The sequence below is a fragment of the Saccostrea cucullata genome, unplaced genomic scaffold, assembly GCF_032062105.1.
Source record: "Saccostrea cucullata isolate Sc308-1 unplaced genomic scaffold, CSIRO_AGI_Scuc_v1 ctg667, whole genome shotgun sequence".
Lineage (NCBI taxonomy): Eukaryota > Metazoa > Mollusca > Bivalvia > Ostreida > Ostreidae > Saccostrea > Saccostrea cuccullata.
The window spans coordinates 296,478-352,255 of NW_026928881.1; the positions used below are offsets into that span (position 1 = coordinate 296,478).

At 33.0% G+C, this 55,778-nt stretch overlaps 2 protein-coding genes and 1 long non-coding RNA gene across 21 annotated transcripts; 2 read left to right on the top strand and 1 right to left on the bottom strand.

The window, feature by feature from the left end:
- Positions 1-244: 244 nt before the first annotated feature.
- Positions 245-14,446, bottom strand: LOC134279009 (protein spinster homolog 1-like). Its single transcript, XM_062761317.1, has 10 exons — positions 14,115-14,446; positions 10,131-10,160; positions 9,144-9,384; positions 8,857-8,930; positions 6,308-6,492; positions 5,908-6,112; positions 5,439-5,635; positions 4,972-5,056; positions 4,435-4,620; positions 245-892 (listed from the first exon to the last, which is right to left on the bottom strand). Exons 1-10 carry the CDS (start codon positions 14,155-14,157, stop codon positions 762-764), a joined length of 1,377 nt encoding a protein of 458 aa, XP_062617301.1. The 5' UTR covers positions 14,158-14,446; the 3' UTR covers positions 245-761.
- Positions 14,447-18,181: 3,735 nt separating this feature from the next.
- Positions 18,182-37,727, top strand: LOC134279021 (pre-B-cell leukemia transcription factor 1-like). 19 transcript variants are annotated; one of them, XM_062761335.1, is made up of 10 exons: positions 18,186-18,614; positions 18,766-18,839; positions 22,894-23,138; positions 25,985-26,077; positions 27,129-27,319; positions 27,499-27,634; positions 32,587-32,713; positions 33,526-33,638; positions 34,451-34,552; positions 36,832-37,727. In XM_062761335.1, exons 1-10 carry the CDS (start codon positions 18,433-18,435, stop codon positions 36,994-36,996), a joined length of 1,428 nt encoding a protein of 475 aa, XP_062617319.1. In that variant the 5' UTR covers positions 18,186-18,432; the 3' UTR covers positions 36,997-37,727. The 19 variants fall into 19 exon arrangements, with proteins under 19 accessions (XP_062617324.1, XP_062617323.1, XP_062617319.1 ...); XM_062761334.1 differs by having other exon boundaries at positions 18,188-18,620; XM_062761337.1 differs by having other exon boundaries at positions 18,191-18,620; positions 33,526-33,614.
- Positions 37,728-49,380: 11,653 nt separating this feature from the next.
- On the top strand, positions 49,381-50,003 carry LOC134279006 (uncharacterized). Its single transcript, XR_009994559.1, has 3 exons — positions 49,381-49,497; positions 49,678-49,710; positions 49,928-50,003. It is a non-coding gene; the product is annotated as an uncharacterized LOC134279006 (long non-coding RNA).
- The last annotated feature ends 5,775 nt before the right edge of the window (positions 50,004-55,778 follow it).

Genomic DNA, 55,778 nt, shown 5'->3' on the forward strand with positions numbered 1-55,778 from the left:
CACACAAAAATGAAATTATTTTTTGAAAAATTTAGTACATATTAAACCCATTAAACTTAAATAAGCAAATCATATCGCTCGTATGGTCATCGGAATGATGCGACATTGAATGCTTACAGGACAGCCGTTAATTTGAATACCGAGGCCAAAAAAATCATTAATTTGAGTTTTTTAGTTGGAATAATTATTATAAATTATGTGGAAATGTTTTAGCTATATAATAAAGGAGTTCAATAGCGATTTTACGTAGAGTCCCAGAAAACTACCAGGTAATTTTATTCTTTTTGTGATCTTGTTACATGATATTCCTCTTAATTGTCAAATGCAACCTTTTGAAGCAATCTGACCTGTGCATCACTAAATACATATAACAAAATAATACATGTATGCTCCCAGACAATTCCAAACCCTGATGTCCCAGATATCTGCCCTTACATTTATATATTTAGTGCTTTAAAAATGTCATGGACAACATTTGTAAAAATCCCATTAATATATATAGAGGAGGATTTCTGCCATGGTGATGCATTGCAGCTAAAACTCAGTTTGTGAGTTCACTGTTAAATCAGCATTAACAGTCACAAATAACAAACAAGAATACAGATATTCCCTAATTAAATATCACAAAATATTGTAAACACATGTAATGAAGCATATATAAAGAGTCTTTCACACATACAATCATTTCTTGGCAACCATTTCTCTCATAAATCACAATAACACATATTCAGGTAGATATTAATCCTAGACTAGCACCGTCATCAGCTGACGTCCATTTCCACGTACTGTGAGGCCTGGGCTTTTCTGTAGTCTCGCTTTAGTACAAACATAGACACGAAATACACAGGTATACAGAACACAAAAGGTCCAGCATACATAGCATACAGGGTAGCTGTCAAAGAGAACAATAATTTATTGTTATTTTTATTATTTATTCTAAAAAGAACATGGAATGTCATTGATAATTTTGTCAAAATTATGTCTTACAATATTTTTCATGTCGTGACTTTCATATATTACATTTTATAGATAAGACGTGCAAAAAAAAACCCCCACTAAAATCTATTATTTTTCATTTCTCAGAAAATGTGCAATGCCGTACAAAAAAACTGTGATGGCTCTTTTGATAATGTGCATGTACAAATCAATGAAAAGATATGTCTATCTTGTTCTTTATGTCCTAGGAGAAAAATAGGCAAAATTTGTTTTTATTTATAATTCCAAGTTGCAACTTAATTGTAGAATTCACTATGTAATTGAAAGGCTGATTCAGAAAAACGAAATTATCAGAGTTGACTCCCTTGAATTAGAATTACTATGGTTGAAAAGTAGGAAACAGATACAATTTATACCCCCTAATGACAGCCTCAAATATATACTAGAAATTTTTTAGCATCCTCAGAAAGAAATATTTATTTTCTTCAACACAAAATTACATCTACTGGCAACAAGACTTACTACATATTAGAAGTCATAGAAATCAATGCATAAGGAATCACTGTCTAGTTAGTAGAGTATTCCAGGCATATCAATGATAGTTGGAAAAGTGGGCTAATTTACGCATAATGGGCGTTTCCAACTATGATCATTGATGTCCCAGGCATACTTTGCTAACTAGAATAATTTATGCATAAAGGGCAAAGCCTGTTATGCAGAAATTATCCAATGTTTCCAACTATCATTGATGTCCCTGGCATACTCTACTAACTAGACAGTGATTCCTTATATTTCCATTTCATTGTGAAATAAACTGTAGATTCAGATTTTAAAAATGTAGACTTATAGATTTAAATTACATGAGGCCTCCCATGCCAAACTGAATAGTCCCTGCCCCACTGACATAGAACACAAAGACAGCCCCACAAGAATTACATGCATAGTAGGCCTCCTTAGCATCAGACACAAAGACAGACTCATGAGATTTACATGCATATTAGGCCTCCTTAACTCCAGCCCTATCGCTTGGCAAAATTTACATTCCAACAGAATGATCAAGAAATCAACTCAACTAATTTTCAAAGAGTTATCAACCAACTATTATTCATGTCATATTTTATTAGCAATTTGTCTGTTTGAAATAAAGCAACCAAGGAATCATTATCTACAAAAACTGAAAAAAATTATTGGTTCGTGGTGTTAATATTTGGTGCCAGTTAAAGTCAGTCTCGGAACTCGCAAATACTGTATACAGAGTTATTTTCGCCCTTTCACACTTGCAAACAATTTTTCCCCGTTTTAAATTCGCCCAGTCATATTTTTGTTTAAGAAATTATTATATTGTATTCTTTTAATACGCTCTGTTTTAAATTCGCCCTAATGAGGGTAAGGGGAAAGGGGCGAAAATAAAACAGGTCGAAAATTTCCCTCTATACAGTATTTCTCGCACACGAATAAAAGTTGGTTTACAGTATAACAGAGAAAAAACAGAAAGAAATGGAAATATTTGCATAACTATATCTTCTTAATACGAAAACTTGGACATTGTGTACTTCTTACTCTCTAATCATCAGCTTTGTACACCACTTCCTTTTCTGCCTTCTTTTTATCTCTTCTGATGACACACAATGAACTAAGATACACAACAGCACCATACACATAGGGACCTGGGTACATGATATATAGGGCAGCTGAAAGAGAGGAAAGGTCAAGTGTCAGCTAGGGGTCAGCGTGCATATCATTAACAATCGTACATTTACATGTATTATAGTATGTCTTTTGAAAAAGTAATAGTTTAATTCAAACCAAACACTTTATTTACCCCCAAATATACCCGGTATATGCATGTACCCCCTGGTTTTAGAACATGATTACACATTTTCTCTATCAAAGTTTGATTTGGAGGACAGATATTGGTCATTACAAAATTAAGTCCTTTGCATGCATATATAAATATTAAATATATACAAGTAAATTTCTCCAAGCACAAGCATAAAGTACACATGACTTTACTTTGGGTGCAAAAACAATCCAAAACCTGATAACAAGAGGCCCAGGGGCCACATTGCTCACCTGAGCAACCAGCTAGGTAAAAGTGAAATTCAGTTCAGTATTGAAAAGTTTAAATATAATAAAAGTGGGTTCAAGGGGAGAGGGGAGTATTTGAACAAACTTAAATATACATTTTTTTTTTAACGCTTTTATATTAATGATCAATAATGATTGTGCTGTTCTTGCAAAGAATATTAATGATTTTTCCCATGTATTACTACATAAAACCTTGATTATCCATTGTGGCCCCACTCTACCCCCGGGGGTGATTTGAACAAACTTGAATCTACACTACCGCTGTTCTCGAGAAAAAGAATAGTAAAGATTTATTCTATATCATCCTTCTTAATACTTTGATCATCCATTATGGCCCCACCTTTGCTCCAGGGGTCATGATTTGAAGAACTCGAATCTACACTACCTGAGGATGCTTTCATATAACTATAGCTTTGCTGTTCTTGTCTGAGAATATTTTCAATGATTTTTTCTATGTATTGCTATGTTAAACTTTGATACCCCATTGTGGTCCCACCAAAAACCCTTGGGTCATAATTTAAAGAAACTTGAATCTACACTACCAGAGGATGCTTCCATATAACTACGATCAATCATGGCTTTGCTGTTCTTGAGAAGAAGATTTTTAAAAAATTTTCTATGTATTCCTATGTTTAACTTTGATACCCCAATTTGGCCCAATCCTACCCATGGGGGTCACGATTTCAACAAACTTGAGTCTACACTACCAGAGGATGCTTCCACATGGAAAGAAAATTTTTAAAGATTTTTCCTATGTATTCCTATGTTGAACTTTAATCCTCCATTGTGGTCCCACCCTACCCCTAGGGGTCATGATTTGAACAAACTTGAATCTGCACTACCTGAGGATGCTTCCACATGAGTTTCATCTTTCCTGATCCTAGCTGTTCCTTGAGAAGAAGATTTTTAAAAGATGCCATCAATTTTTCACTAATTCATAATTATCTTCCCTTGGAAGAGGGTGTTGCCCTCCATTTGAACAAACTTGAATCCCTGTTACCCAAAGATACTTTGTGGCAAGTTTGGTTGAAATGAGCCCAGTGGTTCTTGAGAAGAAGATGAAAATGTGAAAAGTTTATGACGCCGACAACGACAGACAACTGACAAATTTTGATCAGAAAAGCTCACTTGAGCCTTCGGCTCAGGTGAGCTAAATAGTATTCTCACTGGCCAAGTTAAAGCTATTGTCCCTTGAAACATGAAGAATTTAGTTTTAAACATAAGAATGTTAATCCTTGAAAGAAGCAGCCAGTGGTTTGTGGAAAAACATGCATGGACACAAAAGCATGTGGCTTGCAGTTACGTAGAAGCATGTGAATTTTTCATTAGTAAATGGGTGAACAGTTGAGGTCCAATGCATTTCTAGACAAAATTAAACCACATATGTGTATGGAGGACAGAATATTTTACCTCTTAAAGCCTCAGACTTGGAGTAATCCTTATCTTCGAAGTATTTTGTGAGTGGGGGAACCAGTGTGTTAGCGTTTCCTCCGATGTTACTGATGATAAAGAGGTAGGCAGCAACGGCAGTTGTCTTGATCTCTGCGGGGACCAACTCCACCACCACAGCTAATGTGATCCCCACCCACATCTCACCTACACGTTAAAATCAAACCTCACAAAGTTACAGTGGTCAGTCCTGAAGTGTTTAATAAATTCTGTATACTGAGTATCAACAAGGTATCTTCAGAAAAAATTGCTTTTTTTATGTAGAATTTTTATTTTCTTTCTGCTATACACATGTATATATTTCAATAAATTCTCACAAAGTATAACAAATAGTATACTTTGTAATTCAAGCCTTCCACTGCTCTTATAAGAAATTCTAATAAATTCTATATATCTTGACAGAGAAATACATTTTTTGCCCTTTTTTTGTCAAATGCAGATATTGCATGTTATTCACGTATTTCGATCATGAAAATGATAAACTCATAAACAAATTACCAAATATATATGTAGGTATTTGGAAGAAATATGCCCCTGGAGGATCAAAGTACAAAGTTCCTGCTGCAAATGGAGCTGCTATTAACTAAAAAAAACAAGGATAATGAGTCAAATAGGAAAACAAAGACTAGGAAAATCTTTTCCACAAATGTACGTCTTTTAAAACTTCAGTCATGATGTGAACACAGCAGATGCCAGAGGTATTGCATATAAGCTCATCTCAATCTCATCTATATGAGCATCTATAAATATGATTAAATCAATTTCTGGGACAATAGGATTTACGATAAATTTTTTTAATAACCTTTCAAAATTAAACATTAATTCGAGGTACAAATACACTCATTTAAAATAAATATATTTTCAACCAAAAAAAAAAAACACAGCTTTTTAAGAGAGCTAAGAAGTGAAATTGGAAGAATATAACTAATGGAGTTTTTCAGATTGTTGACAAAAGCAGAGCTTACCAAACTGATCCCAATGACAAGGATTCTGGAGTAGAGCCCCAACCTCCTGACCAGTCGATCAGAGATAAAACCTCCCAGCAGGACACTGACACTCCCCCCAACCAGGGGGACCCAGGACAGGTACTTCCCAATTTCCTCCCGACTCCGACCAATACTAGTAAAGTATGGCTGGGTGTTATAGGCAAACACATATCCTGCTAATGAAGGAAATAAAACGATATTAATTAAGATAAATTTCTAAATGGAATTTTACATGGTGTTCACTGTTGTATATTCATAGCACCTATAATTGTGCTAGTCAATCGATAAAACACAGAATAAATCTACTTTCAAAAAAAAAAAAAAAATAAATAACAAAAGCCACACATCAGAATTAAGATTCTGATCAAAATTAAATTTACATTTACATATAAATATATTTATTTTATTTCCAAAAAAAAAAAAAAAATTACAAGTGATAAATACTTACAAGAATTTCTAATGGATCCAGCTAAACAAATGAGTATTAAGGAGGGACTACAGAATTGCTTAAGTGTCATTCCAAGGCGACTACACGCTGAGCCAGAGAGTTCCACTTTCTCCCCTTTTCTCTCTGGTTCCTTCAGAGTGAGCAACATCAGTATTCCTACAGCAATACCAGGTATACCAGACAGAATAAAGGTCCATCTCCATCCCTGAAACAGTGAAGTTTTTAAATTATAATTTTTAAAATTAGAAAAGAAACCTGAAATCATCAAGAGATATTCAACAAGATCAAGCCACTCTCTGGCTCATGCAAATACATTAAAATCTTTTGAGAGGAAAATCGTAACATTATTAAATTAAAATTACAGCAGAATTAGATATATGTCATCTAAAAGTCCATTTACTTGACCATTGATGTCTGCTAAAGAAATGAAATTTCCAAAAGCATAAGCCATGCTGTATCCAAAGTAGATTCCCCAGTTATAAATCCCCAGAGCGAATCCTCTTGTTTCTGGGGTGAAGTAATCTGTTAGAATGGACACAGCAAAGGGGCCACAACCAGCCTCTCTGCAATAGTAAAAAGTCCAGACTTAAAATTAGGAGACTGATCTAGAGACAAATACATGTACCCGGTACATTTAATTTTGAGAGTATTCATGTCACTACAGAAAAATGCAGTTATAGCAAAGTGCCATTGGGACTGATGATTTTGCTTTTTTTATAAGCGTAATTCGATGATTTTGCTTTTTTTATAAGCGTAATTCGTTTTATATGTAAAGTTTACAGTATACTTCAAAGCCACGAAGAATGAGAATCACTTTGCTGTAAGCATCAATTCTTTTTAAGCATATTCGCTATAAGCATGTTTCACCATATATATCTTCGGCCAATCGATTGATCACTCAATTTACCAATTGGTTATTTAAGTGAATTTATCAAAATGTATTTAGTACATTTAATAACAAGTTGTTTAAAATTTTGAGAGGAACATATATTACATTTCCAATGTCAAATTTGTCATCACTGACCAGAACATGAGACACACCGCCAACAAAATTACAAATTGTAAATGTGACTATGAACTTTATTCCCTTGTCCCATATCAAACATGCTGTGTTTGGTTATTTGTTGTATTTCGACACCTAAAAAAGAATCATTTTGTATTACTTAGTGCAAGATAACAATGATCAAAAAAAACAACAAAAAAAACAACAACAAAAAACACACGTTTGCTACATGTATGGCGGAGGCAAACAGCCTCCGGGTATAGGGATTGTCTTGCCCATGGAATGTAAACAGGAAAGATTTCCCAAGCACCATCTATTGGAAGTTTTCATTAGTGGATTTTTAGAGCGACTCTGAGTAACAAAAAAGCATAGTAAAACAAAATACATACAAGTATAAACAAACAGTTCTACTTTTTCTAAATAAACAGGATTTGTCTAATATTTTTAAAATGACGTGTATATAAATACATTTTCATGTAAAAAAGAATGTGATTTACTGTTAATTTTTTATCAGACAGAATATTAGGAGATTTTGTTCCAACAGACGATGATAAAGCGTGTTTTACAATATGCCGAGCCTTTTCCCACCGATTCTCATACCAAAACAAGAACGAGAAGAAATGAAGTGGCGGATCTAGAGGGAGTTTGGGGGGGGGGGGGGTAACAACCGCGGAGGGTGATCGAGGAACCCCACTTATCAATTGCTTATTTTATTAAAGTAAAAACAATCTCTAGTTACATATAAGTTTAAACACACAATTCGCCTGTATCAAACTAAGTGTGGATACGCAGATGACTATGCAATGTACGTATTATGTATTGAAGAAAATCCTGCAATGCCGCATGCAAATGTTTTATGTCGCAGGTATAAATATAAGATATTTTAATAATAGATCAAGCATTTCAGTTTTAATGGAATTGTTTGTGCTTGATTGCTGTTTGTAATCTCATTTTCACTCCTTTTCTAATTTCTTCTTGAAAGGGCCGATAAATTGGTTTGCGACCGATTTTTGATCACAATAGGTTTCATGACAAATCGATGAATAAACAAATGCATAGTATTTTTATCTGTAGGAATATTAACAGTCTAGTTTTGAATTCTTTATTTGTAATTATGTATAATTTTAGGAAACACATGAAAATAGTTACACTTTCTACAAGCGGTTTGAGTGTTTGGGGTACCCTCACATTAGATAAGAGAGAAACAAATTCTGATATTGAGATCAAAATGCATTTGTAGCTTTTGATCTACAAAATGTTCATAGGATTTACATGATTTATCACATTATATCCTAATTAATAATTAAAAATATACTGAAATAATTAAGTTGTTTAAAATTTTGCATTTGATACTTGTGAATTTCACATCCAAACTTTAATTATTTTTTATATATCATGTACTGATCATTGGTATTCATGTCAACTTTTTTTAACCTATATCAAATCCAAGTTACTGAAAAGCAGAAATCATAGTTATATATTTATTATTTTTCTCTAGTAATTTGTAATCATGTCTCATTGTTAATGATTGTTTTAAACAGATCCTGAAAAGGACAAATTTCCATCCAGTTAAAACAGATATGATAAAATCATTTAATAATTCCAGAAATATTGGTTGTCAAATTTGTCAAGATATACACACCAGTTCTCCAAAAACAATTAAACTTGTGAAATAGCAAGTATTATGAACTTTATTGTTCTGTTTACTCTAAGTAAGAAAGTATATTTTATTCCACTCAAAAAACTGGCACGAACATTTATGCAAATGACTTTATATTACTTAAAGAAAATTCTGTGTTGCATCAAGCTAGGTCACTCCAACGTAAGACAAACTGTACTATATTATGTCCAAAGGCAGGCCCATGTTAGCTCATATCATAACATTATTACAATAAGGCCGAGAAATTTTGATTTTGGTAGCTGTTACATGTCATAATTATGTTAACAGTAGGTCTCTGTCCTATTGTGAAAGTCATAGTAACAAACATGCTGTGTTTGGTTATTTGTTGTATTTCGACACCTAAAAAAGAATCATTTTGTATTACTTAGTGCAAGATAACAATTGATGCTGTAAGATTTAATTCTATGGAGCTATAATGTATGAAGATTCGAATTCATTACAGACAAAACTTACTCAAAGTTAAAAATCCATATTTTTTTCTCTCAAAGTATGAGTTTGCTACATGTATGCTTTCTTAAATAATTTGTTAAGTTTAAGAAATGCAGAACTCACACAGCTTCTGTGGAAATGTCTCCACACTTGATGCCTTTAAAAGCACTGTCCGAGAAAGATGTGTTCTTCATGCAGGCTCTGTCCCCAAAGTGAATCTCCTGAGCCATGGACTTGGAGGTGATGGCCAGCATGTACCTGTCCAGCTGATTCAGTAAGTAGGTCAGGAGCAGCAGGAACAGGACGTACAGCTTGTATGGGGTCAAAGTTCGGTACCATGGTAACCCCTCCTGCTCCTTAGTCTCTGTGAGAATAATTCATCATAAATAAATGTAGCAAATGAAGGGAATTTTAACAAATCTGAGGAAAATTCATATTTTGACCTTCTGCAATCTTAGTAAATTGACAAGCTTTCATATTTAATGTACTCTTTCTTATTTATAGCTATTTTGAGTATATATTCAATAGCAAAGTCAGCTTTTAACCTATTGGTTTATACAGAACACTTCTATAATTTTAGTTAAAAATATTTTTTAATCAAATGCTAAAAATCGACACATATATTCAACTAGACTTAGAGATTCTAAGTGGACAAACTTTGTAATTGCAGACTTACTATATTACATAATATACATGTAATTCTGTATTAATTCATGCAAACAATACGCTTTTCAGAGAAAAATATTTAATTTGAACTTATATTTTTCTAAGAAATGATAAAAAATCATCACAGTCCTACCTGACAATTCCTCCAAATTATAGAATTTTTTAACCATTTTTCATCCAGTTTACAAAAACATGGGCTTGTTTACACAGTTATAAAAAACCTTGTTTCATAAACATACCGGTCAAAACAAATTGACCTGCAGGTCCTCTACACCTAGGAACAATTAATCTCTTGTAGTTGTCAAATTAATGTTCAGTAGAAAAACAGAGGCCTGTAACCTTTCATGCTGAACAAACTGATGAACTAACATTGTTACACAACCTTTATAAATTTTATAAATATATTATCTTTTAAAATAAATTAAAAAAAAAAACAAAACATACCTGGCTCTTTTTCCATTGTTGTGTCAGATTCTGAAGAAAAAAAAATGTTTCACATTTATTGATGAGTTAAGAATGTACCTGGCATTTAATTTAATATAATTTACAGTACAAAAAAAACTATTTTGAATGAACTATTCTAATATAAATTATCTGTGGTAAACATATTGCTATAAAAAGGGAGAGGGTTGGTCTGAAAAAGTTACTACCCCCCACCCTCACCTTTCCTGGAGAGAAAGACATATTAAGTATATTTGTTGCACAGCATTTATTCAGACTGGCAATTTAAATGAATAACCAAATTTTTAAAAGTTTAAACATTCTAAGAGATTTCAAAGCTCCTATGATTCTTTTCATATCACTTGTGACTTGCAAGACAAATTACGGAAAGTTCAAAATTATTTTCCACAAGGGAGAAGCAAATATTGATCTCCATCCAATTTTCTCACTTTATATGATCCAAAAGTTGATATATTTCACACTTAAACAGTTTTGCAATCATGAAAATTGTTAAACTTAAAGTTTTTTTTGTTTTGCGAGAAAGTTATGTGGAGGACAGTCTGGTTTGATTGCCAGTGGCCAGAATTAGCTCAGTCAGTAGAGCACCTGACCAGAAATTCAGGGGGCTTGGGTTTAAATCCCGGTATGGTCCACTGCATTTTTCTTCTCTCCCTTTACATTTTGATAACATTGGCTAGATAAAAATGTCGACTTTACTAGGTGTGAGCTAGGCTAAAATTGTGAGGATCAAGAGTTATACATGATCTATGAAATCAAGTTATCAAATTTTATTTAAATGAAAAAATCAATTCATGCATTTTTTCCCCAAATCAAATCACTATGTTTGACATGTGTACTCCCTCCCTTCATGGAAACCCATAGTCGTAACACACCACCCCTCCCCCACCCGGGCCCCTCCCTAACTGTGTTATAAATGGTACATGTACTAACATTCTTTTTCATCTCAGAAATCATTCAATTAGGTGACCTTTCATGACAATGTGGACACATGGATTACTTTTGCAGATTAGCTCAATGGGTAAATATATTATCTGGGAGTCAACAATGTGTAAACCAAGTCATAGTTTTATCTCTAGACAAAAATTCACTTCTTTAACTGTACTTCAAACAAAACCCAATTTTGACTGGACAATTTATCCTTATCCAAACACTCAAAACTGCCATTGTCCGATATCATGAAAAAGAGCTCCAAGAACTTAATGATTTTTTTTCAGAAATTCTTCAAGAAGACGACCATGATAGTATCTTTCATTGATTCTCTCAAGTTTACTGTTTTCCAACACCTGGCTATATTTTAGGACATACATCGTTTTGCACACTGAAAAATGCTCTAAAAATACATCCCAAAAATTTGAAGTGAATTAAGTCAGGCACTTATCAGAACATGCAAAGTTCAGCACAGTACAAGAATGTCTTTACTGTCACCCAAAGTTCAATAGGAGCACTAATCCTGTTACCCAAGGCCAATAAAATTGATGGAGAGCATCATGGAATTTGAATGTCAATTCCAGATAGTGGACTATTTAATAAAGATATGATCAAACATGTACTGTAACCAATTACCATGTCCCTTCTAAAAATGCAATTGGTAATAAAAAATGGTTCAATCGATCTCAAAAAAGTTAAAAAACTGAAAATTTTACAGATAGATAGTTACTTGTAGACGTTGCTGGAATGGAAAATGCCGAGAGAGATGGACAGACAGAAGCTGGAAAACAGATGATCGGAAAAGCTCACTTAAACTTTGAACTCAAGTGAGCTTTTCTGCTTAGGGAAGGGGGATCAGTCTTGGATGTTCCAAGCTCATAAGAAATGAATGAATAAAAGGACTTGAGGCCCACACATTGAACCGGGCATAGGAAAATAATTTCTCATAAATGGTTGTGCCAACCCTTTCTGATATTTTTCCCATGCATTACAAATCTGTCACAATTACAAGATAGCTGCAGAACTGTAGCTCTCTGCTTGAGAAAATTCGGACAGATAAAGCAGAGAACTACAGATCCAAGCGTTGTAAAAACCTTCAATTTACGTCTAGATATCTATTTGGTGTAGATTAAGCTTTCTCTGGCTTTTAGAATGGTATCCTGTAATTACCGGTAATCATATATCTAACTCTTATTTTTGATACTTTATTAAACTTTTAATGGTCCAAAACAGTCATGTGAATAGTTTCATAATGTCGATTTAAAAGAGTTCCATTTCGACGTCCGTAACCACAAACAACCATTTGTTAGCATTGAAAGGTAAGTAAATTATCAGGAATTGAAGTTAAATATATGATAAATTATTATCACCATGTTTAAAGCTGAGGAAAGTATAAAATACGAGAAAAAATACCCGAAGTGAGCGACAAAAAATTGTCAGCGTAAATCGAAGGTTTTTACAACACTTGGATCTGTAGCTCTCTGCTTTATCTGTCCGAATTTTCTCAAGCAGAGAGCTACAGTTCTGCAGCTACTCTTTAGAAAGCCTTTCCACTTCTCTAAAGAGAATAAAATAAATTCATCCGCAAGTATAAACATATTTTAATACTTTGCTAAATGTACATTCTTTCTATTGAAAAATGCACTTAAAATTAGGTTTGTCGTTAGGTAAGCTCAATGGTACAGCAACTTAAAGCACATTTAGTGGAAACTAGACCCCAAACTCATGCAAGTCCCAACCTGCCATGCTTTTCCCCCATTTGTTACATTTGGCTCCCAACTACATGTCACATGTACAATGAATCTCAGATTGTTACATCCAGGGCTTGGGTACCTCATTGGTGAACAGACAGGCACCTGCATTGTGAAGGGTCTGAGTCTAAATCCCAGTTTAGGGTTACATACAGTCAGACCTAAAGTTTAACTCAATCGTACCAAGAAAAAACTTTAAGATGTTTAAGGATTCAGGATGAGGGTAGCAATACCAATACTTTTATAGAATTAGGGGGTGGGACTTCCAAATCACCTCAAGATTTCTACAGTATTTGAGATATTGGTGTTTGAAAAAAATCAATTCAACTGTAGTTTATTTTATGAAACCCTTTCAACAATGAGATATTACTAATAAAGTAAAAGATGACAGGAAAACAAGTGTTTAAATGACATGCTGGAAAATTAGTACAAGGCTAGCAGCATTCAAACCATATTTTAGCTGTATAATTCGATCAGATGGCTTCACATGTACAGTTCACTGGCGGATTTAGAGGGGGGAGCCCCCCCCCCTCCTTGTGTCAAAAAAATACACAAGATAAATCTTGTGATAAATCAATGGGTTTTTTGTGTGGCTGTGGACCCCAACCCTGACCCTAACTGGTCTGGTCCCCCTTTTCAAGATTTATGGATCCGCCACTGCAGTTGCAACTAAGTAGTTTAGTAGGTTAATCGCTAAGGTGGAATCTATGGAACCCAGATGGAGCCATGCAGTTCACTATCTCACTAATCGAGCGTCAACTAAAAGGTTGATGGCAAGATAAGGATAAAGCCATGGTGCGATGATGATAGAGCTATGGTGCAATAGCGCATAGGACAATTGTGATTATCACTTCATCCTCATCTTACCGTCGTGCCTTCGTCATCGCACCATCGTGTCATCGCTATCGCATTATATATCACTCCATTGTAGTATCACACCGTCATCATTGCATTGTTGCACATTGCTTCTTTGAAGCATTATGCTATAATTACACCATAGCTTTATCGTTATTGCTCCATTGCTTCATCGTCATTGCATTATTGCACTATCGACCCAAACCTCAATATATAGTGAATTACATGGCCCTATCTGGATTCCATAGGAATCAATATCTTAGACTAGCATGAATATATTGTAAAACATATCTTAAAAAGACAGATATTAGTTTAACCCTTTCTTTGGTGTTGTATGGTTTTAATTTTAACTCAAAACATGAACTTTTTAACAAATGTACACATGACAATGACATTGTATAATCATGCATAAATGATCGTGTAAATGTCAAACCTTCATCATTTTCTCCTGGAATAAGTGGTCTTTCATCTTCCATATTTGTGTTTACAAAGTAAAACTTATTTCAACTTCTTTTTGCAAAAACACAGTACAGAAATATTCAAAGCTCAAAACGTTGCATAACCAGTCACAGGATCAAATATGTACGCCTAATATTTCCGATCATTTCGTAATCTTCTGTTATGCAGACTTTCTCTATATCCGACGAATGCGCGTTTTATATACATAAAAACAAGATTTAACTCTTCGAGCACCAAACAGGCTGAAAATAGCTAATCTTGTTTAGAAATAATCATAGGAACGACTTGTTCGATCAGCCCGCGTGGTGAAAGTGAAAGTAGAGTCAGCTGACGACGGAGCTTGGAGTGAGGATAAATAAATAGACCTAATTTTAATTCGGTGGAATACTTATATAGTATCGTTGAATATTTCAGAAAATGTGTGCATATTTCTACTGTTTATTTAGCTAATTTCCACAGCTAAGAACTGCCATGCGATTATTCGAGCTGATCGACCACGTTTTCCGCTGCATGAGTCAATGTGTCATACTTCGGCTAAGTCCGTATTTTAATTAACGGAGAGTACCGAGTTTAACCGAAGTTCCAGTGGACAATATTCCACACTCATTTCTCATAGTATTTCTTTTATTTTGATGTGTTTAATTTATTTAAAGGGGAACCAGTAAGTACATTTTCATCCGACGAATTAACCTGAACACGAAAAGCAGACCAACCTCTGAAAAAAGGTTGCAAAAAATGGGGAAGGGGGGGATGCTGTAAGGTGTTGCACAAAGCATATCTTTCAGCATTTGTCTTGTTTGTAAGAATCTTACATAGCTATTTTTGCACCCCCTCAAAAAATATAACTGGTAATATTTTAAGGGTCAGGGATGTGAAGCTCAGAATATATAATTTATTACATGATTTTTTTTATGACTCCATTTCATATAAAAAATCAAGAAAAGGCATATTTTTGGCTCTTTTGGTCACATAGCAAAAATGGCATTACAATGTATTTCTTATGTCATTTATAGCCTGTGAGTGAATATAAATGTGAAAAATTTATTGCAAATATTTTTAGCATGTATACCCCCGGAAAAAATACCTTACTATACATATAAAAGAGATTTTTGTATGGAGCAATCATTTTGGTTTTTCTAAAAAAAAAAATCCAGGGATTCATACATGATAGATAAGGACCATAAATATTTGTAAAGAATTATCCAACAAGCCCCGGGGTTGATATTTTATCGGGGTGGGGGTGGGGGTGGGGGTTCCTGTCCACGAGTACCTATCCGAATACCATCTAAAAGTTGATTTTAAGGGGGGCAAAATTGGCTCTTACATTGTCTCATATAAAGTGCTATGATTGTATATATATCAATATTTTGTAAATTTTTCTATCATATCTTAATCTAAAACCCATGGATCCACTTTTGAATTTCAGTTTCACTGGCGGATTAATATTTGTAAAGAGGATCCTCCCTTTTTGTAAAACATGAAAGTCAGTTTTAAGTTATAAATAATAATAGAGTATGGGTTTTAAGACGACCCCCCCCCCCAAAAAAAAAGTCTAGACCCCCCTCCCTAAAAATAATAATAATCACAACCTAAATTGTCTAAACCCTTAAATTCTTTTTCATATGGTAGGTACCAGGGGTATATTTAAAACTTTTCAGCACATTTTTTCTTGTTTTCTATTAGAATATATAGCGTATTGGCTAAAATTTGTCATCTTTCATCGTACATCAACAAAATATGGTGAAGGGAGCGAGCAACGTTCAATTTAACATTTCATTTACCATTTGAAATATGTAATTGTATCAAACGATATCCTCAGAAAAATAGGAGGACCCCCCTGTCTCGCACACAACGAACTTAAAAATTAACTAGATATTATTTACACCATAACCCCCCCCCCCCCCAACCCAAAGCCCCCGGCATATTACCCGTTTTCTAGTCTTGTCTTCACCTAATAAAGATATCAATAACTTACACAATGAACATTTTCAATTAACATCTTTAATTAAATTTCGATTATAATTTTTGAATCACAACCAGAAGCAAAAAGGAAAAGTGAATCTTTTGCATTTTACCCTTTTGATAACAATATATGCATTTTGTGATCTAGTTTAGAACATGCAATGGATATTCAAAAGCATAATCAATACAAACCCCCCCCCCCTTTTTTTTTAAATTTTCAAATTCATAAAATGGTTAAATTCATGCACAGAAAATTCGTAATTTGTAAGCATGACCAAAAACACGTGAATGGAGTCCTGTTACATATAACGGCTTTAGTAGAACACATGAGAAAAATGCGCTAAGATAAATTAATGCAAGACATGGCAATGCCGGTAAAAACTTTTACAAGAAATTACTTACCTTGTTCAATCCAGAACTGGATTAGTTGCAGAAACCAGAGCTTGGTCAGTCGACGAAATTAATTGTCCTCACGTTAAGAATGAGAGAGTGACACTGCTTACGGACTTTGATAAGATTATATAAATTAGAACATAAATATAGGGAGGGTAGATACGATAGGCATATACCTCGGGAGATAGATAAGAGGAGGGGGTCTGTTTGCCCTACATTTCATTTTTTAATGGTTTATAGATTTTATTCAAATTTTATTATATGCATGCATCATCTTTTAATTTGATTGAATCATTCGTCAGCAAACAGAGAGGCACGTGGTAAGCATTGCCATATAAAGGGGGACCCCCCCTCCACTCCAACCCCCCCCCCCCAAAGTATACTAGCTACAGAAAACATTCGCTAAGTTCTGAGTGTTCCCTCCTTGTGAAGTAATATAATGTCTACATGATTTTTTTCTTCTGCATGTGTACGGAATTTTTTCTTAATCCACTAAATTGAAAATGTTTGCCCGTCGACTGAAATTGCTTCCAAAAGGCCTTTAATGTTATAAGTTGTTTTAAAGCTTCATGTATCATGTGTATGGTAGGGTAGATAGGACTGGAATGGGGAATATCAAAACAATGAAATTCATGAAAATTTAAAAATCAGAATAACATTGGTGTATAGTTTAAAATAAGTTATGAATTCAGTTTATCATTTTAGGGAAAATATCAATTTACATTTATTTTAGTAGTAAAACTCTCTCTCTCTCTCTCTCTTCGAAGCAAGTCCAGCCTGTGATATCCAATTAGCAACTGATTAGTGCTATTCTCTGCTACCCGAGGCTGAAGAAGACTCGGGGTGCAGTAGAACTTGTTTGCGGTACATTAGGCAATAAATCAGCACTAATGTATTAAATAATTTGGTGACACAACATGACATATGAACAAAAGATTTTAAAAGACAAAGGCTATCTTTATTACAATCTTGTACGGTAAAATGCGCGGACATTCACTGAAAGCGTAACTGCACTGCACGTGAAAATGTTAGGACGAGAAGGCGCCTGCGGTCATCCGTTTTATGTGCGCATATGTAAATGATCTAAATACACAAAACGCACACATTTAGTCATTGGACCTTTTATTACATATACTGTATAGAAACGGGTTGTGTTCTTATTGTCAACGCTCCACAACAACCAATTCCCTAATAATTCTCTTTGTTCATTCATTTGTCACACCCCCTTCCGACAATGCCATAAAAAATAATACCACATTTGGTTAATTATCTTTTTTTTAGATATAAAGTATATCTTTGTATTTGATTATATTTTTCCTATCAATTTATTTATTTTCAGTTGTTGTCCTTGTTGATATTACCTGGAAATTCTATGCGCAATTAGTTAAAATATAATAACTTTCCTCCAAAAGCAAAGTGTTGCACATCATTTAAAAAACCGTACAAACAGATAAAATTGTGCGGAGAATCTAGCTGCAATTCGGGGGGAAAAGTTTTTTTCATATACCTTTCCGTACCCCTGGCAGAGGTTGTCCGTCAAATTTCTTTTCCGAGCTGTCAATCTTCGTCAAGGGCGTGTGGAGTTCGACTGCTAATCCTGTATGCCCATTGGCTACTAATTTTAGTCTAATTACATATTGCTGACGGAAAATGCCGAAGGAGCCGATGTGAGATTTTGATTGGCTAATCCAACATCTACGAAAAAGAATCTGGTTAGTTTCACGCTTGTGTAGCCGCCATTTCTATTTAGAGGCATTTTGACTGGCATTGATGTACCACCCCAATAATCCTCCGATGTAGCGGAATTTGTGTAATCAGTGTATGTGTATTGTGCAAACTTGCTAATGAGGATCTTTAACATTAGGTGATCAGTTTTATTTTATATGCAGAGAGCATACTCTTAGTGTGAATATACGTTCAGAACAACAGTGAAAAATATGGAAGACGGACAAAGAATGTATTCACAACAAGGGGGACTGACTAACATGTCTGGGAACGTGCTGCCCCAGTACAATATGGGACAGGACGAACCGTCCGATCAGAGAAAACAGGAGATTGGGGATATCCTCCAACAAATTATGACAATTACAGACCAAAGTTTGGACGAAGCCCAAGCAAGGTGCCGGTACAGGCCTATCTTATTATTCTCTCCGACTCCCTTCCCCTTAGTTTCCTATTTCATGCAAAATAATTTGATTCCCCTCTGCTGTTGTGTCGATTCTCCTGTCTCTGTTTGATTTTTTTTTCTATGAGGTATTTGTTTTTTTCAGGAAGCACACATTGAATTGTCATCGAATGAAACCAGCATTATTTAGTGTATTGTGTGAAATCAAAGAAAAGACGGGTAAGTCGTTAAAAGTTGTCAGTACTGACACTGTGCTTTTACTTTCACTTTACATAGAGGTACTATGGAGAGTAAAGCAATATGGCTGAGATGGGTGATTAGATTACTATAATCAATAACAAATCATATGGAACTAATCAAAGATAGAAGGCACATAAAAGGTTCATGAATTATCATTGGATTTAATGATGTGCAAGAAGACATACTGTATGCTTGGCCCTAATAAAGACAAAATAAGAGCATATCTACATGATCTTAATCCTTACATAGTTGTTAAGGGGGCTTAGAATATTTTTTTTTTCTAAGACTGTATGACAATATGGATGGATACTGCTGCATACAGTAGATTTGGGATCCCAATTTTTTTTAATGTTTCCACTTTTAAAATTGTTAAATGTGCAAACATCTGTTCATTTGTAGCCCAGAGTTAAACCTGAATTTCTGAGCAATTCTGCATCAATCCTTGTGTTTTGATACTTGTACAAAAAAGATCACATTTGAAAACTAAAATGAAAAGCAACTACTAATAATCATAATAATGGTAATCAAGAATACTAGAATTAATTTAGACTTTTATGAATGTTTAAATATTAAAAAGTAGGTAAAAAAAATTGGAATACCCTCAATTTACAGGCACTACAAGTGTTAATCTTCGAAAAATAAAAGGATTGCTGACTATGCCTCCTCCGTTTTAATGTTGGATAAGAAAAGAAGAGTACAGTCTTTATCAAACAAGAAACATAATGGTCCAGTTGCATCTGTGTTATCTGTCTAATTTTTGTCCTGGTTTAGACTAAGAAATTCAGTAATTACCTCAAAAGCATAAAAACACATACATTATATATATATTGAGATGAAACACTTATTTACCCTTTACACATATACTGATAGAAAATAAGACTTTTATCAAGAAATTTTGTACATCTATTTTCTATCATTGGGCAGTGGGCATATATTAGCCAATAAATTTCTATTCACAAAAATAAGGATAATTCTGAATAGTTTGATTACAAGATATGTTACACATAAGTAAGTAAAACTAAGAAAATATATGAGATTTTATCTCATTTGCTAATAAATTAAGAAAACTTATAACTCAGACTCCTATCCGAATTATGATATAATACCCAGAATTTTTATATCTTGATTTATTGCAATGGTATCGGCCTTCAGCCTTTTTACCAAGATATGGCATGGAACATGTAGGTGTATTCACCAACACAGTTTAATAGCCTTAATCTCTTTTGATAATTAAAATATTTCTATATCAGGAAAAATATAAATATGATTTTTGAAAATAAACCATGGAAAATCATATTCTTACTAAAATACAAAATGTTATTACTTTGAAAGTCTACATTTGTACAGAAAATTTGTTCATCACTACTGAATTGACTTTCTTGGACACCAGGATTTGATTGTGAATCACTGATGCTCAGGGCAAAGGTTAAACTTTTTCAAATGTAGGTCAAAGTTTAAGGTCATGCATTCTACAATTTAAACCAGGGCTCCCACTGGACCGAAAATATTTTTCGCCACTTTTCGCGACAAAAGGAAAGGCATACTTACATCTGATTTCTCGACAATGCAATGCACTTTATGTTAGTCATTTTTTCAATTATGTTTATCTGACACAGACATTGTTTTAATTGTTATGTTTAAAGCTTTAATTATGGTAGTATCCATTTAAAAAAAACTTATGTTGGAATTATACAATAAATTTGAAATTGAATTGATATCAGTCAACTTGATCTTGACAGAAAATGTCCTCTTGTTTATTTTTTTTTGCCTGTGAGGGAGGGAGGGGGGGGGCAAAGACCTAGTAAAAATATGACATTTTTTAAAAATGGAAATTTCATCATTTCATTAATCAATTGTGAAAAGAAGTAATTAAAAAGTAATGAAAATTAGGTTTGAAAGTTGACTTTATTTTAACAACTTGGAGACTCCAGGGTTTAATATGCAAGCTCATGTTATTGTAAATAATTCAGTGTAATTTACCAATTAAAGATAATTCTGTTTCCAAACCAATTTCTTTTTCACTCTTTGTCAGTTTATGGTTATTTAATGTACACATTTTTCAATTTTAATCAGGTAAAATTTGAAGCCATTCTTTACTATTTTCGTCATGTTTCCGTACTTTCGGTTTTAAAAAAACGATCTACATAGATCCAGATTTTGTTGATAAAAATCTTTATTTTCTAACTTCATATCTTAATAACACTTTATACCCCCTTGTTTAATCCAAATTATATTATTTCAAGCAATTTTGTAACCCTTTATTGCTCCAGGCCAGTTACCTAATCAGCTGTGTTCGTTCAAGCGAGACGTGATTTCCTACATGTAGGTTTCAGTTTTCACACCTCTGCTGCATTAAATAAACATAGGGACTTATCTGTGTACATTGAATAAACAAAGGAACTAACCAGGACTACTCAAATTTTGTACATGGTACATAAAAAAAAATCATTTTCGCCACTTATGAATTTCTTTTCGCCACTTTTGAAAAAAATTCGCAATTGGCGACAATGGCGAATCACAGCTCGAGCCCTGATTTAAACAGATATCGAAGGATTCCAATATGTCCAGGGTAAAATTATTCAGGAATAGGTGAGCAAGTACTTGAAAATCACTTTGACATTTCGCCTTGATATTTGAGAAAAACTTGTTTTCTAGACACCATAGTTCAACTGTTTTACAAAATTTATAATATTTTAAAGAGTTCAAAATCTGTTGGGATTAAGTTTTAAGAAAAAAAAAAAGTAAAAGTAAGTCTTGTTGACTAGATGGTTATTTTATTTAGCCAATGTAAAAATAGCCCCTATAAAGACATAGATGTCATTTTCAATCAATTGTAAGGAGAATGTTTTTAAAAAAAATGCTTTTTTGTACCTGCACTCAAGTTCATATATATGAATCACTTTAAAACTAATGAAGTAATATAAATTTTGTTTAACTATATCCAAAAATAATGCTTTTTGAGTTACTAGCTATAACTATTGTTCAGTGTACCTTATATTTATCTTTAGAGAATAATAGAGATAGTGTTGCCATTCTTGTTAAAAATGCTTAACCCCCTTCCATTTTCGAAAGTTTACCACATCAAATTTTGATGAATAAGTAGACATTTTGTTTTATAGAGTAAAGATTTATATATAAGGCTTTTGAACTCACTCACATATTCCTAACTTGTTCATAGCCGTTTACTTATACATGTAAGAAAAAAAAAACTCTGAATTTGAAGGATGCAAAAAACGTATAGCTAAATGTCTGATGGTCTATAAATGACAATGTTCTGTCATTAATGGGTCTTTTCTGGTTCGGCTTACAAGGACAAAGTAATTGGTTACGTCATTTGATATTTAGATTTGCCACTTTCTATAGATATATCATTATATTTGATTAAATGTGATAAGATCTCATTGAAAAATGATCCTTACATTTTAATGCAGTGGCAATGTCTGTGTTTGAGAGTTGATAAAGAGAAGGTGGGGGTATGCAGTTTTGTCTGAATCAGCCAGAGGAACACAAAGCACAACTGCAATTAAAGATACAAGACCAAATTATTTGACGCAAGAGAAAATGTTGTATATAACACATCTTTATCAGTTTGAGATGTTCTATTGATTTTTGACAATGACTTTGCGAGGCCCTTCCGCTAGTGTGCAATTTTTTTTAAGGTCGGCTGTCTTAAATTGATTTATGGGTATTTAGATAGAGAACTGCATTTAGCTGGAGGGATTTTATTTCTTTGCACATGCTGTCCAATTTTTTTCCCTCCAGTCTTCAACAATTTTTGCTATGAAAGGTCATTGAACCTCAATTATTTTTGTTGAAAAATTGATAAACAAAGAAAGTACAAACAGATCATTTCCTTAACTTTTAGATGCAATGCTCTTTGTTTTGGAAAGGTTTTAACCAAAAATTTTAATTTTTGAAGTATCATTAAGAAATATTTGTATCATCCATGGTCATTGATGAAATTACAGTTTGAATAATTATGAAGCATCTTTGTTTATCATGTTTATTTAGACATTCATTTATTTCTTCATAGTGCTTAGTATAAGAAATTCACAAGAAGAAGAGCCTCCAGACCCTCAGCTGATGCGATTGGACAACATGTTAATCGCTGAAGGTGTGGCAGGCCCAGAGAAAGGCGGAGGGTCGTCTGCCGCCGCGAACGCCACAGCTGCCGCTTCTGGGGGTCAGCCCGACAGTGCCATAGAACACTCCGACTACCGTGCCAAACTGGCCCAGATCAGACAAATTTATCACACAGAACTAGAGAAATATGAACAGGTTAGTGGCATGGGTGTGTTCGAAGAGGAGTTCTTGTGTTCCCTGTCAGTATCAGTGATAATAATGAAACGAGATCCAAAATGGGTGTTAGACATGCATATTTTATGATTTCTGCACATTGTTTAATGAATTTCAAACCAAATCCTGTTTGTTATTGAAGTTCGAAAGCAATTATGATAATTTGCTTTTGAAAAAAATATTGAATAGAAAGCTTGTAACGGATCAATTTAATTTTGATGTGGTTAAACGCTGTACTCTGTGAACCAAGTCCTCCTCTATAACTGCTGTTTATTCATTCTATATTCATTCATCAGTTCTTTTAGAGCAGTGGAACACATGCATCCTAAGCAACAATGACACATTCACTATCATACAGATATGTGCCGCTTTGATGAATTTATTTTTCACCGATTTGAAAGCTACTTGGCACAAAATCTTCTTCACAGTCTACTTTGCCTACATACGAAAAAATCACCAAAAAAACTTCTTCCACAATTTTTTTTTTCTACAAAATTGTATATATATCTACATTCAGCATTTATACCAATAACTTCTCTTGACATTCTCTTTAATTAATACCAAGCATTTTGTTCCCATAACTTAAGAATGCATATTTATAATGTTGATATAATTTATATAGATTTCCAGCAACATTCTTGTAATATTATAACTCTAAATGCAACACTTTGTATCCAAATTGTAGGACCTTGATCTAGTAAGCTTCATGTTATTTTCCCTTGTTGTTTTGGTTTGGGTTGCTATGCTAACCACAGAAACTCACAAGCTTCACTTTTTTTAACCCAAAATTTGAATACCAAATTCTTATCATGTTCTGTAAAATTTATCTAATCCCACCTCTGGCTTAGAAATTTGCCAGAACAGACCTTAAAAACAACTGATTTGCTTAAATTAAAAATTTTTGTCACAATAGGCAAGATTTTGGAATACACAACATCTTAGTTAGACAATTTTTACTGTACAATATTCCTAATCAATCAGATTTTGCAGTTTAATTTACGGATGTGATTGCAATCCTGTTGAATAGTGATAAAATACATGTGAAATCCAAATTTTTAGTACCTGCATATTTGTTTTTTCTTTTTCTGTGGTTGGCATAGTGAGACTAACATTTTGTGGTTATTTTTTCACATGGCAGACACTTTTACTTGATCACTTGGATATAACATCTACAGCATAGAGTTCTCTTTACTAACAATGTAACAAATGTTGTTTATAATGAAAGAAGTTAGCAATTCATTGGCAGTAAGGTTAGGTATCTCAGATAAAATAAAATGTAGAAATATATATAATTTTTTGTTAAAAGAATGTAAGTTGGTGTGTAGCAACAAAATTATTCTCAAAACAAAAGTATTGTGAATTTTTAAAAAAGAAAACAGCACAGTGAAAGAAAAATGATAACTGACATCGTTGTAATAGAGTATTTTACTTCTTCATGTATTTCCTTAAAACATGGAGTGAACTTGGATCTTTAACAAGTTTAATCCAAAATCAATTTTCCATTGATCATACTGTCTTTAGAAAAGCTTATCATGTATTTCAGGCAAAAAAATATTCTTGTTGCTAGTATTTCAAAAATTATTAGGATCACTTAAACCTTACATATTTAGACTGAGTAAAAATTTTAAAATGATATCAACAAAAAATTATCTTTTTTTTACAATGATGTAGATTTAAGAAAAAATTAGATACTGAAAGTGTTGCTTTCAACACTGTTAACTAGCAGTTAGCAGAAAAAGAAATTTGAGTAAGCTTATCAAATATAAGAACCTAAAATTTATTCACAGAGAAGGAAAAAGCTCCCATTGTTGTGTATATATATATTACACACTGCATATGCCGGTGTACAGAGCTTAGGGCGATAAATATGAGTAGGAAATCTAACTTGTCAATCCTTTAATTGCGTTTCATGTGTCTTTTAATTGATGACATTTTTTTGAAGTGAAGAGAAATCATTGATGCATGAAAAGGTATCAGCCGGAACCGAATCGTTACAGAATGATGTATCTCTCCCTAACATTTTGTTTCTTTCTGCATATATTTTCTGTTTTTCTTACTAATGTTCACAATTTTGCCATTTCCATGTAAATTGACTTCTATTTAATGTACCTGATGTTATAATATCTGGATTTTGGTGTGATGGTAAAGAAAAATTGCGAAATTGGGAATATAAATGTTTAATTAACATGTATTTTAAAAATAATGTACTGATAAAACAAAATCTTGACTCGCAGGCCTGTATATAAATTGCACATTTGTATCATTTACTTACTAGCATTAAACCCTTTTGTTTTGAATTTCATGATCATTTTAAGAATCACATTTAATTGCATTATTTAGAATTTAGAAAAGAAGGAGTAGGTATTTCAATGTCTATTTTATGTGGTAACTGGCTAATTAATCTGTGAAGTCTTTGATGAATTAAAAAAGAAAAGTACAGGTATAATTTATGTATTTTGATTTGGCATCTATTATCAGAGGTGAAGGCAGTTTCCTTTTAATTAGCTGGCATGTTAAATTGAATGCTCTAAATATGAATTAGATGCTTTAAAACTTGTTGTAATTGAATGATTTATGCTTCAGTTTGCCTGAATATTTATTATTAGTAGATTGACTTTTATATAAATGGTATGAAATCTACAAATTCTGGTTTACAGATGCACATATATATTGGTTTTCATTCAAGGTGCTACGTCACATAAATTTCATCCAATTATGTTGTTTGGTTAAAAATACAAACCAGAAAAAAAAGTTTGCCTAAAGCAGAATTGTAGACTTCCTACCAGTTCAGTAATTTGATTGAAAGATATTCGATTATTGTCTTCTAGAGCGATGGTTCAGAAATCAAAAACTCGGACTATGAAGCTAAACTGGCCCAGATTCGACAAGTCTACCAAACGGAATATGGGAAATATGAACAGGTAGCTAGCCAATTCATATCACATAATGGAAACAATTAGGTGTCAGTGTGTCTCCATCGGCCATTCATCCAAAAGTCCATTGGCTGGTGCTGTGACTGCGGAGAGGAAATTGGAATGACCAGTGGTCATATAATTAATGGCTATTCTGGACATTAGATTTCCTCCCCCTGTCATGAGCTTGACAAAAAAGTTTGATGGACACTTGTCTTTTGTGAAACTCTGTTGAAGCTTCTTGTCTCTTGGTGAAAATGAAGTATTTCTGTAACCATTAATAAAACTTGTCTGTTTTTGTGGTCTCTGTGAAATTCTCTTGCTATTGTACTAACTCTCAAAATCACTGCACAGGTATTTTCTTGCTTTCAGACACAGAAATTTCTATTTGAAGTCTTTCATTTTACACTTTCAATATTCTTTCCTTTCTTGCTTTCATGTTTTTATTTTATGTATGGGACTTTGTTGTCAACAGGACCCATTGTGGTATCGATTAAGTCCGTGTTACTTGTTTGATACACAGGTGTGTTTAGTTTTGCTTTTTAGAATGATGTGTTCTGAGATGTTTTATGTGCCATATTTTTCTCTTTCTATAAACAATGGGGAAAAAATATTTTGTCCATGTCTATTCAAGTACAAGACAGTTTTCTTTTTGTGGGTGGCAAAGTGAAAAAAAATGTTTTGTTGTACATGTATATTTGGAAAAAGGAAATCATTTACAGTGTTACTTGGAATGAGTTTGCTTCTTAGAACTGTTATGTTGTGAATGTGACACGTACCTGCATGGTGATAATAATATGTTGAATGCTGAGTAGCATGTCTTCTTTTCGTCCTCAGCCAGTTGCATGGACACTCATTGGTTTGTTAAACATGTATGTTACTTTTAATGTATTCAAAGCTTGTAACATCATCTCACAAGAACATAATTTTAAATTCATAATCCAATATTCCTTATTGCTGGAGTTCCAAGCCAGTTAGAAAAGTTCTCTTCTTTTTCCCTATTTACAAAATGGGGGAACGAAATATTTTTTGACATGAATTGTGATTTTCTTTTTAACAGGCATGTAGTGAGTTCACAACTCATGTTGTTAACCTACTGAGAGAGCAGAGCCGCACTCGTCCCATAGCCCCCAAAGAAATAGAGAGAATGGTCACTATTATACGCAAGAAGTTTGCAGCCATCGAGATGCAGCTTAAACAAAGCACATGCGAAGCAGTCATGATTTTGAGATCTAGATTCCTTGATGCAAGGTGACCTATTTATAAATATGTTTTCCAATAAGTAATGATAAAGAATCAGCATATTTGAACATTTTTTTTTTCATATTTATTAAAAACAATCACATAGTTTGATAAAGACTTAAAAACATATTCTAGAAGTTTGCAAGTTGTTATTATGCAGGGAGATAACTTTGTCCATACTTTTGTAGGAGGAAGAGGCGAAACTTCAGCAAACAAGCCACAGAACTGCTGAACGAGTACTTCTACTCCCACCTCAGTAACCCCTACCCCAGCGAGGAGGCCAAGGAGGAGCTGGCCCGTAAATGTGGAATCACAGTCTCACAGGTCAGTACAAAAATCTGTAAACTAGTACAGGTCAGTACAAAATCAGCCTCCCTTGATATCTGTAAACTAATACAGGTCAGTACAAAATTAAGGTCTCTTAAAATTATAGATATATCCAAATACAGATCAGTACAAAATGACTTGAATCAAAATCAGGGTTCCTCCATATAAGTAAAATTGTACATATACTTATATATATAGGTTAGTACAAAATCAGGGTCTGACATGGGTCAAAATTAGAATGGTATGATATCGGTAAAAATTGTACATATTATACTGAACATGGGTCAGTACAAAATCTTGATCCCTTCATATCAATTAAAATTATTTATAGACTTCCTAAATCTGTTCAATACAAAGAGTCCCTTGAATTATACATGCATCCTAATATTGGACAGTAAAAAAAAAATAATGGTCCTTGATATTGTTAAAAAATTGTTAATACATCTTAAACACAGTGTCAGTACAAAATCCAAGCACCTTGATATTTGCAAAATGTACACATTTTCCCTGTTACAGGTCATTTAAATGTTTGAACTTGATAAACCCATTCTGGACTAAAAATTGACTTTCTTCTAGTGAGTGGTAAATGTTAACTGTAGAAAAGGGGGAAATAAGAATTTATGGCATTGATTCTTCTTTTATTTTATCAGTAAAAGACTGGCACATTATCATGGAAAATAAACATTGCACAGTAACATATGACGGAACTGACCCATACCTCTGCTCTTTATATTTTTAAGTTTATGAAATAATCCCATTTACATAAAACTGATAGAAACAAAATGCCTAACTGAAATCAATTATACCTTCATTTCCTTGTGTCCAATATCAGAGGAAGAATAAAGATAAATTTGAAGAATCTCACCAGCTGTTTCAGCAGGTTTATTGTTGTGCATTAGGTAATAGTGAAGATAAATTTTTACATCCTGTTATGACCTTATTAGAAAACATTAAGTGAAAATTACGTACATGCATTTTGTATGTAGACTATGAAATAAATGAGCACATGCAATACATTTCTCAAGTTATGGTCATTTACTGTGCAGTCATGTTTCCTGCAAGATAAAATTTTGTTCTTAAATGTATTTCCTTTGCATATAAATATATTTGAATTCCAAAATTTATAAAAACCGAAACTAACATCTTTGAATGTGATTATAAAACAAATGTCTACTTGATTGTATACATCATTTTGCGAGCTTTGATCCCTAGAGTGACCAGTGAAAATTTATATATTCCATGTTTAAATTATGTTTTTTGTAAATAAATGAAGAATAATGAATAAGTTACTAAACAACATGCAGCATTCATTTATTGTTGTAAAATGACATTTTTATAAAGAAAAAAAATAGAAAAAAGGCTGAAATGAGATTCTGTTGTCTATTTGTCTGTCTGTCTATTAACTTTCTATATTTCACCTTCTCTAGAATCACTAAATAAATTTCTTACTAAACTTTGCACAAGGAATCTTAGTTTACAAGAAGAGTCACATAACCTTTCCACCTAGAGATACTTGATAAATGGTCAGTAGAACAATGGTAAAAAAAAAATCAAAACCATTTGGGCAAAAGATGGATTTATATGAAAACCCTGTCAAATCTAATAGATTCAAGTTTTTTTTCTTTAAGAAGGCTAAGATGGGGCCCATTAGAGGGGATAAGAGTTTTATATAGGCTAATTTTGAAGTTTAGGACTTTGTGTCAGGATTCTAATTTTGACAGCTCATGTGAGCATTATGGCCTTTGAGCCTCATTGTCTTTAATATCAAAGGACAATTAGTATTACATGCCATATTCTGCTGCTGCAGCTGTGCTTTGTTGTTTTTGTGCAAAATGAGTATCATGTTGAACATTATTCTCTCTTTCTTCTTTTAATTTTTATAATCAATGGAAATGCTGATTGATTTTGGGTTGAGATATGCAAATTGAGTTGCATATTTCATGTCTATTCATTCATGGGGACTAATATATTATTGACTTTTTTTGCCACTCGTTAGGAAGTCAATAAATATTTCAAATGAATTGTGCATGAAGATAGAAAAATTTACACTGATGAGATAACAACTGAAAAAAATTAAATAATTTTAATCAATTCACAATTGTATAAAATAGAAGCAGTTGACTATTTATTCCCTTTTTTTTCCATTTTACATTCTACCCCTTTTAGAGGTGACTGGTCATTTTGAAATTTTAAAAAGGAGTCCATGTAATGCTTGGAGGAGTGATAAAGAAAATTTTGAATTCATCTGTCACTTCAGATGACATGATCACATCTGTTTATCATAAGGTCCATGATAAAATTTACTCATCTGTCAAGTTAAAACATGATTTAGCCTTACCTTCCCCTTTGATGTCTTTATCCCGCCTTAGTTTATATATCATAGGGGGGTCATTGTCTTCATAATCAACAATGTTTTCTTAAGAACAGGTCAAGATGCTTCTCTGAAAATTTTTAAAATTAATTTCTTTAAGGTTAATCATTTAATGCCTAAAATATTTTGTTCTTAATTGGTACAATTTTGCAATGAAAGTTTCTTAACATAAGGAAAAAAAGATTTTCAATATTTCTAAGAAAAGGATAATCATAAATGATGATATTTTTGCTATAAAGAATATCAACAAAAATGAGAGTCTAAGCTTGCATTTAGTAATAGCTTTCCGGGAAACAGAGAATCAAGAAATTCGGAGGAAAAGGATAGGTTTTTGGTTTGACGTGTGGTTCAAGATGCCAAATTAAGGTCATATTATTAAGGACATAAATAAAAATGAGTTTCCAACAGTTTTACAGGTGTTCATTTTTCTAGCATCTTATAAGAAAGACACCTGAGGTGTGATCGCTGCTAATGGAAAGAAAACTAGGATACATGATATAAATGGACAAGTGTCAAAAATATGAGTTTATAACCATGTTTTATGACTCAAATTATATTATGATGGAAATGATAAGAAGACCTCTTTTATTTCACTATATCAACTCAACTCTGATGAACTATATTTTATGTATTAACAACAAGGTTCATTAAATCTGGATCCCCTATTTTGGAATATGAAGGCACTATTGACTACATCATAATGAAATAGGAACAGGGTGAAATTGTGCAAAAAGAGCATTGTTGGTTTTTTGACAGAATGTCTGATCAGCTGATAAGATTGTTAATGATTTGTTGTTATAGCGGTAGTTCATCTTAAGGAACTCTGAATTGTTCTGTAGGCCTGGTGTAACAAGAGTTCATTTTAAACATGTTAATTAAGAGGTAGATCTGATCACAAATTCAGATAAGTCTTCTTGATAATGTTTAATATTTTTTTTTTTCAATACCAAGCTGCTATCTCCTTGAATTTATTAGTATGAAAGATTTTCTTTATTTTTTTTTATTACTTTTTTTATGGCCTATAGTTATGAATACTAACAAAGTTTATTATATTTATGATGCATGACTAATCTTCTGTTAGATATGGAAGCTTACTTCTTTTATGATTCCCTCTTTAGAAATGTTTTCCTCTGACTTTCAAATTTAGAAAAAATAAAAATATTTGTTTGAAGGGAGAAAAATGAACTTTAGAGAAAAAAAAAACATCCAGATAAATCACACCTATGAGATCACATTCTGTTATCTTTGGAAGAGCGGGAAAAAAAGTGAGAACAATGAAAAATTTCTAAAATTTTTTGCATGAATCATTATCTTCAGTTGTTAAACCGGTAAACCACAAAATGAAAAAAAGAGTTGCTAAGAGAGCTAGTATCGGAGAATATGATACCAGTGATTATGGAATGGTGATGTTCTCCTATAAACCCCCAGGCTGTTCTTAGGCCATAAAAATAGATTCAAGAACTTAAAATGTGACACACCATCCATCAACGGCCTGACATTTGGTCACATGACCTAGGATTAAGTTACCGTTCAGTGGATAGGTGTTGAGGGCTTCGAAGGGAAATTGTTGTGAAGTTTTGCTCAAACGTCTCTAAGAAAATAAATATTTATATTTTGATAATGATCTCTTTTAACTTTTGAAGTTCTTTTTTCTCAGCTTTTGAAACTGGGGAAAAAAATCAAATTATATTTTCTAGGTGAAAGTTGCATAATTGTTGGAAGACATCATCATGAATATGCCATTACTTTAAGTGACACATGAATAATCATATCTTAATTAAGGGGTGTAATGATGTGTCACTGCAACTGGAGGACAGAATTGACAAGCAGAAAATGAGACATCTGATATTTTGTGATGTGGTAAAAGATACATATATCAGGGAGCCCCATTATATAATGTCCCATGAGGACCCTCTGTGTCTATTCTTCTGTAGATTTACTCTGGGGCTTCTTGTTTCTGTCTAGGTGCAAAAACGTGTTTATAAATTGTCAAGTGTGCATTCTGGTGTAAGAACTACCAGTGTGTGGTAAAACTGCAACTTTAATTATCAGTAGATTGTGTAACATTAAATCTTCCAGAGGAACAATGAGAGATTATTGCTTTTCCCAAAAAACACGAAATCCTTGTCTTAATTTAGAAGACCTCTTGCATTTAGACTGACATCAGGGTGTTATAATTGAAGTCCTGATATCTTTTAAGGGAGGACTGGGAAATATTTTGAAAGAGAGTTGCCATTATGCTTTAATTCATGAATTAGTAAGAAACCTCTACATGAATGTACAGAGTGTTCAAAGATTGACTTAAGAATTGACTTTTATTGTACATTGCTGAATTCTTTATTGCAGGCAATTAAAGCTCTGAATCTGCAGCCCCATGTGTTTTTATTCCAAGATCATTATCCTGTATTTTTCAGGTTTCAAATTGGTTTGGAAACAAAAGAATTAGATACAAGAAAAATATTACGAAGGCTCAAGAAGAAGCTAATGTTTACGCCGCCAAATCAGCTGCTGCGCACGAGGGACAAGGTACGATTACTTTACGCAGGGGTTGATGGAGATTTTTATTTGTCATTTGCAGGTTTCTAATTGGTTTGGTAACAAAAGAATTCGATACAAGAAGAACATAAATAAGGCACAAGAGGAAGCCAACATGTACGCGGCCAAAACGGCAGCCGCGGCTGCTGCTAACATTGGCCCTGAGGGAGGTATACCTTGGACATAACGTATAATCTTGGCTTGACTCTAGTTTAGTTTGACCCATCTATTTTTATGCCATCATCTCTTCCAAGCAGGCAAATTTTATTATTTTTTTTTACATTTATTTATAATGTCCTGGTGCCTCTTGCTGTAGTCTTTTTCCATACTTGCTGGTTGATCAGTGTTTTGCAGCCATGAAGTTCTATTTCAGATATTTTTACGTATAAAGAGTTTTTTCTTGTCTTCTGTGACATTTTATTTGCTCTCTCTCAACTTGTATTGCTTATGGTCTTTTTCAAGTATCATTTGTGTTGAGGTACATCCTATATAGTTATATATGAGTACATTACATTTAAAAATGGAGATTCATATTGCACAACTAATAGATATGGTATATATTTTATTGTCAGGGGTCAGTTTTACACATATCAGTATTTCCTTGGTTTCTTATCTTATGAAGGCAGAAGAAAGTTAAATGATTTGAAATCTTTGAAAACTAGTAATTTAAGGGAATAGAAATGTTAAAGCTGACCCCTTTGAAATATAAACTATGCAAATGTATGTGTAATGGGAGTACATGCATTTATGATATTAAGGTATATATATGACATTATATGGTACTGGTACATTAATTGGTAGGTGCTAATTGATGTCATTTTATAATATGTATATTCAATTCTAGAAGAAATAATGCACTTTATTTACATGTTAATATTATTGCTTTAATAAGAACAAATGGATGATTTTGACTTAATTTGGTATTAGTTAGATACAAGATTAATTCTACAAGATTATTAATCCTTATGTATTATTTTGACAGGAGCGGCCGGTTACAATGTGGGCGGGGGACAGGCAGGGATGTACATGAACCTTAACGGCGGTGACAACTACCAGAGTAGTGATAATTCGGTAGGAGACAATGTCCAAAATCAGGTCTGTGCTTGAGAGGGCACATTCCTCAACCCACGTAGCAACTTTGGTTTTCGTACCTGGAACTATATTCTTTCTTTGCTGTGTTTTAAAACTTGTTTTGGATATTGGCATCCCCATCTTCGCTAGCCAAGTGTCCGATTCGTTTCCCTCATCTCCCCATGGAGGTGACCATTTTTTATTAAGAAAATCTTTGTCATTGTTAAGAAACTACATTTAGTTTCACTTTTGGTGTACAAAGGGAAAGTAAGGAAAGCAAAGTTGCTACTTTCAGTTTGCTCCTTGTATACTGCATTAACATTATAGATGTATCATATAGCATGCCCTTTGGATTATAGTCCTATGCTGCATTCAAGTTGTTTGTACCTGATTATTATATACATAAATGTTATTTTGTTGTCAAAATATTCAACAGTTGTTGTAGCATTAACTTAAATTTTAAATTTAGTCCAAATACTGATTCAGTGAAAAGATAAAAGGAAATCTTTAAAGAAATAAATATAACTTGGAAGAATTTCATTTCATTTCAAATTATTTAAGAGCATATACAATTGTATATCTAAAGATTCTCATCAAGATACTACATGTAGCAAATTATGATTAAATTTTTTTATATACAAAAAAAAAGAAAAAAAAAACTGGTTACAGCATAAAATATTTTAAAAAGCAAGTAAGATGCATGGCCCTGTGATATTTCCAAAACCAAAACAAACCAAATAAGTTAAATTTTGTCTTGGTTTGTTTATAAGAAGTTGAGCCTTTTAAGCATGTGATTGTTGTCATAGCATGGTAAATCTAAGCTGTTTTGTATTTAGGTGAATGCATTGAGGCATGTCATTTCACAGTCTGGTGGTTATAGTAGCGACAGCATGCACAGTACGCCAGCCTCCATGTATGAACAACATATGAACCAACAGGTACTGCACTCCCCTAGAAGTTGATTGTCATGGTGATGACACCATGACCTTTGACCTTATGGTTGCTATGTAACTGATACGCAATGTTTTTCTCATAGTTTTAAAAATATTAGTTATGTAATGTCTCTCTATAAATTACAAAGAAATCTTCAGAGGTTATTATGGAAGTCTAAATTTCCCCAAACAACTTCGGTTTCGAAGACGTATATATTTCACTACCTTGAGGTTTGTGTGTTGCTGCCAGCTATTAAACAAAAGTGATGATTTTTAATGGGTCTTAATGCTTGTTTATATTGTGAATGTGTACATAAATTGTCGATTGTATTTTTTTGTTATGTATATTTTTTGTTATATACTGATTTTACAAATATTGCATGACTTTTTTAATGATACAATTCTTGACAATGTTTTAATCAGATAATTTAGATAGTGATTTAGATGGTGTAACCATAGCGTGAGCTTTTAGCTTTGGGCTTTATTGACTTTTATTTAGGTTTTTAGTATGCTAGTCAAAGTGAAAAAAATGCATTAAAAATATAATTCTGAATTGTTTAAAATTATTAAAATACAATTTTTTGTATTCTTAATTATTATGCTGCAGTTAGAATTGAAAATAGATTAATGTTTTTGATTTTCATCCAATATTACTTTGTTCAAGCAGAAAAAATTCAACTATCATTCAAAGAAAGATAAACAATATTATATATACTGATGTCGTGCTAAACAATACATATTTACAGCTACAGTGAAGCCCAAGGCTCTTGTTCTAGGAGATGCCGGCCATGAAATCTCATCATAAATTTGTAGTTGCCTTGATTACAGTGTTAAAAGTCGAATCTCACTGGAATTTTGTGTGCCATGGAAACGAGCTTCTTAAAAAAAGCTCATTATATCCAAATCAATATACTTTCCCCAAGAAGAATCTTGTTCTATCTCCAAAGAAAAAAAAAATGAAAATAATTAAAAACACAGAATGAGAACCCCAAACCAGGGTAAACTTTCTGTTTAGATTGAAAGAGACGAGAATAGATTTTAGGGAAATAGTGGTATTTCACTTTCATACATTGATCAGCAGGGACTTTTATTAAATGCTGAAATTATTTGTCATATCAATCTTAGTGCTCTATTAAATAAAAACAAAATTAAGACAAATTTTGTAAATTATTCTTATCACTGAACATTGTATGTACCATTTTATATTTAATTGTCATTGTTATCTTAAAGTTACAGTTCAACAAGATGTTAATCTCTCCATTGTTGTTGTATACTAGAAATCATTTAAATGTGTGGTTGTAAAAAATATTTTTGATTTAGAAAGACATTTTTATTTTGCGTTCCGCATATTTTTTTCTTTTTTTTTTTTGCTGTGAGGAAGTGCTATGTTTTAAGTGTCAATATCAAAACACTTATTAGATCAATTATTATTTTGTTGATAATCCCCATTTTAAGCATAATTTTTAAGGCAATCCTTTTTAAAAGGTTTGATAGAATCAAACTATGAAAAATATTAATCAAATGTTGTCCATATCATGATGGAAATCATATGAAATAGATTTTAGTCTTTGTCATTGTAAAGGTACCATGATATATATAAAAAATTATATATGTACAATATGCATTAAATAAATGCTGACATCCAAATCCTGAAGTTATCTTTTTCTTTTATATAAAGCCATTTATCATGTATAAAATTTATATATAAATAGGTATAATTAATGCTTTTCACATTTAGATTAGTATTGTCTTGTGTGAGAATTTAACCATTCTTAATTTATGTGAAATTCATTCTGTTGTGTATACATATCTTATATCATGTACTGAGTATATATTTAGATATTTTTTTTAATATCATACTAACCATCACATAATTTATATTACTCAACAGATCTGCACATAACTTGGCACACCTAACCATTTTTACTTTTCTGTCACTTGCATAATTTGCATATCTATATTTATACTCCCACTAACTTGAATCTGCATGACATAATCACAAATAATTGAATTGGTTTGACACATGTTGGGTCCTGTCGCACACACAATTAAAAGTGATGTGATGAAAGAATCTTCTATCCCCTCTTTTGCATGCCAAAAAAAAGTTCTGATCCTGAACAGATAACTGCATGAACCTCTTTCTTTCTGCATGGGAATTTAAAAAAACAACAAACCCAAGTTGGGCAGATCTGTTTCAAATCCATCCTCATTCTTTTTTGGGGGGTATAATCAGAACTATTAAAAGAAAAAAAAAGAACCTGAAATCACATCACTTTTCATTGTAGATTACGCCACACACTCGTAGTCAAAATGGTTCCCCTCACGACCAAAAACCAGAAGACAGTACTGATAGTTGGTGCGCAGGTGCTTTTATGCAGGGCTTGGATGGAGAGGGAGAGAATTATGATGGCGCTGGGGATGAACCAGGATTAAAACGCCCGAAAATTTAGTTACTTTATGATTGTATCGTGACAATTCCAAGTTCTTGCCAGAATCAAATAGTAAACTTTCTTTTGTGTGTGGTGTTTTTGGGTGTAAAGTCTTAACTGTGTTTTTAAAAAAGTCTGGTGTCTTTGTAAAGTTAAATTTTCCAGTGGTCAAAATAGAAAACATTGTTCAAGTAGATAGTTATCTGCAGTGGTGTTTATAAAAAAAATCAAGTGCTTAGTACATGTATCTTGAATCGGTAGTATTATTACATTCAAAGACCAAAGACAGGACTTCTTTAAATTCATTTTGATGCCTAATTTTATTTAAGCCTTTTACATGTATACCAAATGATGATTTGATTTTAGTTTAATTGTTTTTTTAAATGTAGATGCTTTATAAAGATGTTGTGCATGAAGTGTTGTGCTGAGAAGACTATACTATAGAAACACAATCGGTTGTGAAAATTTGATTCTTTTTATTTTGTAAGTTGTTTTCAAAGGTATTAATTAACCGTAGGTTACAGAAAAATTACAAAATCTAATTGATTGTAACTGTGACATCCCAAGAAAAGAGCATGTATTCAGCTTATATTAACATGATTGCATATATGCTGCGTAGATATGTTTATTTTGTTTGTGCATATCAAGTGTTAAGTAAATAAAAGTTGACCAACAGTTATCCTGATATAGTAAATATCGTATCAAAAAAATGTTCCAAAATTCGCTGTATGAAAATAAATGATTAAAACTTCTTTCAATCTTTGAGTTGAAGTTTGAGGGTAAGGGAACCATTCTGATACTTTTTGATTTATAGATTACAGATTTGACCATAGGGACTCGAGTATCATATTTTACATAAATAGTTAAGTTTGTATTACCTAACACTTAAAACAAATAAAGTGTAAAAAGCTCTACTTATTAAAAGGCTGGAGGAAGTTGTGCTTTCTGCAAAAACAAAACAAAAAAATCATGTTTACTTTACTATCCTTGTTTTCAATTAAGAACTACCTATAAGGTTTGATATATATATAGTTTTCATCAGTACATTGCATATAAATCTATAAACTGGTTCAAGTTAGTCATTAAAGGCTTCATATGAACCACAGGCCTTTGGATCGCTTACTGATAAATCTGATTTTAAAAATTCAGGGCGTAAATTTTTTGTAAGTCGCATTAAAGCGATTTAAAGGATTGTGATATGAACATACAAAACGATAGCAATGTGCAGACTTAGGGTATGTAGAACCCTTCTTGGCTATATCAGACCTAAAACTGCTGGATTCTCTAGGTCATTTAATAGAAATTCATGCAATGGTGTAAAACAAAAGGTCATTTAAATATGAAGAATTCACAATATTATTTCTCCACCAGTTTGGGTCTTGGTTTAGTCCAATTTTGTTTCACATGATTTCATTGGAAAAAAAGGTTGAAAACACTACAAACTATTCAGTTTAAAATCTTTTTTTAAGTTTTGAAAGACTAGATGTTTCCTTTTTAATGAACTTCAATGAAAATGCATTAGAACATGCATGGCAAAGGACTTTTCAACAGTGATTTCTGTCAAACGACTAGGTTGAGTATATGAAAAATTGAAAAAAAGAATGAGATCAGATCTTGTGTTTGACTGATGAGTGATAATTTTGAGGAGTGATGCAGATAATCACCAGGAAGGATAAAGGGAATTTATTCTAATTAGGGCTCAGTTTTCATCAAACAATAGTTATTTTTACTGAATATTTTTTTTTTACTGAAGGACTAATTTGGGTATAAGCAAAACATCCAGAGGAAACTTAGATTGTAGAGTGAAGTTCTTTCAATTGTAAACTAATTCTGTTTTTAAAGGGGCATAGCCACAGTTTCAACTTAAATTTCAAAATTTATTTTTCCATTTTTACAAATATTTAACTAGGGGCTTTCTAATGATCATAAAAAATTTGAACGCCAGTTGTCCAGATACAAGACAGATTTAGAGCTCCAAACCTTTGTTATGTAAACAAGGCTAGTGTCTTGTTTTTGTTTACACAGGTTAATATACTAATATATGTTCATTCAAAGTAGATAATTTCAAATAAAATTTGATGTTCTGAACGATATGACATGCTATACAGATATAATATGACATTAAAATTGGCTTTCTCTCATAATTGAATCTTTAATGAATTTATAACAATTCATGTGACCACTTTTCATCACGTAGTTTCATTGTGAGAAGCTGGGAAACAAGGGCTATTCGAGACACTGCATTGTAAATGAATGATAAAGAATCGGTAAACTAGAGTGAAAATAAAAGCTTAAACAAAGCTGCTGTAAAACTTGTTAAAAATTCCAAAGAAATATTTACTGAAATAAGTGACATTTACAGCAACTTATACCTGTTTCATAGACAAATGAGCAGGTGGATTTCAATGATAAAAAATTATATAATGGGCATCAAAAATGGGTACCGTCCTTGCCAACAAAAAATTATAAAACTTATGTACTGTTTGCCAAATTTCAACAAAAAATACTTGATGATGTAGGATTGACTTTAAGACAAATAACAAATTTGAAAGACATCACATCGGGGGTAGTTTACATTATTTTAAAGAAACGTTTGACGGTTATAAAGCTTAGTACTCAAAGGTCACCCTATATTTTGAAAAATGAGTGAAAAAGACAGCGTGTACGAATGTCTTAACAATTACTTTAAAATATCAGTAATTCGAGTTATCCACGTTTTTTTGATATTCAAACAGATAATGGAACTTGAATCTATTGCTTAAAATCCTCAAAACAAAATTTACCATAAGATGTACTTGACAAAAACAGGGAAGGTCTGGCGAGAGCAAAGAATTGCAAGAGCACAAAGACAGATTTATTTGCAATGTTCTTAAATATTAGTGGTATTGTTGTTCAAATTCGTATTCGGGGAGACAGTTTAATTTCTGGATGAGGCTAGAAAACAAATTTTTTGCAAAAAAATCGAAAGGTTTATTAGAGGAAGGACCCAGAATCAGGAATCCACTACATTAAATTTCTTCATGACAGCGTCCAAACCCGCACGCCCTGAAGAGTAAAGGGGTTTTCGGGATACACAGATAGTTAATATTTTTTCACATTAACAATATTCGCCAGATCTTTGACCTTTTGACTTATTTCTATTTCCAAACTTGAAAAAAACTCCTTTGATAAGGAAGAAAAAAGTCCAGGAAATCATTGGATCTACTATTTTCCAGTATACCAAGGGTCATACCCAAAAATGAGTTCTAAAATCAATCAGAAATTGGATAAAGAAGGTTACGGACATGTTTTGTAATTAAAAGAGATTAGTAAGTAAAATAATGAAGACAAAATCATTGAAAAGCGTCTTTTGCTTCTTTCCGAGCACCGAGGACATTATTTATTGAACAGCCCTCGTATGATTTGACAGTTACTGTTGATTCGCTGAACTTCATTTTGTTATAAATATATTTTCTATATGTAAACAAAAACAAGGCACAAGCCTTGTTTACATTATGAAGTTCTGTATCTTGTTTGTTAATCATTAAATGATGTTCAAATTTTTGCTAATCAATAGATGATGGCTTAGGTAGGAATTGTAAACATTAAAATTGGTTTTTAAAAAATCAGTTGAAACTGTGTCTAGGCCCCTTTAAATAAAGATATAACTATATGTCATTGCATTGCATAGTAATGCTTGAGAATATGTCTAATTTTTTAAACATATGTGGTCAACATATATAAATAGTCTATAAGTTGGGGGAGGGGTGATGGACTTTAGTGTTTGAAAGATGAGTGAACAATTTGAGACTCAATCAAACAAAGTGCCACATAACACTATGGAAGAATATAGAGGGCTTTTCATTAATGCTGAGCAGTATTTGGAAAGTGAGATGAACTCACAATATGAGCAAACTTGACATGTATCTTGACCGGCTCAAATTATGACTTTTCCATTTGATCAATTGTGAATGACTCTCTAAAGCCTTATATAGTACAGAATCATGTTATTCATAGGCATTTCCTAAGCATTTGCATAATATAAAGCAGACGTTTTTGCTACGTTGTTCAAAGGGACATAATTTGAGTCATCAAACTTTGTTCAAACTTGCCTTATGCAAATTTCCCAACATACAATCAACAGCAAGTGAAAATTGTATATATGAGATGTCTTTGGAGAGTCAATGGGGGATATTTGTAATACACTTATGGTAATAATGAAATACAAACACAAATGCGTAGAAACAATAAGCGCTTTTCAATGATTTAGTCTTAATGATTTCACTTAGATATTATCTTTTAATTTAAACAAATGCAGTTATGGTAATAATAAAAAGTACTTATATAAATAAAAACACAAATGCGTAGAAACAATAAGCGCTTTTCAATGATTTAGTCTTAATGATTTCACTTAGATATTATCTTTTAATTTAAACAAATGCAGTTATGGTAATAATAAAAAGTACTTGTATAAATAAAAACACAAATGCGTAGAAACAATAAGCGCTTTTCAATGATTTAGTCTTAATGATTTCACTTAGATATTATCTTTTAATTTAAACACATTTTATCCAGTTTCTGACTAATTTTAGAACAGATTTTGATTATGGCCCTTCGCATACTGGAATATGACAGATCCTATGATTTCCTGGTCTTATTTCTTCGTTCTGAAAGGTGTTTTTTTTTCAAGTTTGGAAAATTAAACGAGTCAAAGGGTGAAATATTTGGCGAATATTGTTGGTATGACAAAACTTATCTATCTGTTAATCCCCAAAACTCCTTTACTCTTCATGGCGTGTGGGTTTGGACGCTGTCATGAAGAAATTTATTGTAGTCGATCCCTTTGGTTCCATCCTCTCATAAACCTTTCAAATTTTTTTGCAAAAAAAAATTGCCTTCTAGACTTCTCCAGAAATTGAACTGACTCTCCGAAAAAGAATTTAAACAACAAGACCACTGATTTTTAGCTCTACTGGTCAAAGACCAGAAGAGCTTATGCTATAGTAAGGTGTCCGTCGTCCGTCCGTCTGTCTGTCTGTCTAGCTGTCTGTCCGTCTGTATTTAAACAATTTTTCAAAATGCTACTCATCGTACAGTTTTCGTCTGATTTCAGTATTACTTGGCACATAAGTAGACTGCACTAAGATACATAATTTATTGCATCGATTTTTGATTTCGATGAACGGTGTTGCCATGGTTACTAAAAATAGAATTTTTTGGTGAAATTCATTTAAAACGCTACTCCTCCTACAGTTTTGGTCTGATTGCTATATAACTTGGCACACAAGTAGACTACACTAAGATACATAAAATAGTGCATCGGTTTTTGATTTCGATGAACGTTGATGTCATGGTTACTAAAAATAGAAACTCAGGAATGTCTATGAAATTCCTTTAATATGCTACTCCTTCTACAATTTTGGTCTGATTTCAATATAACTTGGCACACAAGTAGACTACACTAAGATACATAAAATAGTGCATCGGTTTTTGATCTTACTCCTCCTACAGTTTTGGTTTGATTTCATCATAACTTGGTACACAAGTAGACTACACAAAGATACAAGAAATAGTGCATCGGTTTTTTATTTCGATGAACGATGTTGCCATGGTTACTGAAAATAGAAATTTCTGTGAAATTCCTTTAAAACGCTACGCCTCCTACAGTTTTGGTCTGATGGCAATGGCCTCTTTTCTCATCCTTTGTTATAAGTAAAAACCAGTAGAGCTAGAGTCTCGACAGAGGCTTCTGGTTAAAAAAATGGCATAGAGAACTGTTTTTGTGCTTTTGCAATTCTTTGCTCTTCTCAGACTTTTACTGTTTGTTCAAATGTATCCTATTGTTAATTTGTTTTGAGGGTTTAAAGCAATGGATTCAAGTTTTATTATATGTTTGAATTTCAGACAAACGTAGTTTAAAACTACAATTTTTGATTTTTTAAAATAATTGTCTAGATATTCTTACACGCTGTCGTTTTCACTCATTTTTCAAAACATAAGGTGACCATTGAGTACTAAGCTTTTTTACTTTCAAATGTGTGAATTATTCCCAAAATGATGCCTATTAATTTTGCTATGTGTCTTAAAGTCAATCGAACATCATCAGTGAGAATTTGTTGAATTTTGGCAAACAGTAAATTGGTTGTTGTAAGTCCTTATCGTCAAGGACGGTACCCGTTTTCTGATGCCCATTATATAATTTTTGTTCATTGCAATCCACCTGCTTATGTGTCTATAAAACAGACATCGGTTGCTGTAAATTTCACATACTTCAATGAATATTTCTTTGGGAATCTTGACTTTTACAGGAGTTTTAATGAAGCGTTTACTTTCACTCTAGTTTACTGATTCTTTACCATTCATTTTTAATGTAGTGTCTCGAATAGCCCTTGTTTTCCAGCTTCTCACAATGAAACTGTGTGATGAAAAGTGGTCACATAAGCTGTAATCAATTCATTAAAGATTCAATCATGAGAGAAAGTCAAGCTTCATGTCATAAGATTTCTTTGTTGTATGCCGTTTTTTATTTTTTATTTTTTTTTTATTGAACAGCCCTCGTATAGGATTAAAAATCCACACTTTTAAAATTCATGCACTTAAAAATTATCAGAAACAGACTTGATGGGGATTTTTTTTTTAAATCCACACACTCTTAATATATGATTGTTAATTTTCATAGGAATCTAAATCAACAACCAATAATTATGTGTAGGACTTTTTGAGAAAGTTCCTGTTGATGATTTTTTTCATGGAATGGCAAAATAGGGTATGCGCAAAACATCCAGAGAGAATGAACACTTCTCCATGACAGATGGATGTATTTTTGTTTGCAAGAGAGTTATAACTGCTTATCTTTATAAGAATATTATTGCACTGCAATGTTGATCAAATAAAATTTTGTCAAATTTTGTTTCACGATTTCATTGTAAAGAACGCTGAAATACATTATTTTAAGGATGTAAAATTCAGTTTACATTCTGTTTTAAAAAGTTTTGAAAACAGACTAGATGTTTTTAAAGTGAACCTATATTAACAATTAAGTAGTTACATGCATGTCCAAGGGCTTTTCGACAAAGATACGTATTGCTAATTTATGTCGAACGACTTGTTCGGATGTATGAAAGATTGAAAAAAATTAGAAATCTCGTGCTTGACTGGTGAGTAAAAAATTTGAGATGCAGATAAGCACCAGGAAGGATAAAGGAAATTTATTCTAATAATGTTCACTACTTATAGAGCTCAGTTCTCATCAAATAGCAGATATTTTCACTGATTGTTTTATTGAAGGACTGATTTGGGTATAAGCAAATCATCCAGTGGGAACTCCGATTGTAGATATATCGGTGTCGCAGTGCATTGCATTGTAATGCTTGAGGGCATGCCTATTTTAAACATACTTGGTCATTTTTTAAAATTAGTCTAAAAGGTTCAGAATAACTGTGTAGAAGAATTAATAGGGCTTTTCATTACTGCTCAGCAGTACTTGGTAAGTGAGACGAACTCACAATAAGACCAAACTCCACTCGTATCATTACCGTCAAGTACTCTGACTTTAATCCTTGATCATATGTGAGTGACTCTCTAAAGTCTTACAAAGTATAGAGACATGTTATTCGTTAGCACTTCCTAAGGATTTGCATAATATAAAGCAGACGTTTTGCTACGTTGTTCAAAGGGACATAATTTGAGTTATTAAACTTTGTTCCAAACTTGCGTTATGCAAATTTTCCATACATACAAACAATGGCAAGTGAAAATTGTATATATGAGATGTCTTTATGGTGGGTGGATGATAGGGGATATTTTGTAATACAGTGATAAGTAAAAAAAAATATGCTTGTTTAAAAACAAGTAAAAATGCGCCATACTGCACCCTGCTGCAATACAATGCAACTCATTGTATTGACTGGCAAAGTGTCCAATCAATATCACTCTTAAAATGATTTTCAGTTTGTCCTATAGTATTTTGTTTGTAGTTAGATAGATTTTTTAAAGACTAGACTTGCCCCCTCCCCTCAAAAAAATCTATTCAATTAACAAAACAAATACAGACAAAAAACAAAAATATAGACCACTTGAAGCTGACTAGTTGTCTGCATCCCTATTATGTTTAGTAACCATAGAATGTATCATGTATATCTGTATATATATACTAGACAAAATTGCTAACGCACCACCTAAGAAAATTGATATTTTACTTTTAAAAACTTGTTTATGATGTATTTGATATATAAATATGTTACTTTAACAAAAAATAAGGCATATTAATGTCAAACCCTATAAATAAATACAATGTTTACTGAAGTGTGACCAATTCATAGAAAAAAAATAAAATCGTTTCTATTCCATTTTTGAAGGAAAAAAATTCAAAATTTTCTTTGTATTTGTGTTCTTTGCTAGAGCAGACGTCGCGCGCGCGCGCGCGCGCGCGCGCGCGCGGGTTCCTTACAGAAATCTGTAAAAAATGAGAACAATAAAAATTAATACTTATGAATTTCACTCATGAAAATTTGTTGTAAATAGAGTATCAAATATAAAAATGTTTATTACAGATTGCCACGGCTTTAAGTTAGCTGCATAGAATAAGTTGAAAATTGTTCTTCAAAACTAGGTCAACTGGAAGTTGGGGATTTGGTATGGACATTAAGGCACCAGATGATTGATTACTAGGCTATATGAGAGTAAATGACTGTTTGTTATTTGATTTATTACTAGGGGAATACTCCTGTGGCAACCTCACAAACCACCTACAGTGATCAAGGATTTCATACCTAGGCAAAAATGGTGCGCAGTTCACAGCTGGATATTGCTTTTCGGAAAAGAAGGTCATTCAAAGGTCTTTTCATGATACCAAGGCATTTGTCAATCCCACTGTTTTGGAAATGATGGCATATTATATACACTAGAGCCGATCCGGCAAATGTTCAATTCACAAATAAGAATTAACAAGTGGTGCGTTAGCAATTTTGTCAAGTTTAGTTGCTTGAGAATGTTCTGTCTGTAGTGCTTCAAAATCTTAAACCTGTTCTTCATTCGGAAAAAATGTAGGTTACACACAGCATCAAAAGCATATCCCTAAATGCAACATCTACAAAGATTTGGACTCCATATGACAAGTGATTTCAAATCAAGTTTCCAAATCAAATCTGGTAATGTGCTTCCCTACATGCGCTTATACAAGTTTGGACTAGATACAGCTTGTAATTAATCGGAAATGAACTTGTTGTGGGATAAAAAAGATATATTCTTTTTGCCGTCTTTAAACAATCTTTATACATAGTGACCTGGACAAAACAATATATATGTTAGCTAAATTGTGATTAGTAGTGTCTAGGAGCAAGCCCCTGTGCTTCAGATACTCTTTTAATTACATGACTTGCTAGATACCACCCCCTTAGTCATACTCCTTTGAAAACTATTAACCACTGTAAAAGAGAAACTTCAAAACTTTCTGTGCTATAATATATTTTAGAAGTGGTGTCATTCAGATGTGGATTCTCGAATACTAAGAAATCCGAAGAACTTTCAGAAAATTTAAAATGAAATTTTTTTTCTACAGCCAATTCATCACAATAAATTGGCTTTTTGATGTCATAGACATTTGCTTTTTCAACAGAAACAAAAGTCGGAAATTTTCTTATCTCATCAAAATTTCTTAGTTTAAAATCACTCTGACGTACAAAAAATTGAAGTTGATATTGAAAGGATGTTGGTATTCCTTTTTGACAGCATCAGAACTGCAGTGTTAAGGTTTTATATATTAGACTGTCGTCAAAGACTTGCGAGTACATTATATACGTATATAAAACCATAACACTACAGTTTTGGAGTCATAACAACATTTATGTATCATCTTCCAACAAACTGTCGTGAAATCCGATGGGCACTAACTGTGCTCTTTTATTAGCCGATCTACTTTTATACCCCTATGTACGAGGGCTGTTCAAAAAATAATGTCCTCGGTGCTCGGAAAGAAACAAAAAACCCGCTATTCAATGATTTAGTCTTAATGATTACACTTAAATATTCTCTTATTAATTAAAACACATATCCGTGGCATTTTTATCCAATTTCTGATTGTTTTTAGAACACATTTTTGAGGATAGCCCTTCGTATACTGGAATATGGCAGATCCTATAATTTCATCGACTTGTTTCTTCTTTCTGAAAGTTGTTCTTTCAAGTTTGGAAAATGAAACAAGTCAAAAGGCGAAAGATCTGGCGAATATTGTTAGTGTGAAAGAAATTCACTTTCTATTTATCCCCAAAACTCCTTTACTCTTCATGGCGTGCGGGTTTGGACGCTGTCATGAAGAAATTTAATGTATTGGATTTCTGATTTTGATTCCTTCCTCTCTTAAATCTTTCGATTTTTGTCAACAATTTTGCTTTATAGACTCCTTCAGAAATTTAACTGCCTCCCAGAATAATAATTTTAACAACAAGACGAGAAATATTTAAGAAAATGGCATATAAAAATGTCTGTGCTCTTGCAATTTTTTGCTCTTAGACCCTTGCTGATTCTTTATCATTCGTTTTAATGCAGTGTCTCGAATAGCACTTGTTTTCCAGCTTCTCACAATGAAACTATGTAATGAAAAGTGGTCACAGAAACTGTTCATCAATTCATTAAAAGATTCAATCATGAGAGAAAGTCAAGCTTCATGTCATAAGATTTCTATGTTGTATGTCATAGAGTTCAGGGCATTATTTACTGAACAGCTCTTGTGCGTATAAAGGTAGAATTTATTCAAAAACTTCTACATGAGAAGAAGAAAAACTCTTGGTGTGGCCTTTGAACATCTCAACATACAGATAATTATACAGAAGATGTTTTATCAATTGACAATAGATATTTCCATTTGTGTGTCGATTTGATATGTCGGAGTGAAACTGAATCAAAAGACCCCGCAAAGTCTGCCTAATCTTTTTGAAAATTTGATGTATTACTGACTCTTGACAATAAGGACCAACTAACTTCAGCTTATATTTTCCATCCTCAACTTTCCTTATCTATATAGTAATATTCCGTTATCCCTTACGTATGGTGTTGACGTCTCACGACTTACTTAGTATTCGATACTCAAAAGTATGCTCCGAACGTAACAAAGCCAGGCTACTAAAATGTAAGGTGATGTTGCAGAGTTTTCAACAATGTCGTTTAAGGTATCCGATCCATAAAGGGACATAATTTTCTAACCGTAAATATCCATCCTGTGTTAAATACTCTGAAACTAATTCAAATCAGTTTAGAGTAGAAAAGGATTTACCAAACGAATTTTTCAAAAATATAATTACCTGAGAAGTAATTAATTAATTAAGAATGCAAAGTCTATGGGAACAAGCAATTTGTTTAAAAAAAATACTAAGAATATTAAAAAATGCTACGGTGGAAAGATGCATATGATTATTAAGAATAGAAAAACAGTTAAAAGAATTTCACCATGTAGATTTTTTTTCAATTAAATTTTATTGATTTAAAGGGGGGGGGGGTAACTCTTAAAGGACGGGTCAAGGTAAAAAATTAGGACACATTCCACTCTTACATATTGATACTAAAACATGAAGATTATTTCTACATGTACTGAGTATTCAGCCAATATATATCTGTTTTGCATTCAGATTCATTGAATCTGAGGCTATTATGGATCGGATACCTTAATCAAATTCATCATTTTGTAAAATCTATGTCTATACCTAACATTGAGTCGTATTTTGATTGACATGTTTCATTCAAATTGTTGGGCCGATATGTCTAAGAATTTTTCCGTTTGTCTGATCATGACAAGGCGCACACTGTGGTAGTGAGTCGTGGACAGGGGATGCTTACTCCTCCATGGCACCCGAGCCAACCTTTGATAATTAAGAGGTCCAAATATTTTCGTCTACCCCCTATATGTATCGTTTCTGAGCTTCGTTATATCAATATTTCATGAAATTAAAAACTCAAAATTAATGAAAAATTTCATGAAATGGAGAAGTATCATATATATAACAGCATGAATTTTATCAACAGCTAGGAGACAATTGTCTGAAAAAGGAGTGAATTGGGTTGCATTTCTTTGTTTGGTTTAGAATTTACATTAGTAAGCATTTAAAGTATTTAAAAATTTTGGATACTGCATCTGTTAAGGAGGTATGATTAAATGATTTCTTTATTTGTGATGTATTTTTAATTATCAAATTATTTTTATTCGAAAATAATCATCCAAAATTAATTTTCACCGAGAACGACATCTTTTAAAAACAGGTTGACCACTGTAGGTAATTCAAAACACCGATAATTTTTTCCCATAGATTTCTGTTAATGTTTATTTCACAATCTTCATTTTTCACAAAAATAGAAACAGACATTCTCATGCATTATCAGTGTCGTAACAGGCAAAGGCAATCGAAGGTTACTTAGTTTCAAAAGAGAGCGATTCTCCTAGGTCATAAGCACTTGATTAGGAATATTACAACAAATTTGGTAAAATTATAAAAAATTTTGGCGGTCGACACCTCTCAGTCTTCATGGCCAGTTTCTGGTATTTCCTTGCTGCAGGTATGTAAGTTTAGAAATTTTGCGTCTTCGGTAAAAACAGCAGGGACAGCAAATGATTGAAAAATGTCTTTAAAAAGTGTGATCTCATTTAACACTGATAATATCCCAATAGTGGCAATTCAATTTGTAATGACTATATCGGCAGATAATCTAAATGTTTTGCCCTTTTCTAATTTTCAGTGGTAGGTGTGACCATTTTGGCTGTTGGAGAAGGTATTTTTTCCTTTATTACAAAAATGCATTTTATTTACAAAAGTGACTTTTTTCTGCTTACTTTCTTACCCCAGAATATAATTTTAAAATCGGTATAGATGTAATTGGTTAATATTACAAAGCTAGTATGCATTGTATCATGAGTTTCTTCAGTACTAAAACAAAAAAAAAATTGAAAGGGAATTGCAATACCTCATTAGAATATTCCTCCTTCTAGGATTACAATGTCTGCAGTGTACTGGAGTGTCATTCCCACAAAACTGTACACTGTGGTTAACTGTTCAGATCATTATGTACGTGTAGTTTATCATTGATTGTTGGTCTTGAGTAGTACCATTTACATTTCACTAAGCAATTTGGTAATGATTATTATTTTATATTTATAAAGACATTGTTATGATATGTATTAAAGGTTTTCTAAATGACAAATTATTAATTATGAATATGTTTTTATATAATTGTTCTATTACTTTTCGGTCTTGTTTGACATCTGTAGTTGCAGGTTAATTGCTTTCATTTGCTGTTGAGGAAAGGCATTTTTGCACATGGAGCAATATCTAATTATTGACATCTCTTTCCGGTCTCACGATATCAATGTCATTTACTCATACTTGTTATCAACTTTATGGTTAGATCTTAGGATTGTGTTCTTTGAATTTGTTATGCTTATCTCTATCTAATTTCAGTGTTGTAAATTAATGTCATACGGATTTTTCCTGTTCATGCAACTTTCTATCCTTAATTTAATTGGCTGGTCAGTACGAAAGTGGGTGGAGTTGTCAAAGATTAGATGTGAGTGAGTTTGTATGTGAGTCAATTTTGGACAATTCTTTGTTAAATTCAGTTTGTTCCATCTACGAAATTTGTCTAAATTGTGTTTTTGTGAAATTTATATATTTTTGAACTGACAATAAATTCTAAACGTTAAAACCGACTTATCAATTGACTATATTACATGGTGGAGAATCCGGGTTTCATTTTTCTTTGGACTTTTAATTACTGTGAAACCACAAATCTTCGTGGGGGTTTAATTTTTGTTGTTTTCGAGGTATGACGAGACCCTGGAATTCATGTCCACCACGAAATGTAAAATGTCACATACATAAGTACTTATTAAATCTTGATCCACGAAATGAAATCCCCAAGAGATTTTCCTCAAACCACGAAAATTTGACCCTACGAAAATATGTGATTTTACAGTATTACATCATGGATTATAACAGTTCTGATTGTTTTGGATTTTGTTCCCCAAATCAAACCGTTCTCGAAATTCCAGCAGATAGTCAATCATTGACCTCCCCCGTAGCGATTTCTGCTAAAATAGAACTTACTTAGTTTCAATGATACACAAGCGAAAAGGCCCAGAAGTTTCTGCAGGAATTTGAATCTTTCTGCACTTTGCAGAATTTGAAGGACAATAGCAGAATTATCGCTGCATTCCATTTACACCTGAAGGGACCAGCCCTTGTGTGGTTTAGTACACTGGAGGTGACCGACAAACTTTCATGGACTGTTGTCAAGGAGGCATTCAATGCGCAATACCTCAGCAGATCTCTGTACGATCCGGCGATCATTGCAGAATCCGCCAAATTTGACGCTTTGACCATAAAGCCTGGGGCCTCAATAGAAGGCTTCCACAGCCAAGTACTGGAAAAGGTGTCCAGACTGGAGAAACCAGAGAGAGATCTCACTGCGAAATTTATTAATGGACTCCCCCAACAACTGGCCTTCTTTGTCCGAGCTGCCAATCCGAAGAGCCTCCAAGCCGCATTCCAGGAGGCCAAACTCGGAGATGCTTATGGATATCGCCAGTCTACGGCTCCGGTATCGGTCGCTGCTGTTACAACTAAAGAACCCTCAGCGACCTCTAAAACACGGAGAAGCTTTTGTCGCAGCTCGTGGAATCAATGGACCGCCTAAAAGGCCAGGGACCCGGATAGGAAGCCCGCACATCGCCCAAGACCAGCACCAGCCCACCCAATAAGGAACTCCCGATACGTGTGTTACAATTGCACTGACCCAAACCATTGACAAGCTGAGTGCAACTGGAACGGAAACGGACCCCGTGAACCATCCGTAATGTGCCAGATCTGTAAGCAAAACGGACATAGTGCGCGGCCTGTAAAAAGGTCACCGTTGCGGGAAACTAACCGCGCCCAGTCTGCAAAAGGCACCCACAGCCTGCGGCGGTGAATGTGACAGTGCCAACATCTCAGATTATGAAAATGTGTTTTGTGAAAGTGTAAATAGTGAAAGTGAATGTGATGAAAATAATGCTGGGGAATTTATGTACATGCCAGTCAAGATCCAAGGTATGCAAGTTACTGCACTGTTAGATACTTATGGAACGCCATCACTCCTTATAGCATAAAACTATGCATTCATTATGTCAATCTATCATTACGTGATGTGAACATATCTTTATGTTATGTCAATTTTTTATGGGGTGATGTAAAAATATCTTTACATCATGTCAATGCTGCATTACATGAAGTAAACACATTCTTCCATTTTGTCAGCACTTTATAACTTGAAGTCCAAAGTTCATTATGTGAAGTGAAAATATGTTTACATTGTGTTAAAACTTGATTACGTAAAATGAATGTTTGTTTATATTATTTCATTTCTTTAATACGTGAGGTCAAAATTGCATTACGTCAAGTTAATTTCGTTTTACATGTGTTCTATGATTAATTTATCATTACGTTAAGTCAAAGTCCATTCCCTTTTGTGAGTTTATATTTCTATTATAACTAAGCATTATTACGTGATGCTTAAGTATCTTTATTTTACGCCGAGGTCATCACAATGTGAGGTGAAAACATCTTTATCTTTATGTCAGTGCTTTATTACGTGATGTAAAAAGGTTTATAACATAATGTGAACATATATTATGGAGACAGTCCCGGCGTTCCATATTATACCAACACTTTATTACATTATGTCAAAACTCCATTCCGTGATGTGGATATATAATTACGTTATGTGAACTCTTTCTTATGTGATTTAAAACTATCTTTACATTGTGTTAATTCTTTATCATGTTGGTTACAAATGTTTATTACGTGCTGTAAAATACATTTACATTATGTCAAAGTTGATAACCGTGCTTTCACGACTGGGAAGGGGGAGAGATTAAATAATTAGGACAAATTACAGATACATAATATGAGGGAGGGGGGGGGTCTGGCTTCCTCTTTTTTCAAGACATAACTTTATTATATAAAATGTTAATTGAAATTCGCCCCACTTTTTGCTGAAGTATATGGGTAATGTAGTATATTTGGAAAATTTTTAAGGACTGATAGAAGTTGGACCCCCCCCCCTCTTTCACCCGAAAAGGATTTTCGAGTTTGGAATTTTTTTGTTTGTTTTTTTTTGCTTTTTCTTGTCTGGCTGACAAACCTCCCCAAACTTTCAAAAACGATGCAACGTCACTGGAATGAGTCATTTTTCAACCATTCCAAAAATCTACCAGTCCCTCACTTAAATCATTTGACCATTCCTTAGTAAACATGGGTACATATCAGTGGCGATCTTGGGTTCTTGAAAAGAGTAGCTATAGTGGGACGGTATGGTGTCTAAGTTGGGGACCGGGGGGGGGAAGCCTGGAGGCTTTTTTTTTTTTTATATATAAAACGTTTCAACTTATTTCAGTTATACCTTATGTGAGACTTATGCAATGTCCTACAAAGTAAAACCAATTAATTAATTTCATGCATATTTTGATCACTAAAGATGGGAGGGAAGGATCCACCTCTCCCCACCCACCCACCAGAGCACGTATGAAATACGATGTGTTTACACTTTTTTTTTTTTTTTTTTAAAGGAGGGTTAAAGACTGATAAAAATCTAAGGACAGTGTTTTGTATAGTTAGATCAGAAATTTCGGACTTTTCAAAATAATTCAAAATAAAAAGGAAAATATTGCTGCATAACACATACTATTTGATTTGCGATAATTATGAGATTTAACGGCCATTGAATTTCGACGTGAAAAAAAAAACAATCGTCAATAAAGATTCCACGGGAACATGATCCTATTTATAAATTTAAACCTGATATTTAATTAAGAATTAATAAAGTCCTGTGTATATAATTTAATATTTGATATGTTTGATTTAAATTATTTGCATGTTTAACATATGCATGTAATATTGAAAATACAAAACGAACTTTTAGGCATAACCTAAACCTTACGTCACACAATAAAGAGTTGAAATTTTCTAAGATATACTGACAATAGGCTAAGCATTTTAGACACACTGTAAAGGTACAGTGGCATAACATAATAATGATTTGTCAAAAAGTAAGGGAAAATCGAAATCATGTAATAGATTCCCGTCGTCATGTAGCATATTGATGACACAATATAGTAAAGAATTGGCCACATGTGACAATTTTTTTCACATCATGTAATGAAATTCTGACATCGTTTTATAGCGACTTGATATTGAATTAAAGATAAATTCACATAATGTAATGAACTACTTAGCAACCAAATGGTAGAGAGTGCACATAATGTAATAATGAGTTGAAATTATGTATAAAAACATCTTTACACCACGTAAAATTGTTTTGGCTTAATGTCATAAAAGGCTGATACACCGTATAATGCAATGGAAGATTGGCGCAATGTAATTGAAGTACGAGTTAATGCCGTAAAGACTTAATATAATGTAATGGAAAGTTGACATAACGCAATAGTAGCGTGTGTAAATGTCATAAAGAGTTGACATAATGTAATGGAAAGTTGACATAATGCAATAGTAGCGTGTGTAAATGTCATAAAGAGTTGACATAATGGAATGGAAAGTTGACTCAATGCAATAGTACTGTAAGTAAATGTCACAAAGTGTTGACATAATGGAATGGAAAGTTGACACAATGCAAATGTTGAGAGTTCTGCTATAAGGCAGTGACGGCGTTCCATAGATACTGGTAGTATCAATATCGTTTCTTAGTCTCTCTTTGATAAATTACCAGTTAAAAGCAAATCAAATTTTCGATCATGCAGTGAACTGACAGTTAACTTGGCCAATAATCAGTCTGGTTGCGTCTGTGGGACAGCCAGTATCTCAATGCAGACACCTTGTTCGTCTACAGTTCATTCAATATTTGTATATATTTTAGATTGTGCATCTCATCCTTTAATACTTGGTACTTGTTATTTGATTTCTAAAAAGATTGTGTGAGATTTTGACAAAATTTTTAACTTTTAGAGGTCAGAGCAAATGTACAAAAGTTAGATGTGAGCTGCGTTTTTCATTGCCACCCAATTCAGAAATGTTCATAAGTGGCAAAGTTAGCAAAACCAAAATGATAGGTTTACCAGGTGTTTGTTCTGTACATAATTTGCTTTTGCGAAAAGGGTTACTTCTTGTGAAATCAGTTGTTACTATTTCAACAAACGACTCAGTCCCCCTTAAGATATTGAACCCTGGTGATGAACCTGTGTTTATAAATAAAGGATCAATTCTGGCTCATTTCAAACCGCATGACAATTCGTTCCACATTCAAAACCATATACTTAGACAAAACCCCCGTCGAGTGTGCAAACGTAACTTTATTTGACTCCAAGTCAGCTCCAGCAGTAAATCCACATTCCAATGAACAGTTTCTGCTGAATTTCAACTTTGACGATGAATTGAGTGTCAGCGACAAAAAGTCATTAACAGAGTGTTTAATTAAAAACAAATCATTGTTTGTAACAAAGGAAAATCCTGACATAGGTTTTACACTTGTTGTAGAACATCAGATTCATCTCAAACCCGATGTGCAGCCTAAACATCATCGACCATACCGATTACCCCCAGATAAGAAACAAGTGTTGCGTCATCGGTTTGACGATCTTTTGAGGCAGAATATTATTGCAACTGTTCAAGAATGTGAAAAAGTCCCTATTACAAGTCCTATTGTGTTAGTATCCAAACAAAACAAACCAAAGGGGAAGTTAAACAAGTTAACTAAAGATCAGTGTTTGTAATACTACAGGTTTTCTTGTGATTTTCGCTACCTTTATTCTGCGAAACAAGAGTTCCGGTACAATATCCCTGACTTACATGAAC

Excerpts from the sequence above, each read along its gene's own strand:
- LOC134279021 (XM_062761334.1), top strand. The coding sequence starts at position 18,433 with ATGGAAGACGGACAAAGAATGTATTCACAACAAGGGGGACTGACTAAC. Across the intron at positions 33,639-34,450 it reads GAGACAATGTCCAAAATCAG|GTGAATGCATTGAGGCATGT; the intron begins GTCTGTGCTTGA and ends TTTTGTATTTAG. Across the intron at positions 34,553-36,831 it reads AACAACATATGAACCAACAG|ATTACGCCACACACTCGTAG; the intron begins GTACTGCACTCC and ends TTTTCATTGTAG.
- LOC134279009 (XM_062761317.1), bottom strand. The coding sequence starts at position 14,157 with ATGGAAGATGAAAGACCACTTATTCCAGGAGAAAATGATGAAG. Across the intron at positions 10,161-14,114 it reads TCCAGGAGAAAATGATGAAG|AATCTGACACAACAATGGAA; the intron begins GTTTGACATTTA and ends TTTTTTCTTCAG. Across the intron at positions 9,385-10,130 it reads AACAATGGAAAAAGAGCCAG|AGACTAAGGAGCAGGAGGGG; the intron begins GTATGTTTTGTT and ends TTATTCTCACAG.